The following is a 71,202-nucleotide window of genomic DNA, read 5'->3' on the forward strand; positions in this document are numbered from 1 at the left end:
CTTGAGAAGACGCCCCCCAAGACTCCACAGTTGAATGGACTTGCTGAGAGGATGAACAAGACTATTGAAGAGAAGGTCCGAAGTATGCTATCCAATGCCGGATTGCCGAACTCATTCTGGGGAGAAGCTGTCAGAACTGCTGTTGATTTAATAAACCTCTCACCATCACGATCACTTGAAGGAGAAATTCCAGAAGAAGTCTGGACAGGTCAGAAAGCGACCTATAATCAACTGAAGGTGTTTGGATGCCGAGCTTTTGTGCATATCCCTAAAGATGAAAGGGCAAAACTTGATGCAAAGATAAAAGAATGCATCTATCTTGGTTCGCCGAGATGTGAGTTCGGGTTCCGACTTTAGGATTCAATCAATAAGAAGATAGTGAGAAGCCGAGATGTGATCTTTCATGAAGATGAGAACATTCATGACATCTCGAAGCCCAAAGTCCGGGTTACTATCAGACGTGAAGAATCCAATCCTCCTGTCCGAGCTGAAGCAGGGGGGGAAATCAAGAGAATGAAGAAATTGATGACCAGCAACAAGCTGACACTAAGGTCCGACTTGATGATGAAATTCAGGATGAGAATGATGAACCAGGTTCTCAAGCTGAAGAACAGCAGAGATATCCAATTCAAGAAAGAATACCCTCTACAAGATATCCATCTGATGAATACACCGTTGTCGCTGAAGACGGTGAGCCTCAGAGTTAGGATGAGGTTGTGACGAGCTTAGAGAAAGAAGAATGGAAAAAGGCAATGCAAGACGAGATGAAGTCTTTGCACGAGAATCAGACTTATGAGCTGACCGAGTTGCCAAAAAGGAGACGAGCTCTGAAAAACAAATGGGTCTACAAGATTAAGAACGAAGAGAACGGGCAGAAGCCGAGATACAAAGCCCGGATTGTAGTGAAAGGCTGCAATCAGAAGAAAGGAGTAGACTTTGAGGAGATCTTTTCTCCTGTGGTGGAAATGACCTCGGTTCGAATCGTGTTAGTCATGACAGCTTCGATGGACCTCGAGGTAGAACAAATGGACGTGAAGACGACATTTCTTCCTGGTGATTTAGAAGAAGAGATATATATGGAGCAACCTGAGGGGTTCCGAGCTCCAGACCAAGAGGACTTGGTATGTTGATTGAAAAAGAGCCTCTATGGCTTGAAGCAAGCACCTCGGCAGTGGTACAAGAAGTTTGAATCATTCATGACTGATTACAAGTTTGAGAAGATAGAAGTTGACCGCTGCGTATTTGTGAAGAGGTATGAGGCTGGAGATTTTTTGATTTTGTTGTTATATGTTGACGACATGCTTATTATAGGGAAAGACAAATCGAGGATAGTCGCCCTAAAAAGGCGTTGAGCTCGTCCTTCGCAATGAAGGACCTCGGCCCTGCAAAGCTGATTCTTGGAATCAAGATTATCCGAGATAGACAAAAGAAGCTACTGTGGCTAAGTCAAGAGATTATATTGACAAGATTCTGAAGAGATTCAGCATGGACAAAGCCAAAACAGTGAGCACCCCCTAGCCGGACACATAAAGGTGAACCAGAAGCAATGTCCGAGATCTGATGAAGACAAAGACGAGATGCTGAAGATCCCATACCAATCTGCCATTGGAAGCTTGATGTACGCAATGGTTTGCACTAGACCCGATTTGGCATATGCTGTTGGAATAATAACCCGGTATCTATCAAACCCCGACAAAGAGCACTGGGAAGCAGTGAAGTGGATCTTCAAGTACCTCCGAGGTACGACCAACTTATTCCTCCGATTTGGAGAAGGCAAAGTCGAGTTGCAAGGCTACTCAGATTCTAATTTAGGGGGAGATTTCGACTCGAGAAAGTCGAGACGGGATACATGATGAGATTTTCCGGAGGAGCTGTCTCTTGGCAATCAAGACTTCAGAAATGTGTTGCACTATCGACAACTAAGGCTGATTATATTGCAGCTACTGAGGCAAGCAAAGAGATGCTATGAATGAAGAAGTTCCTCATGAAACTCGGCCATGATCAAGACAAATACGAGCTAGGTTGTGACAATCAAAGCGCAATCCATCTTGCAAAGAATTCGACCTATCACTCCCGCACTAAGCACATTGATGTGAGGTATCACTGGATCCGGGATGTGGTGGAAGGTGGAGAGCTCGAACTCGTCAAAGTGCACATTGACCAAAATTGGTCCGACATGATGACGAAGCCGGTTCCAACAAGAAAATTTGAAGACTGCTGTGAAAGAGCCGGGTTGATGCTGAAGCCGACGCATTGAAGTCGGAGGGGGAGATTTGTTGGGCTTCCTCCTTCAATGCTGAGTCCAAGCCCATTGAGGGGTTTCCTAAAAACCCTAAACCCTAGATCTCACCTCCTCTATGTATATATTCATTAGTTGTGGGTGGAGGCTAGGTTAGAGAGAAAATTTTGAGAAAAAATTATTTGAGAGATTTGAGAGCAAAGCTTTAAGCTTTGTATTTGAGAAATCTCTAGAGAGATTTTGAGTGAAACATCTCTAGGGTAGTTTGATTATCACCAGTGTTGGAAAGGTTGTGTTAACCACCATATTGGTGTATTTTGATTCTTTGAATCCATTATTTTCATAGTGGACGTTTGATCTGGACTAGGTCCCGTGGATTTTTACTTCTTCATTGGAGAATGTTTTCCCACGTTAAAATAGTTTGTGTTCTCCCTTTCTCTCTCTCTCTCTCTCTCTCTCTCTCTCCTGTTTGTGTTTTTGTTTTCCGCTGCGTTGCTCGACCTGGTGAAGTTCAGGCCGAGGTAATTGCCAAGATCCGAGACCCAGGATCCTGTTGACTGACTTCCGCAAAAAAGCTGTTAAGCCGAGCTTAAGAGAATCGAGTTCCCAACAGTAAGTTACATGATAAATTCATAGTTTATCACGTTTTAAAGGACTAAAATCACTTTTATATTTAGTCAAAAACATGAAAACTTAAAGTTATTTGGTTAAAAAGCATTAACTTTGAATTATTGACTCATATGAATGAGTTTTTCTTATTTGGGGCAATTGAGTTGAATTGGAACATTTGAGCAATAGTTAAGCTATAGAATAACTTAAAGCGATAAATGAGAAGCAATAATTTGGTGAAAATCTCCTTGAATCTGTCTTTCGGCCAATTTTTTGTATCAAAGATAATGAATTTGGATCTTGTGTTATTCATAGAAGTTGTAGATATTTATTTTATTTTTCCAACGAAACTAAGATCACATCAATCAAATGAGTATAGCTCAAGTTATGCAAAAAAATACGCTATAAAAAGAGCATGTTTCAAAGTGTTGTTAGCGCATTTTAACGCGCTAAAACGAAGAACATGCCAATTTTTCTGCCATAGCACATTTTAACATGTTAGTACGTGAAAAATTGCTCGTTTTAACGTGCTTTAGCCCATTTTAACGCTTGTTTGTGACCCAGTTAAGACCCATTATGTGGTTTTCACCTAAAATAAATATTCCTTTACTTATTTAAGCTATTCTTCATAGGAACTATTGAGTTCTTGACATCACTAGATACTAGAGACATAGGGTCTGTTTGATTCTTGTTCTTAAAAACAGTTTTTAAAACAAAAAAAATTAAAAAATCTGTTTGGGAATAATTGTTTTGCAAAACGCTTCACAAAACAATGACTCTTTTTTTGTTTTTAAAACCAGAAAACCAAAACAACTTGAGGATGTTCTCCACCGCTGTTTGCGATTTTTTTTAGGTGGTGGCAAAATCGTAATTATCAGCATTCATTAATGGCAGTTTCGTAAATATTAGATGGCATTTTTGTAATTCTAAAATTTCATTAATGGCATTTTTGTAATTCTAAAATTTCATTAATGACATTTTTGTAAATAATTACAACTTCTTTATAACTTTAATTTAACTACACTCAAACAAGTTTTTTTATTCTCAAAATCAGTTTTTAAAATTCATATTTAAAACAGTTTTTGAAAACAAAAAAACTAAAACACTTTCAAACACACCCATAGTTTCCATCGTAAAGGTGTATTCTTCATGCTTTTGAGAGCCAGAGATGAGTCAGAGGCAAGATTACGCTGAAAACCTTAAAAATTCACCATGCCATCACACCAATGGAGTTTGGGGAAGCTTTCTTGATTTCATGTTTCTACTATGTTAGGCTAGTATTCTTGTAATTAGGGCTAGATGGAACTTAATCAAATCTTTATGTTATGAATAATCTTTAATGTTAAATTTTCTTTTTATATCGTATTAGTTTATCTTTTCTCTATGCTTTCTATATGAGTTTGATATTATAGATTGATCTAGAATGAGTGTATGATAATAGGAATATTGGTAAATGAACTTTGCATAGTAAATTCATCGTTAATTTTTATGATTCTAGGGATAGACATAGGGATTATGCAATCTTGATGATTCTTGCGTTTAATGCTTATTTTATTTGAAGAACAATGAGGAACTATATAAGATTCTTTAAAAAGAGTGAATAATTAGGATGTCAAAGGATATTGAGTCCTAATTAACTTAGGAGAATCGATTGACGATATGAAAAGGACATTAAATAAAGGGTTTTAATTTATAACATAAATGGGAGATTGAGGAAAATCGAAGTAACTCGATTTTTGCTTTATTGTTTTGTTATTTAGTTTAAATTTTTATTCAATTCTCTTAATCAATTGTCCAACTTAAACGTAAATAGTGAATTAGTGGTTGAAATTTAATCCTCATGGAAACGATACTTTTACTCATTACACTTTATCAATTGTACGACTAATGCACTTGTTGAGTCCACAACATTGCACTATCAATCTTGGTCGTTAATCAGATTTATATCTAACAGTTATAATTTATTATATATTTGAGCCGTTAGATTGAAACAAATCAATGATCAAGATTTGATATAAAACTTGTTATTTTTATACTGTACAAGAATAAGATGGTCTTGTTTCGTTATAACACAACAAAAGCCAAACACATAATTTGGACGCATCTGTGAAAAGAAATTAAATCATTATGGTAGGCTAAGACTAACTCTTGATCGAAAACAAGATATTTAAAACTGTCAAAATCAAAATACAAGATAATGTGCACATTGCTGAGCTTAATTATGTTTTTGCAGTTAGTTAAGGACACAAACATTTATGCACCTCATCTCCGGTCTAATTGGGACCAGAACCATGCATCTGTAAGGAAAATGCCACTTGAACTAAGTCAATATGCTTCAATCTATAAATTTAAATTATATATAACAACGGGTTATATGAGAGTAAAATATTGCTACTTCTGTTTTAAAATATTATCCATTTAAGATTTTTTATAATAATTAAAAAATTATTAAATTAATAAATATATTTGGGTTTAGAGAAATATAATTATGATTAACTATATTATCTTCTTACTTTTTTAGTATTTTGTCATTTAAAAAATAAGAATAAAGTTTAAAATAAAATTTTTGTTTTTAAATTTTTTGTAAATAAAATATTTCCTTCAAAATAATTAATATTTTAAAAGAAACTGAGTAAACCGTGGAAATGAATTCATAAAAGAAGTTAAATATTATTAGGTGGGTTGAATTGGATTGGGTTTGAAGCAAAAATAATATGATCAAATCCATTCGGTTTGATCATTTAATTATCCTGGACATTTTTTTTTTAAATCTGATACAACCCAATTTTATTCGGTTTGAATTGTATCGATTTTCGATTTTCGAAAAATTTAAAATTTCAGCCATACAAATCACTAATTATATCAAAATAAATTAAAGTTATTCAAAATTACAAACCACTAAAAAATTTAAGTCTTCAAACTAAAACAAGTCTTAAAACTCATTAAGAGTTAAAATAGATTAATAGAAAATAAAAACTAAAACAAGATAGTTTGCTATCAATATCATCAAAAATTTCAAGCCTACAAAACAACAAGATTCTAAGTTACTATATTTCAAAAATAATAAATACATAATATATTAGATCAGTTTTCACCAACTAAATCAAAAATCGATCAAATTCAATTAAAATATACAAGTGCTTTTTTTTTTTTTTTGAATTAATTTGATTATTAATTTTTCGGTCTGATCACCACGGTTATAATCGTACTGAAAGAGTTGTATGCTAGTTAATTAATATTCATAATAAAATGATCACGACTCACGAGTATTCCCATATGCACATATATAGTTCATACAGTATAGTATGCAAGGCACAACCTATTTTTTCGTAAATAAAAAATCAATCATAAAATGTTAACAAAACTAATTTACTTAATTCCTTTTCAATACAAACAAACGTCCTTTAATCCTTGTCTTACCAAACTTATATTTGATTTTGTTTAAAAAAGAAAAGAAAAAGGAAAGCCCAATACTGAAAACTCCCAATCCCAACGCACGTGCCAAAAAAGCGAAGAACACGTGTGAGCCATTCACGTTCAAAAGCCATGTCGTCAAGGCCTCCATGTACTGGCCCACACCACCGGTTGGTCCTTCCACGACAAGAATATTCCGGCGTCGGAGCACTGTGCCATAGACCAACCCTCCTTGTACCTCCGCAACAGCGCCCTAACATCGTCACAAACCTCATCGCTGAACGGCACAGTATTGAACCCGCTTCCATGCAGACGCTGCGACCAACGCGCCGCCGTCTCCCGCCGCTCAACGGACAAAGAAGGAGAGCAAGCCACCAAGTCAACGATGGCTCTCCCCGCCGCACGTTCAAGCATCAAACGCTCGCTGCTCGTCCTCGCAAAGCTCTCATCCAATGCCTCAAAGTAAACCCTAAACCATCTCAAGCATTCTTCGAACCCTTTCACAAACTCAAACCCATCGAAACCAACATCAAGATCAGCTTCCTCTTCAACAACGGTCAAAACCCTAGGCTGCAACCTCCTAAAAGAAGATATCAACACGTCACGGTTGTTATCAACGGCCGTAACAGAATGCAAAGCGTTCACACAGTTAATAGCCAAAGCCTCGTCGTCGTTGATATCTAAATCTTCAAAGTTGAAGTTAGAAAGATCACCAGAATGGTGAATGAGATTGAATTTGAAAGGAACACCCATAAGCCTAGCGAATTTCTCCATTCTTGTACCTATTTCCTTCATGACCTTCTGAACCGCCGCGATTGGGTGACCGGCTCTGCCGGTCATCACGGTGGTTAACTTTAAGTGCGGTGTTTCGTCGCTGCGAGTGGCCAATGCTTCGAGTAAGGTTGGCCATTGGGTGCAATACGTGTTGCTTATATCAACTATGTGTAAATTTGGGTTACCTTCTAAGGCTTCTAAGATGGCACCATTGGAAGCGACATGGCCGAAGGTTGTCCAGGGACTAACCTCTTGGAACTTCAACAACATCTTCCTTGTTGATTCGAAGGAGCATGTTTTGTCGGATGCCGAAGCTAAGGTTCGGTAGTTTCGGTCTCCTTCATCGGTCATGCGGCTGAACAAGGCTCGGAGGAAGTGAGAGGCGAGCTTTTGATCTGTGTCACCGTACGGTGAGCTTAGCTCGTTGAGCATCCACATCAGTTGTTGGATTCGTGTGCTGTTCTTGTCGGCAATGGCGCGTGCGGTTTCGAGGAGGATATTGGATGCCCACTTGTTGCCGGAATATTCCAAGTTGAAGTCAAGGATGGGTGAGAAGGAGTAATCAGTGGTGGTGGTAGGGGTGGTGCTTGTGGTTGTGGTTGTGTTAAAGGCGGTGGTGAATGCGTTGTGTGGCTGATCATAAGGGTAGTAGTGTTTGGAAGAAGAGGATGATAAGTCTTCTTCATCCATGTAAAAGTTAAAGCATTCTTCGTCTTCTTTCTGGTAATTATAATGATGATAGTTTTGTCTGGAGGATCTAGAGCTGCTAGATGTTCTGCTGGTGGTGGAGTTGAGAGATGGATCAGGTTGATTTTGATTTTGAAAACTGACTAGTTTAAACAAGGTATCCATTTTATCTCACATCAATAAACTGTACTAGTTAGTGTGAGTCTTGTTACTTGCTTCTCAGCACAAGCAAATATATGGCACTAGTGACGTGTTTTTAACAGTGGGAATTGGGGTACTATTCAACAATGATTAGATGTTGTTGTTCAATTTGGATAGATTCTACTTACCTTACAAGAATAGGTTAATTTTTATAAAAAAAAAAAAAAATAGATGGTGAATGGTGAAGGGTTGTAGGTGTAGCCGACGCCTTAGATAGAAACAAAATTCAACCAACTTGATTAATTTAGTAGATTACTCCACTACCTTAATTATGTTTAATCAATTTTTAAATATGTAAAATGACATTCATATATATATTAAATAAATGACATGCAACTCATTTGGGGGGAAGTGCATTTTATATATGCTACCGTAGCAGTTCTAGAATAATTTCATTTCCATTCCTTTTTGTGTAATCGATGTTTGCGGGGAATGAAAGTGGGGTTGGGTTCCTTTTCTAGGTTATTCTTTTTTATTGGGAGGGGGGCTTCTTTATTAAAATGGCTATGGAGAGGAGTGATTGTCTGAGATAAGTTTCTCAGTCAATATATAACTTGAAAAATATTGTAGGGTCGTGGCCTAGCTAGCTCATGCTTAGAATATTATTCTCTCTGACGAAAGATGAAAAATAAGAAAGCATATTTGGATCCATTTTTTTTTTTTAAACTAAAAGCTACATTTAGCTTTTTAATTAAAGCTAAAAAAAGTTTTTTTAAACAAGTTAAAAGTTTTTTTTTTTTTTTGTTGATTATATAAAATTTTTAGTTTAAAAGTATATATTTCGAAAAAAGTCTTTCTCTATCTATCTTTATGGCTCTTTATTTAAAAAAGAGTAAATACCATTTTTGGTCCTCAGCAAATTTCACGATTCCCGCTTTAGTCCCTAGCAAATAAAAAGACCCATTGTGGTCCCTAAGAAATTCAAAATGGACCCATTTAGTTGAAATCGTGGTCCTTCACAAATTCAAAAAAGACCCATATTAGTCCCTAAAAGGACTAAAATGGGTCCATTTTGAATTTCTTAGAGACCACGATGGGCCTATTTATTTGCTAGGGACTAAAGCGGGAATCGTGAAATTTGCTGAGGACCAAAAAAAGTATTTACTCTTTAAAAAAATAGCACACAATTCAAGAAAAATTGATAATAGCTTAAAAAAAGCTTCTCCAATGAGTATTTGGTTTTTTCTTTATTATAATTTTTTTTGTATTATAAAAATTTTTCTTAAAATTTATTTGGCCTAACTTCTACTCATAAGGAATTAGGGGTGTTCGCGGTCTGGATTGGATCGATTTTGGAAGCAAAACTCATCCGATCCAATCCGTTCGGTTTGATCATGTAATCATCCATTCGGTTTAGATTTTTTTTCAAATCCGATCCGATCCAATCCAATTTTTTTCGGTTTGGATTGGATCGGTTTTCGGTTTTTTGAGTATCCTAAAATTAGTTTCATGATTATTGTGCAAATAACATCTTTTGTATATATTGATTTTGTAAAAAAAAATAAATTTGAAATACAAAAATATCAGTAAACAATTCTATAGTTGATGAGACGTGACTAAGTTTTTTCTTGGGTTTAGTTGACGAGTTAATGCGTCTTGAGTTTAGAAATTTTTGGGCTATGATTGGAGAAATAACAAGTAGGTAGAGGATAATTAATATATTGGATCGGTTTGGATTGGATCGGTTTTCATCAACCCATCCGAAATCTGATCCAATCCAATTAAAATTTGCGATTTTTTTTCGGTTTTCACTTTTTCGGTTTTCGGTTTATTCGGTTATCGGTTTTTCGGTTCGATTTTCGCGGTTTGAATCGGTTTGGATCGGTTGATGAACACCCCTATAAGGAATAGAGAAATTAGAAATAAAAGGATTCAAACATGTAGGAGTAGCTTTTCATTCTTTTAGAAATAAGTAATTAATAAATAAATAAAAAACTCAATAGATAGAAAATGAATTTTACATGTTCTTGATGAGTGGGAGCAGGCGTGCCCAACTGCCAATTGGTGTTAGAGGGGGGAGAGAGAGAAAGAGAAAGAGAGTACTAAAAGCTGCCGGCGTGAGTCATCATCATCAAACCCACTACCATCTTATAGCAGTCACAACCCACTCACGTTTCCTGCATCCTAGTCGCTCTCCAAACACTGTCAAAATTCCAACCAACTTTTTTTCCTTTTCCATTGTTATACACATGTAAATAATAGACTCTTATTATAAACGTACTTATACTTAAAAAAGTAATTTAAGAGTTTACTTTTACAAAAACCCACGCATCATTATGTGATAAAACAATGTACGTTGTATTCTAATACCAAAATGTACACGTTCTCCAAGTGCTAGGACATGCCTTAATTATTGCTTTTTCTCCATTCATATTTGATGCCGATGGTTTATAAGAACCCATTTTCAACCCCTCAAACCTCGGCTAGCAACAAAAACTATAGGCTATTGCTTTGAATTTTGTATCCCAAGGCAACCCAACCATTGATCTCTTCTCACCTTTGTTATTACCCCAAAATGTTTATATCCCACTTGACCTGCAGCTGTTTTATGTAAATTCTCCTAAAACCAATGTCATCCATTTCCCATATATATGGTTCCTGCCAAATTATGTGCTTAGTAAGTGTCTTTTCAACCCAAAATGTTAAGGTATTAGATAATAATTTTTTTAATGATTTATATTATTTTCTAACACATTCTCTCATGCAAGAGTTTTTTGGGCTTGAAGCGTGAATACGACACAAGTCCATTGTTGGTCTGCCCCTTGTACTGCACAAGCCCATTTTTTTGGTTTGTCTTGTATTTTTCTTAATTTCACTTGAAAGTGGAGGCAATGAGAATCGAACTTGTGACTTCGTGGTCCCTGAAACAATACCATGATAAGTGTCACTTCAACCCAAAACCACTTTAAAATATTAGGTGATGACTTTTTTAATAATTTATATTATTATTTAACATTTCCTATTGGTCGAACTCACTCTACATCCACCTCAATTAATATTAGAATAAATATTTTCCTTTGTCTCATATTATCCTTCGTTACAATTACAAATTGACGTCCCAATTCTTTTAATTAGTTTTTCTTGATCATGCCAATTATTGATTAATGAGATTAGGAGATTTTGATTGGAAAAGTTAGGTGCGTCTTTGTTTCCCTTCATCAATCATTAGGCAAAATTCATGTTTGAACTCTTTGTCCCCATGTTTTTGAAGTGGGCCTTGAAGTTGAATCCAATTTTTTTTTTTTTTTTTTTTTTATTAATCACAGACAGGATGAGACAGGTTATTAGCCATACTGAAATTCATGGCCTTTCATCTTGCTTTTCTTGTTCTGCTTTTTCCATCTTCTTTTTTCTTTTGCTTCCCATGTTTCGTGGTGGGTGAGGCTGAAAGGGATCTATGGTTTGCTTTGATATTCAACTTTAAGAGTACAGAAGAGTTCCAAATTTGCACCCATCAGTAGAACTATATTTTAGATATAGCTGATGGATTTAACTAAAAATATTAAAGTTCAGTCTGTTTTCTTCGGTTTCAATCAATAAATAAATAAAAGTAAACAAGACATTGACGTTCTCAGCTTTGGTCACTTTTTTCTTTTTCTTTTTCCTTCTTGAGGTGAGCCCCATATCCCATTTTATTCAAAGTTGAAAGCTATTTATTTTATAAGAAAGGATATATAGTTGAAGTGTCAGTGCCTCAATTGCCTTCATTTGGACCGTAGCCCTATATGCAAGCACTTTTACCGCATCCATAATAATAAACCTCAATGTGATGTGCCATTTTAAAAAATCTTTATGACTCTTAACATTCAACCTAATCTCCTAAACAATTGATTCTCCAATATGGTTTGTTTTCTTTCACTACTTCCCCGTGTCCTTTTGTCTATTCTCTCTACATTGTGCACAAAATCATCATTTTAGAAGTTCTTGATGTTCTAAACTCTTAACTGTCTAACCCCAAATCTGATGCCAAATTTGGCCATGATAAAGTCCATGCACAAAACCATTATATTCTATTTTTTCATTTGTAATTATAACACTATAAAAAAGAAAAAGAAAGCTACTAGGCTAGCTGAGATGAAATGCTCTTGTGAAAGACAACATTGGCAGAATCTAGTATTCACGCCAGACAAGAGTAGGAATAAAAAAAAAAAAAAAAAAATCTCTGAAGACATATATTGATTGTATTGGTAACGCCCCAGAAAGTGAGGAGCAGACTGTGTTTAAAATATGGGAGTGGATTCTCTCGTGTGGAAAAATGATCATGTTATTTGATCACAATCACTCATTTAAAAATTATACATTTTTTTCTCTCTTATCTCATCATCAATGAATGGTTGTGATCAAATAACATGACCACTTTTCCACATGAGAGGATCCCCTCCCTTAAAATATAGACATCCTTGTAAACTTTAATCTCAGCTAAGGAACCAATCAAGATGAAAATTTTCTAATACTATTTGTGAAGCCATTCCATTAATTAAATTCAGAAGCAAATTATGAAATTCTGACAAGCCAGCAACAGAACATGATTGCAATCTGTGATTTCCAGTGGAGAGGGTCAGAGCGAAGGAGAACACCCTTGGGACAAAATGATTCTTTGTGAGGCCAATACATTCTCAATAATTATATACACTTATTTGTACAGATCCTGACAGAAAAAAAAAAATTGTGGAAATTTTTTCATTCGTGTGTCATTTTCTTCAATTCAAAGATATTTGTTACAAGCAACCTCGAATAGTTTTCTTCACAAATGTTATTAGATTGGGGTACTTACGATTTAGAAAAATCTTTAAATTTGTTTCGGCCAGCCTACACAAAGACTTGCAAATGAATGGTTAAGTTTTATACATTGAACAGACCACTGCTGGAGAACGAAGAAGGAGAAATGCTGTTCAACAGACTTAACTATGTCCCGAAAATGAGGTAAAAGAATTACATGCTCACCTTTTTTTCTGTTTGCTTTTTCAATTTTTCTATCTGTAAATTATTTCCATTTTCTCTGCACTATTACATGATCATTTGTTTATGTGGTGAGTGGTGACTATGCTTGATTTGAGTTTCACTAGAGTTTAAAGCTATTGAATTTAATTAATTAAGTGGCCAACTAGATATGCAATATCTATATTATGATGTGTATTAACATGGCAAAAGCTTTTTGTTGGAACATGATAAGAAACAGGAAGTGAAAATATTGGTTTCATATTCAAAAAGTGTCAGGATACAATACGAAGCATCGACTCCGACACGACGTTTTCGATACGTTTCCAATATGTTTTCGATACGACTATAAATTCATCGATACTATACAATATGTTTCCGATACGTATCTGATACGTTGAAAACAAATTCAAAATATGGGTGCTTCATAGCGTAGAGATGATGCATCCGGTTGAAATGCACGGAGAGGAAGGACACTACATACGTAATAGAGGCAAACTTTTGAATGCATCCAGTACACAAGCAAAGCTTTGGTGCTACCTATGCATGGTGCATCGGTTCCATAAAAGCAAAAAAGTTGGGATAAAGATGAAATAAAAATAAAAATTTAAATTTAAATGAGAAGAAAATTTACTTTTTATAGAAAAAAGATGTACCCAAATGGATACATCCAGCGTTTGGTAGAGAAAAAAAATTTTTATCTGAAAATCTCGATTTTCAAAAATATAATTTTTACATTCAGTTTAGGATAATATTCAATAATTTAAAATTTTAAAAAATTCCTTGTACCAAACGCTTCTTCCCAAGTACCCAGATTGCGGTAAACTGCACAATTCAAACAGTTTGACTCAAAATCTGGCTTATTTATATCTTCCCTTATATCACTAATTACAATGTAGGCTGATGTTTTTAATTTATCTGCTTTCCAATTTATTTATTTTTCTTTTAAATCCATTTACTGAGGTTCTTTGATTAAAAAAAATCAGCCGTAAAAATTCAATTTACTTTAAACAAAAGTTAGCCTAAAACCCTCTTGAGCCTTATGAATTAATGTTTGTTTTTAATTGATTATTATTATTTTAATAAATTAGCATCTAGGTAAAAGGTTAATTTAATATCTCAATAATAAGAAATGAAATTAATCTAATTCCAAATAAATAATTTTAATATCATTTTTCATTATTCAGAAATTAAATTGATATTAATTATCGTTTAAGGACCAAAATGACGTTAACATAATCTTTCAAAGACCAAAATGACAATTTATATTTACAAAAAAAAAAAAAATGACAATTTATCTTATTGGTTTAGTGGATGACGTCACTTTACTTTTTCAACAATAGAAAGATTACCTTATAATAATCAAGAGAGTTTTCCCAGTTAGATAACAAAATAAAAAATAAAAAATAATCTTCTGCTATAAAAAATTATCAAAAATAAAATAAAATCAAACCAGTTAGACTGTGAATGGGCCTAATAAGCCGTAGCCCTAGGAAAGCCCAATTATCTTCTGCTACCAGTGCTTCCTGAAGCAACTGCGAAAGTGAATGAAACAGCTAAATGAACAATGGCAGAAGGAGAACCCAGCCATGGCTGCTGCAGCAGCAGCAGTGGTGAAGAAGACGGTGATGCGGCATGGAGGGCAGCCATCGATTCTGTCGCCGGAACCACCGCCTACATCTCTTCCTTCATGAATGGCCTTTCCGCTACCAAACATAGTGACCCAAATGAGCACCGTGATGGTGATGATGATGGTGATCGACACCACAAACCCAAGACCCAACAGATTAAGCACTACCAACTCAAGGTCTCCTTCTAAATTCATCATTTTTTCTGCTTATAAGTTCGTGTTCGTGTGTGTGTTTGCTGAAGTTGATAATTAAGATTAAAAAAAAAAAATTAAATTATGTTAGGAATTGGCCCTTTACTCTAATTAGCTACGCCCACATAATAAAATACAGATTTTGTTACAAAGTTCCCATTTTTTTGTCAGTGGAATTAAATTTAGGTTTGTGGGTGGTTCACATTCTGAACATCTAGCATGCTTTGTTGCAGTTGCAGCACCTTTTATTTTTTTATTTTCTGTTCCAAATCATTGTTCATCATTACAAGTGTTGCTTGGACTTTTGCTATGGAATACTGATCAGTTTGTATTATGTGCTGTACCCCTTGTCCCTATCCCTTTTTCCTGGTCTGTCGATTTGATGATTTATACCGTGGATGTTCTATGACAGGCACAAAAGCTTCTGAATGACATAATGGAAAATACAATAGAGATAGTGAAAGAACCTTTCCTCGTCCTGGATGAGGATACCAACATCAATGAATGCGGCATTCGCTTGTTTAAACATGCTCAACCGGGAATAGTGTTTGATCATGTGGGTAAGTGTACCTTGTGTAGTACATTCTTGGCTTAAGATCAGTTGCAATTGTTTGCTATGTCTATAAATGGTTGATTTTAGATTTTGGATTGTTTTGCTAGTTCCTATTTTGCTTTAGTCAGTTGGCTTTATTGTAGTGTTGCTGGCAGTAGGTCACACCAATCACCAGTGTTCTTGACATGCATATAAAAACTTCTCTGAAATATGCAAAGGCTGCACTGGGTAAAAGCAGCTACTGGTGCTGGTAGCAAAAGTACTACTTTTTCAGAATAGTGCACACGCACCCAGTGCCCATTGTTAAGAAGTGGAATCCAGATCAGCATCCCATGCATCTCTTTTTCCAATCTGCAATCTTTTGTTTTTTTATTGACATCAAAATTCAGAAGATTATAGTTATTTTACATTGCTTTGTGATACTGCATGTCAATAATCTATTTACTACTCACTAGCCACAGAGCAGCATGCCTGGGGTCTCTGCCATAACTTATGGCTCTTTGGTCCGGCAGAGCTGGTTGACCAAATGAACCACAATACTGGTCCAGGTTACCAAATGGACTGTATAATTAGGTAAGTAGAAGAAACAGGTTTGTAGAAAAACCATTTAAGTTGAGTAAAGTTGTAACCAACTGGTTTACTGGTTTTGATATGTTCTCACAAATTATTGGTTTGAGGATATAAACACAACCTTGATGGTTGGATTCAATGCAACATCTTGCCATGCAGCTTTTATATTTTACATTTACACAATCTGGTTCCATTCAATGAGTTACTTGATCGAAATTCAAAATATTTTCTTTTCTTCCTTTCAATTTAAATATAAATAAAATACTATGTAAGGGGTTAAAAAAATTATACACTTTATGATTTATCTTGAGATATTACCAAATTGGATTTGTATGTGTGGCTTAACCATTTAGGCTTATATGTACATGGCTGCAGATGAACCCCAACAACCAAGGAAACGACCTAGAATACTTCCTGGAGGAGATATTAATGAGAAATCAAAGAAGGTCTAATAGTTATTTACTCTAAGATATCTTTGTGCATGTTGTTTCTTTATCGTATATATATATATTGTCAGTTATTATCTTAACGACTATATGCGACCTCAACAGTTTAAAAGACGGATTCAATCTGTTGCTGTTGATGGGAAAGATTTAATGGCTGCAGCAAATGATGCATGCAAGAAGTCATTGGCTAGACTTGAAGCTAAAGTTGCAGCAGCAAAAGCTTCAGCTAAGAGAGAGGAAGAGAGAGTTGAAAATTTGAAAAAGATTAGGGGAGAGAGGTGGCTACCTTCCATGGCCAAGGAGATGCACGTTAAATATCAACACTAACATTGTCTTCCGAATATCATCTCGATGCTAGTTTTATGTGTACCCGGTGATTAGTTCTTCTGATTTGTTAGTGGAGCTTGTTGTACACCAAAAAAATGAAGTTATAGAAGTATAAATTAGTTGTGAAGAACGTTGTTTTTTTTTAATCTTTTAAATCTTTTAAAATCTTGTTGGCCAAGGAGAGATTAGCCACCTTGCCTTTGGAATTCAGCTCTAGAGTTAGCACTTCATTGAAATTAATCGCATATCGAGGTAGGGTGATACTAATCCCTCACCAAAGTTTAGAGTGTAAAGTTACTTTTTTTGAAAAGTCTTTCCAAGAATTTAACGTGCAACCTAATACTTGAGGGCTGAGGCACTTTCCTCTGTCAATCGTGCCACCCTTTGGGATTTTGTGAAGAATTTTTATTTACTATTTGTTTTCAACACTTTTTAGAAATTGAAATTTCTGAACACATAAATCAGTTGCTATCTATAAAGACCAAGGCACCTTTTTTTTTTTTAATTATTAACGAGGACCAAGGCACAATGTTGTTTTCACTATTTCCATGTACGAATATTTGAAAACACAAAATAAAATAAGATAATATGTTCATATTTATTAATAAAAACAATATTTTCACAAACTAGGCCTGTTTGATTGTGTTCTGATTTTTTTGTTCTTAAACTTGTTTTGTAAAATAGTTATGGAAACAGTTGTTTTCTATACTTTTTTCTTTTTGAAAGTTAAAAACAAAAACAAAAAACAAAAACAAGAGACATGTTCTCTAAATTTGATTTTAAAAATAAAAAAACAATTATAATTTTTAAAATATTTTTTACAAAACAGGTCTTGCTAAATGAGTTTTTTAATTTTTTTGTTCTGAAAGCTAAAAAACTATTTTGCAGAAATCAAACTGACTCTAAATGTATCCTTAATTTCTTCTCGTAGAAAAAGGGTTCCCTCACAAGTTTGTTTTAGAGCTCCGAGGGGACATCCAACGGTGGGCTTGGGGTTTTTTTGGGGTCCATTGATGATTTTTTTCAAAAGCTAAGTGAGTATCTGTACTAGTTGGAAATCAAATCAAACATTAATTGCTTATTTAGGTGAGTGTCATTATAACAAGTCATTCAAAAAGTGATTCAGGAAAAAAGAGTTTTGTTTAAGTGTGATTTAGGATTTATGTAAAGGAAAATATAATTTATAAAAAGTAAAAAGCATTAATATCTTGAAAATATTAAAAGTATTTAATATTTTCTTTCTAAATAATTAGGATGATTTGATGAATAATAATAGACGTTATTTTCATTCTTTAATAAAGTTAACAAAACACAAACTTCAATAATAAGAAAAATATATATAATTTTACTATCAACTCTATTTATTATCATTTATTTTAGACATTTTCCAACGCGTGTCTGGTTAAGAAAAAAATCGAAAGTATTGAATGCAAAATAAAATAGTTATTATCATATCACAATCACAAAAGACGTTTTAATACTTTTTTTTCTCAAGTAAGGCAAGCTTATGTTTTCAATTATTAAATTTTATAATATATATTACTTTTTTTGGTAGAATAACATCATTATCTAATTGCACATGAAATTTGATATTATTAATATTTATGAAAAATAATTAAATAAAATTTATATAAGGAAAAAAAATACAAACGATAATGAATTGAATTAATAATGAAGTCAACTTTCCTCTTTTACTAAAAAAATATTAAATTATCTCATTATAAAAAATTAAATTTCAGTTTCTTTTTTTTCTTCTCATTGAAGTAGTTAAAATATCCAACAAAAGGAAGATCATGAGCCAATATAATAATAACGTAAAATTCATTATTAAAGATTTACAAAGATTTTTATTCTTATTGACATAATGATCAGCATTAGGTGTTTGACAGTTCACATTTTAAAAAAAAGAGTGATTGAAATGAATTATAATTATACAATGAGAAACTGAGAGTTTATAAACTCTTATGATTTGGTAATTCCATCTCTCATTCACCAAATCAAGTACATTATGGGTAACTGGCCCAGTACCAACCTTGCCCAGACCAACTTCCAAAATACAACGTTGAATAAGATAAAAAGCTTAGGAAGCATCGTGGAAGCAACGGTCTATTTTATCTGCTGCGAGTTCCCAAAGCAACCATCCTGAATTCCCCTTATTATTATTATTGTGTTTCCTTTTCTCAGCGTTGCAATATTGCTCAAAAGTATGGCACATTTGTTAGCAATTGTGGTGGAAGGTGTTGCTGGCTTTGTCAAAACGCTTTGGGCTTTGCAAGAGCGACGATGGTCTCACATTTTCGACATTGTGACCTCTGCTGCGGTGTCCATAACCACGACATTTGTGCTCTGCTTTTTTTCCATTCGTAATAATAGGCAAAGACTAGGTGATATGTTCTTTGCCTCTTTCTGATGTAATATTGAAACTATTCTCGGATATTCAATAACTACATGTTTCGCTTCTTTATCATATTCTGCAATTTGATATCTTCGCTGCTGCTACATAATATCACGCTAAAGAAGAATTAGCCCTTGTTTTACCCATCACATTAGTAAGCTAACACTGTATTATGATTGCCTAAATTAGGTCCCTAGACCCTAGCTTTTAATTAAGCCTGTTTTGGGTTAATACAGATTTAGACGCTTTTTTTTTTTTTTAACTGTGTTCTTTAGTCCACGGCAACAATGGATTAGAGGCAGAAGATGGTGAAATTCATATTCGTAACTGTCATCATCAAATAACATAAGGTTCAAAAGTATGGGATGAATTATTATGGAAGCGTTTTTGTTGATCCATCTGCCATTTGCTAGGGTGATATACTGGTGCGTACACATATATATATATATATATATATATATATATATATATATATATATATATATTTTTTTTCTGGATATAGAGAAGAAAGCATAAAACTACCAACCGGTTCAAACTACCAACCCCAGCATTTTTCCAAACTAATTAGTCAAATACCGGCTTAGTTTGTTACGCTTCATGTACTGTTTGGTTCGAGAGAAAAATTTTTTTTACTAGGGAAATGTAATTGATAGGAAAATGGTTGAAAAATGAGTTTGATAGGAAAATGTAAAAAAAGTTGTTTGGTTGACCCAAATATTACCAGAAAAATTTATTTAAATATGCAAAATCTATGTTCGGGAGAAACTTTGCACCTGTTTTTTCACTTCCCCAGTCATCTCACAATATCACATCTCAAGTGGTATTCTGTAACAGTGAATTTCATCCAAAAATCAACACAAAAGTCATTTTCCCATCTATCCTATTTGTCTGGTATTTCTTGAAAAAACCTAAACCAAACTGGTATTTTTCAATATCCACCTACACTTTCCCATCGTTCCTAAAATAAACCTTTGACCAAACACTGCCTCAGTGTTCACTAAAGACAGGAGAGTTTTGTTGTCTTTTGTGGTCTTACTCGCCCGCTCCCATTAATCGAGTAATCGGTGGAGGAAAAAAAAAACAGGGTTTAGAAAACAGCAGGCATGAAGTATGAACCCTGATATTTTGCGTAATTGTTTTCTTCAAATCATGTCTACTTTTTAACAGTTTACTCTCAGTGAAACATCCTCTCTCTCATCATTTTTGCCCTCCTTTTCTTTTGCCTCACAATTGATTCCGCATTTACTGGCTACACTCCTCTCTTTAACAAAAGGCGAAACGAAGTTCGCTCTGTGCTCATCCTCTCTGTTCAAACTTGAACACGACTAGCCAAGAACCTAGAAAGTAAAAAGGTTCACCAATTCTGTAAGTTCCCTAAACTCAAGATCTCCTTGAAAGGTAGCTTCTCATACATTACATGCATTTTGAATCAATAGCCTGTCAACTTTCCCAAGTATAACTCCTTGTTCTCTTGTTAGTTCAAAGATGTGGCTTTCTACACACAATTTCTCGATTGTCGAAGTCAGCCAACGTTTATTAATTATGAAGAATCATTTGCTGGGTTACTTTTGGCATCTCAAAACGGTTTTATATACCATTCGCTATTGACACACAAATGTCAAGGACAGGGATTCCTAGCATCATTTCTAATTACTGTTACGCATTACATAGGATAGCAAACAAATTTTCACAAGCACTATACAATTCCATAACAACCAATAATTGACATAAAGATACAAATCAGACACACTAAATCCTTTCTTCCTATGTGCTATATACCAATCAGCACCAACTCCTAGTCCTTCCTCATGGCTCCACCGATTTATTTAGTCTTGAAGCAGATCTGCAGGAAACGATGATTTCCTTGCTGCTGGAGAGAGATTTTTTTTGTGCCAAAAACTATATTACACACAATATAAATAGGGAAAAAGTATTCTCATGCTATATTGATAAATTTTCACTTCTATACACCCTTCGATAATTGTGTCATCTTTTTTTTTTTCTTTTCTTTTTTCAGTTGGTGGAGCCCACAAATTTGTCTCTATGACATGGGATAACTTATTTCCTTTAACATGAAATTAATAAAACCCATATAAATACTACAAGAAAGGCCCCTTCAAGGCAAACAAAAAAAAGGCCCTTAAAAAGCAAAGTCAGGCCTGCAGGTATCCATTCTCCTCCAAGTAGGATATCACTATTTCTGCCATGTCATTAGGAGACTTACAGTCACCTCCTTTCTGTTGTAATACGATCTGCAAGATAAAGAGGGCTCAATTAAATGGAAAACAGAAGAACAACTACAAAGAATCCGGACACGAAAGTTCAATAGTAATTTCAAAGGAAAAGCTACAGACTGGGTTACTATGAAATCTGGTTTATATTGTAAGCCCATATCCCTCCATTTAAGATCAGAGATAGCAAAGAAAAGGAAAAAATTAAATAAAAATGAAATGGAATAATATACCCAGTCCAGAAACAACAGTTTTTCCCTGAGTTGGATCCCACACAAAGAGAACTAAAATCTTTCAACTATAGGTCAGTATTGTTGAGATATATAGTCCCACATTGGTTGTATGAGCAACTAACGTGGAGTTTATAAGGCCTTGAGCACTCCCACCCTTTGAGCTAGCTTTTGGGTTGGTGTATCCCAAGGTTCTTTATATGGTATCAGAGCTTGAGTGACTATAAGATCATGAGTTCGATCCTCACGACCCCCACTTTCAAGTGGAATTAAAATAAAAAGCACAAAAAGGTAAACCAAAAATTGGGCCTGTGCAATTCCACGCTTCTAGCCCAAAGGGCTCTTGCGTGAGTGGGCGTGTTGAGATATATAGTCTCACATTGGTTGTATGAGCAACTAATCTGGAGTTTATAAGGTCTTGAGCACTCTCACCCTTTGAGCTAGCTTTTGGGATGGTGTATCCCAAGGTTCTTTACAAGTATGGTATCTATTTACTATTCAGTAATAATATTTGCACACCAACATTTTCACACCATTTTTACACTGGTTAATGATGAATTGGTTATAGGTTAACAAGGTGCGTAGATTAGTTAATGGACTAATAACCTCTTACCAGCTTATCAGTAACAGATTCTTTTTTAATCAAAGTATATAACTTGTTAGCCAATAATTGAGATAAATGTTCCAATAATTGAGACATTGTTAACCGGGGTAAAAATAGTGTGCAAGAATAATTTTCATTTGCTATTCTATTCCACTATAACATTACTAACATTCACAGCGCCACAAATACTTACCTCACAACTATACGGAGGTTCATATGGATCATTTATACCAGTGAAATCTGCAGAATACCAAATAAATAATACAATCCCATTAGCAGAACTGATATTCCATGATGTCGAACGCACATAAAGTAGGCTAAACACAAAATTACGATTTAAGAGAGAAACTCTTTTGTTCTTGAGTATGATTATCAAAATAATAAAATGTTCAACAATCATGAATAGGAGTCTAAACACCCTTTTACTTAATATTAAAATGCAATTAAAACAAAAAAACATAAAATTACAAAACTGTCACTGAGAAAAATAAAAGGCCTAAAAACCCAAAAACAATGCACACACGATTCTAAGCCAGCTCTTGGTGCATCACTCCACAATGTTGATAAGAAAGAAGAAAAATAAGCACGATACATATGGCTAACTGGCTGGTAATATAGTTAAATAACAAATGCACCAGTACCTGATTATTGCACAATATGGGTACATCATACCAAAATTAAACTGCAAGCAGTAATGTGAAAATTTATACCAGGATACCTTTGATTTTTCCAGCTCGAGCAAGCTTATAGAGTCCCTTTGGATCCCTAGCTTCACACACATGTAGCGGCACATCTATGAAAACCTACAACATGTGAGCGTTATAATAGCCATCAAGAACCTCTTGTTCAATAATCATAAACGACCCTAATAGCAGATGCCAAACCACCTGCATTATTTTTGGATCACCACAATAAGAATATACCTCAACAAAATCTCCTTTTGGCAGTAGTGCTCTGCAAGCATCTCTATCCTTTCGGTAGGGTGATATTAAACTAGCAATGCATATAACACCCGCATCGGCAAAGAGTTTTGCCACCTCACCTGAAAGTTTTTAAATCATGATGTAGACTACTAATAAAATAATACAATATAACTGGAAGATACAGGGGATAGCTTTTACGAAGCCACACAAAAGAAATATAAATATGCGCATATTATAGAAAGTAGAAACTCACCAACCCTTCTAATGTTTTCTGAACGATCTTCTGCTCTAAAACTAAGATCACGGTTTAGACCATGCCGAATATTGTCACCATCAAGGATGTAAGACAGTTTTCCTCTGGAGTGCAAGCTTCGACTCAAAGCACATGCAAGAGTGCTTTTACCTAAAGTCAGTAATGACTACTGAGAGAGAGAGAGGGAGAGAGGGAGGGAGGGAGTAATGGCATGAAGAAGAATGAAAAGTAATAGTATATCCTGACATCTGAAGAAACTAAAAAATAAGCTTTCATCTCCTTCATTGTAGAATTATATTTGATAGCAAACATAAATTGCTTCAGCCAATGTCACGCTACAATTTACACATTTTCAAGATATTATTACAAACATTTGTTAACTTGTTCAGATTTTAATCTTCATATTATCACCTAGAGAATGAATTAAAAACAGCTGCTCATTGGCAATCTAGCTGCTGATAGTTGTACATAATGTTGAATCAGAGCTAAGCAACAGTAAGCATAGTTTGACAAGGATATAACTTATATTATACTTTAAATTATGTAATTTACAGCATTGACAAGCAAAGAAAATTCATTTTGACTGACTGGGTAGCTGATCAAGGGCCAAAACAAGTTTAGCTTTGATTTCACATAAACAAGTATGAACTAAAGCTGAGCTTGAACCACAAATACATCCTCCATATAGGGGATAAAATTAATTCATCTGATGGAAAAAAATATTAGAAGTATGTGTTATAGGATTGTAAACGCCTATTATGGATCTATCTTAGTTTTGAATCTTGACCATTTAGTATTTTATACAATCTCACATGCATATGTCAAGTTCAGTTAAAAACAAAAGTCTAAGTCCGCAGCAATGTTACTATATACTATATAATAGTAAAATTTTGAAGAGTAATTTGTTTCTCTTTCATGACTTTCGTGTATCATTTATCAGGCAAAAAATTATGAAATGTGGTTACAAATAGATCAAAGAAAAGAAACAGAGAATTGATACTTTCGAACCATGACCTTTCTGTCACACAAGAGAGGCTTTTCCGCTATTCCATACTCGCCCTCTTTGTAAGACAACAGACAACATTAAATCAAAAGTCATATAATGCCAGAACTACAAACCAAATCACCATTAGAATCCAGGAGGCATTTAAGAGAGAAAAAGGAAGTGAGGACTCAATTCTTGCACACGATTGTGCTCTTAATTTTGCTTGATTTAAATGAACTAAAGCAGAGACAGTAACTATCTAAAATTCCTCAAACCTGAACCACTGAGGCCAGTTAGCCATATAACACAGCCTTTTTGTTGAAGTAGCTGCTGCCTATCGTGTTTCTGAATTGGGCAGTCATGCCACAAAATGTTTGTCGACTTCCCAATATTTGACATCTGGTGGAGATTTTTACCTAGTTAGATAATAAATTCGTTAAGATTGGAACCCTAACAACTATAATCATATATTCAATCACTTCTTAGCTAGACATTAAATTGGGTTGTTGTGGGTGGGGGGGGGGGGGGAGTCAACTTCCCATACCTATGGGTCAATCCTTAAACCATATTTCAACGAAGTCGATGAGATATCCAGTTTGACTCAAACAGGAATTTCACAAAGAAAGCGTACGCTTTATATAAACTCCAGAAGACTCAGACCATTCAAGCCTTAAACCTTAAAAAGATGAAGCCGAAAAGCAGAAATAAAAAAACCAGCAAAACAGAAACAACTCTACAATACTTACCGCTCTTTTTATTATTTATGATTATGATTCGCAGATCAAAAGTCACCTAGGTGGCCTTTATCAGCTCGCAAGAACCACTCACGAATCTGTTCTCTCTGTTTTTTTTTTTTTTTTTAAATGGCAATAGAGGCAATTCGGCGAACAGATGCATCGATGTTAAGTTGACTGTTTGGCCAACTGGCATGGATAAGGTTGCTATTAGCTACACGGCACTGAATTATGACCCACTTAGCTGAGCTGTACATGTTAAATGGTTCAACTGGAATCTCTTCGCCATCTTTCTTTCCTAATAATTATATCGTTGAACGCGTAACCAATTTATATGGAAAAAGATGGCATTTTATAATTTTTTTTTAATAAAATAAATTGTAAAAGGTCAAAGATTCTGAATGATTCAATTCCTTCTCGCTCGGTCTTCTACGGTATAACGAAGCTCGTTGAAATTACCTAGTGACTCTAAACACTTACAAAAGCGGAACAGGAATATAAACAAAGTACAAACAAAGAATTTTAGAAAGGGAATTTCAGATTCCAGATCTCGATAAGCTTTTTAAGCTTGCGAGAAAAAGAATCTGAAAATAAAAATAGTACCAGAGAATGCAGCGCGGTCATCAATCCAAGACGAGTTGGAGTCCTCCTTTGCCTTAATTGGCTTCAACCAGTTCCCCGAGCATTTGCGGCTACAGTTATCGACGATCAAAGAAGCGCCGGTTTCCTCCTTCGTTTTAATCGGCTTCAACAAGTTCGATCTCGTGCGGTCACCGTGAAGAACTAAGCTTCCGCAACTACGGTACGATCCAACGACATTGATTCCGCAGAGCTTGGTAAACCCTAGCTTCTCCGCCGCCGGCGTCGGAGACATCGCCGACGGTCCACATTCGGCGTTTTGGAACATTTTTGAGCTACACGGCGGTCTCAGCGCTTTCACGGTGCTCATCTCCGCCGGAGGAAGAAGAATTAGGCGGCAAATTTGAGTAGGTGATGTTCGAAGCTCGGGCTGCGCAATCTCTCCGCGTAACCGTTTTCTGTTACGGCTAACATTCCATGGAAATATTTATATTTAAGCTTTCTGCGAATTGTGTGAATATTCAATGCTATAAAAACAGTCGGGGATTAAAAAAAAATAAAAAATTGTTGGAATTTGCCACCTTGTGATAGTGGTTAACTACGGAGAAATAAAGCTCAAAACAATATTTTGAGAGTTAAATTATGCTGCATTATTATTTTTCAATAGCTGTTATTTTCTTTATCTACAGAGCAAATCTGCAGATAGAATATGGGAAATATTTAAGGTTAATGACTTAAATGAAACTCTCCTTTGCCAGAAAGAGAGACGTGAACGTAAATCCTTCTTGAGCAATGTTGAGCAGAGGTATACATGAAAATTGAAATGGCCATGAGAGACTAAGACGGTGGGATCTTTATTTTTTCTCTCTCCTTTTCTAGAGACTTTTTCCCCCAAAATAGAAATTTATATTAATCATTTTTTGGGTTCATAATCATAAAATTTGAAAGACAACAACCTGTGCAAACCTATGATGCACGAACACGGACACGGGCACGACACGACACTTCGATACGTTAATTTTAAAAAATATTAAATTTTGACATGTTGGGACACGTTTTAATATTAAATAGTATTTTTAAGATGCAAAAGTATAACCGAACCACCACCCCATTCCACCTTTAACCGCCGGTCACCCACAACTCCATACCCATCTCCACCGCACCATCCCTCATATTCAACCTCTCCTCTTCTTTCACCGTCCCACCCTTCACCACCCATCATCACCGGACATCATCTTCCCCAAACCCAACTCACAAACCCACCGATTCAGCCAACTCACAAACCCATCTATTGAAAAAGAGAGAAAGAGAGATCAGAGATGGAGATAGAGATGGTGAAAAGAAACGTTGTTGTTCTTCTTGTTGCGTTGGTTGTGTTTTTTGCTACGATGGTGAGTGTGAAGGGTGATAATTCTGACACGAAGACGCTGGTGAAGGACAGATGTACGATTCTTTCACTACCATTTCTTTCTTTCTTTCTTTCATTACCACATGATTCAAATTAGCAAAATAGAAATTTATATAATTAAATTTCCTAAATAAAAACTGAATAAATTTATCAAAAAAAAATAAAAATATATATATATATATTATGTATAGTAACATATAAAAATTATATTTAAATCAGTACTGAATTTAATTAAAATAAATAAATTATAATCAAATGATTTAACATTCAGTTTTTATTTTTATTTTTGATAAATTTATTCAGTTTTTATTTAGGAAATTTAATTATATAAATTTCTATTTTGCTAATTTGAATCATGTGGTAATGAAAGAAAGAAAGAAAGAAATGGTAGTGAAAGAATCGTACATCTGTCCTTCACCAGCGTCTTCGTGTCAGAATTATCACCCTTCACACTCACCATCGTAGCAAAAAACACAACCAACGCAACAAGAAGAACAACAACGTTTCTTTTCACCATCTCCATCTCCATCTCTGATCTCTCTTTTTCAATAGATGGGTTTGTGAGTTGGCTGAATCGGTGGGTTTGTGAGTTGGGTTTGGGGAAGATGATGTCCGGTGATGATGGGTGGGACGGTGAAAGAAGAGGAGAGGTTGAATATGAGGGATGGTGCGGTGGAGATGGGTATGGAGTTGTGGGTGACCGGCGTTTAAAGGTGGAATGGGGTGGTGGTTCGGTTGATGAAGATGGGAGGAGGGTGATTTGGAAGAGAATGGGGCTGTGGTGTTGGGGCGGTGGTGAAGTTAATTTTTACAAACAAAAATTGTCTAAACGTGTCCCAAAACGTGTCTACATACATTGACCGCGTGTCCGATTCAGTCAAATTCGCGTGTCCCACTAGTCAACGTGTCTCAAAAAGTCAACTGCATGTCGAACGCGTGTCGGACATGTGTTCGACACGTCATTTTTCCCAAAAAAACGTGTGTCCAGGTATTGTAGGTGCAAACTACAAGATACTCAGTCAAGTAAAAGATTTTGTGTTAGATGAAGTATTCAAAATTGAGTGAATTAAATCAAAATCGAAAAATTAAATTTAAAAAATAAAACAAAAAATTAATTGAAAATTAAAAAAAAATAATAAAATAAATATTTAAATTGGATCAATGTTTAACTTCTAATTTATGATTAATACAATTTTTATTGAATCAAGATTATATATGGGTTTTATGTTTGTTATGTTACATGATGTAACATAATTTTTCTACACACACAATTTTATGTGAGTCTCATTCCTTGATTTTTCCCTCTCCTTTCTTCTCCATCCTCTCTCTTCTCAATTGTATGTGTAGAAAAGTTATATTACATTATGTAATATAACTTCTGATTTACCCATCATATATATCTATAATATTTTTCTTAAGATATTTTAATATTATTTATAGACGTTGGATTTTCTCATGTTGCATGATAATTAAATTCTCATGTTGTGACTCAATTAGTGGTGAGTCCCACATTTATTAAAAAATAAAAGAAAAGTTTTGCACGCAAATCGAAGGATCACAACATGAAAATTCAATTCTTATGCAATATGAGAAAATATTTTTCCTTATTTATACTTTAAGAACTTTATTTTTTTGGAAACAACTTTAAGAACTTTTTTTTATACATTATTCTCTGATATGTATATTGTAAGAACAATAAGTGCCTGTTTGGATCCTCGTTTTTTAAGCTAGAAGCTACTTATAAGTATAAGTTAAGCCAAACAGGTTTTGGGAAAAGCTCTTATAATGAAAAACTCTTTTTTTTATAATAAAAAAAAGCTGAAAACTAAAAGCTTCTAAGAGGAGCTTTTTTTAAGCTCTTATCTGTTTTTCTTGAATTTTGTGTTTTTTTTAATGAAGAGTAATAAAGATAGAGAGAGATAATCTTCTTGAAATACGTGCTTTTAAATAAATTTTAAGCTAAAATTTTTATGTAATTTCCAAACAGCTTTTAGCTTTTTTTTTTAAGATTTTTTTTTTTAGCTTTAACTTATAATTAAGTAGCTTATAGCTTAAAAATAAGAGGATCCAAACAGGCTCTAAGACGACAATTAATTTTAGATTATATTTCAATTTTAAATTTGTATTCTACTGAAATTATATTTTTATACTTTAATAAATTTATTGATTAGTCCACTAACTATTGGGGTACACGATTGAGCATGCTATAGTTGATGGGTGTCTGGGCTGATGTGTTGTCTGTGTGGTTGGCGAGATGGTTGAATTGATACTGATACTTTGGAGTAGTTTGAGGAGAGTGGTGCTAATTATAAGGAACTCCATGCTTAAGTCAATAAGAATTCAATTTGTTAAAATATTGATGGGAAGATGAACATACCTTAACTTAATGCTTATGTATTTATAGTAAATAAGTGCCTTATTTATGTCACCTTAATATAGAGTGTTAATTTTCTTTTGATGGGGAATGGTAGCTTTCGTTGGTGACATTGTGGTCGAGATGCATAGTTAAGCTATGCCCTTGTAGATATTGTGGCATGCAGGTGGTTCCATATGTTAGGATGTTGCGAGATCCTCAAATTACATGGAATAGACATATAATTTCTTTACTAAGTAATGTTATGTTTTGCTTATTGCACCTCTCTTCGATTGAGCCTATTATCTCGTATGAGAAAGGTCTAGATCATTTATATATTAAACAAAGGATAAAGTGTGTGTCATTTTAAAGAATGTAAAGTTATATCATTTTAAGAGAGAAAAAGAGATAGATAAAGGAAGAGAGAGTTGACAAAAAAATAAAAGTGTGAGTCCCACTTCTTTGTGAGAGTGAAATGATATAAGTTGTGTTATTTAAAAGGATAAATACTGTTTAAGTCTAACAAAAAAACCGATGCAATCTAAAGACTATTTAAATTAAAATATATCATAGTTATATTTTGAATCAAGTCGATTGAATAATATTATAAGAAAAACGATTAAACTAGATCAATTACTTTTTTTGCCCTTAAAACGAATCCAATTTTAATCTGCAAACACCCTAAATTAATCTGTATCCTGCTGTGCACACACAGTACATACTACAGTAGAAAACAACTGTGAATAGTAAGTGGAAATTTCTTTTGTATAGCATAGTTTAAATAGATTAAACTACTAAATAATTAACATATATTATCATTTTTATAAATAAGTGATATAATTAAAAAAATTACTATTTGATATAAACTAATAATGTATTAGATTTTTTTTGGGTACTTAACGTATTGTTCATTTATTAATTTTTTTAATTATACAGAAAGAAAGTACTCAAATTAACTTGCCCGTAAACTATAGTACTTTGACTAAATTTATTTCTTATTAAATTACAGAAACTACATGTGTGACAAAATCCATAAAAGAATCTCTCGACTGAGTGAGTGGTGGGCTCGAAAGTAATGCGTCCAGCACTAAAGTAATAACTAATAAGCGTGGATCTCACTTTTCACGACGTTCATGCGGTCCAGACTTGCCACGCCCAATTATTTTGCGACTCAGTTGTCTAATTTATCTATGCAGATGTGTACATAAAATGCTTTACATGTTAGAAAACACTACTCTCGTATTGTTGAACTTGAAGAGCAGTTCTCTTTTTTATATATCTATCGATTTTTTGTGTAATTCATATTTTTTTATAAGTAAGTATGCCTCACAATTATATCCATAATTTGAGAGAACTACTCTCTTATAGCATGAGATTAATGTTTTTCATGTTATAAGCGATAAAATTAACTCTTATACATACTTAAAAGTATATAGGGTGCATATTTGTTTTTTCTCTTTTCTTTTCACATGACCTTCACATATTTTTTGTTGTTGCATGAGACAATTTATTTCAGAAAACATAAGAAACACATTTCTCATATATAAAACAAATCATGTTAACCAATACCTTAGCTAAACAGATTTAAAATCTTATTAGTTGTCTTGATATTATTCATGGTAACTTATACTCTTATTTGTTGGGTTGTATATAATTTCCACTGTTTTTTCATCATATCTAAATGTATTGTAAACTTTATCATCATTTATAATTAGTTTTATACTATTTTTTAGTCTTGTACTATTTAAACGAAGAAATTAATATTTCTTATGTAATATGAGATAATTTTATTCCCTACACATATATAAAAATATGTAGGGCTCATGTGAGGAGAAAAAAAGGAAAAATATATATATAAGACTTGTATACTTTTACGTGTATGTAAGAGATAAAATTTATCTCCTATATCATGAGAAACATTATCCCCTTAAATAAAAAATAATATATCCCCTTAAATAAAAAATAATATATCCGACTTTTCTTTAATACATAGGAATAAAAGACATGAAGAAACTATTGACAAAAATATGTTAGTGGGTTGTTCGAGATGTACCATAATGAGAAACATCAAACTCATAAATAAATAAAAGAAATAGTTTTTGCATGTGACAATAATCTGTGTTTAAGAGAAACTATTACCAGTTTTTATATCTACAACAAAATCATAGTCTTAACGGGAGGTAAATATAGGATAGGAATAACGACCACATTTTACGGCAAACAATATTAATTTAATATGTCTTATGGGTCCAAAATGATATTACTATTAAGAACCTTCGGATACATCACCCCAAAAGCTAACTCAAAGGGTGAGAGTGCTCAAGGCCTTATAAACTCCACATTAGTTGCACATACAACCAATGTGGGACTATATATCTCAACACGCCCCCTCACACGAGAGCCCATTGGGCTTGAAGAGTGGACAATGCAACAGGCCCAGCCTACCTGTGCTAAGAAACGCCACAAGAGAAAGTGGGGGACGGCGAGGCTCTGATACCATGTTAAGAACCTTGGGATACATCACCCCAAAAGCTAGCTCAAAGGGTGGGAGTGCCCAAGGCCTTATAAACTCCACATTAGTTGCACATACAACCAATGTGGGACTATATATCTCAAGCACTTTAATAATGTAGAAAACCATACTCAAAGAATAGTGATATCGTGCATGATATGTTATATTTTGTGACCGATAAAATGTGAAAACATAGATAAAAATATATAATAAAATAAATATTTTTTTCTCTTTCTTTCTCCTCACTTCCTCCCACACCATTTCTCTCTGTCGATCACCAAAACAGAAAATTCAGGGAACGAAAAACACATACCATCGACGATCATCATTAGAAAAACCTCACTTCCTCCAAAACCTCATTATCCACAACTCAATTTTTTCCAAAAGTCAAAACATATTATGAACGAAAAAAATTCTGGGAATTTCACATCCAACCATACTAGTAACAAAAGAGTCATATGAAACAAATCCATTACTTTTGTTGTTGGATTGTGTGAGAATTTTTTTAAAAGATTATTGAATAAAAAATAAAAAATAAACACATCGAAGCAAGTATATGAACCTCTTTCAGTACCTACAATTGGCAATACATTTGACATTAAAAATGATTCTGCTCTTTTTGTTTAGTAGATCTATAACGGTGACAGAAGTTGAGTATGCAATTGCCATAGTAACCGATAATATCGATTGAGATAAATTAAAGATGAACAAGATCAGAAGTCCGTAAGTCATGTGCTTTTCATTACTATGACAAAGCAAATTCAGCAATCCAAAAATATATTAGATTTTAAACATTAATGGTTGTTGGAATACGGATTACTATGTACTAAAATTTAAATTTATTAGATTAAGAACGCATGAAAAAGAATAGGCAAGGGTCATCAATAGAGAGAAAGGGTATGGAAGGAAGTGAGGAGACAGAAAGAGGAAAAAAAATTTATTTTATTTCGTAAATATTAATTGTTGGATGAGATTGAAATCTAACGGTGTTGAAAGGAATAGGCAAATGTAAGCAGAATAAAGGTAAACAGAATAACTTATTCCTAATAAATTTGCATGAAAAAAATGAATGTAGAATATGTCAAGAATTCCATTGAGATTTAATAACATATTTTTTTTATATATAAAACATTTCAGTACAACAAAATGAAATAAAGTACCAAAGTCTTCAATAATATGCCATATCATCGTCCAAATGTTCTTATAATAACATTTGATCACAAAATATTAATAAGTCTTGATATCTCTGCCTAAGATACCCATCCTTAAAGTCAACAAAAGTTAAACCTAACTTTGTAGAAGATCATAAAATTTTTGTAAATTGTTCTGCCAAAAGGTTCACGAAATAAACATTATTCAAGCACAATTGTGATAAAATCACAATAAAAAAGCACTAGTTCACAATTATACAATATATATAAATCGAAATTCCCAATATATATTTAAATAAATTTTACACTGCCTTAAAAGTTGTCCATGAACAAAATATTCAAATAATATTATCACAAACAAACACATTTAAAAATTATTTAAATGGCCCAACATAATATTGGCATAGTTAGAATTCGTGTATGTGATCATGTGTTTATTTACATGTCATATGTTTATTCACCATCCTCTGATGGTTGTGAAGTACGTAATTGGTTTACTCTTTTTTTAAAATTCAATATGAATTTTAATATTATGAAGATAATTTAAATAGTCATAATAATATATATAAAAGTTGCAATTCAAATTGATTTATTTGTAAGTTATAACAATATAAAAAAATATTTTGTCCCTTTAAACCGCTGCATGCTTGCTTATGATGACATTCATATAGTATGACAGGATCCTACCTATTTAATGTTTACCAAGAAAGAGATAAGCATAAAATTTACATAATAATTTGATATGACTTAAGCCGGGTAGCAGAAGGAAGAAAATATGGGGAAAACATATTGCATAAAAGGGATCATAAAACTGATCATGTAAGGAGATATAGGTCTTAATTTGATGGTGAGAATAAAAAAGAAAATGAGAAAAAAATTGATAATAATGATGAAAGTTATATATATCTTCTTCTTTTTTGAAGGTAACATTAGCAAGGAGGTTAATATAATTGCATCGTGTAATATCAATTTTGTGGCGCGAAGGTATCGGTGACCTCGTACAACAATGCAACTTCAAGCATTGTTCACTCTACCTGTGGATTTTGTGAACCTAAAATCATCCTAGTTTCATAATCAGATTCAGGTTTATGAATAGCTCAGCCTTTATTGGTGAGAAGTTGAGTTAATGTTTGGATACTCTCTTTTTTTAAGCTAGAAGCTCCTTATAAGCATAAGCTAGGCCAAACAGGTTTTGGAAAAAACTTTTATAACGAAAAACCATTTTTTTAATAATGAAGAAAAAAGCTGAAAACTAAAAGCTCCTAGGAGGAGCTTTTTTTTAAGCTCTTATCTGTTTTTTTTAAATTGAGTGTGTTTTTTTTTTTAAATGAAGAGTGATAAAGATAGAGAGAGATAATTTTCTTAAAATATGTGCTTTTAAGTAATTTTTAAGCTAAAGTTTTTATGTAATTTCCAAACAGCTTTTAGCTTCTTTTTTTAAGCTCTTTTTTTTAGCTTTAGCTACTTAAGTAGCTTCTAGCTTAAAAATAAGAGGATCCAAACAGCCTCTAAGCCTTTGTTAGTGGATCTTAAGTTGCCTAATACGTTAATCAAGGTTTTTGAAAAAGTGAAACATTTGTAACAGAAGTTACTTGAGTTGTCTAGTCTGATAGATTATAAGACCTTGAAACGGTTTAAATTATGAACAACTCAAAAGATCAATCCATCACCTAATTAATTTTTCTTTTATAAAAAAAGAAATAGTTTATTTCGAGGACGATACATAATTAGGAATGATCCCCTCTCACTATATACCATATATATTTATAGAAGCCTTCATCAAGTTTACATTTTTTCTGCAATCTTTTCTCTGTGGATGGAGCTTCGTGAATTTGGCACCCGAAATGCATTCTTCAGTCCAGTCATCAACCTATGTCGAAAAGTCTTTGTCATCTTTGGATGGTTCTCCACTTGACGGTTCTCCAATATTCTGTTATCAAACTGAATGCTTGAAGACGAAGCAGACCACCTTTCATCCCTCTTTATTCTACCATTCTCAACATAATGGAAACTCGCAGAGCGCTCTGACCCCAACACATTCCTCTCTTCCTCCTCCTCATCCTCAGCTTTCCGTTCTAGCAAGACCCTGTTCATGCACCTAAGCTCTTTTTCCAGGCTTTGAATGCGAGCATTCGTGGAATCCATGGCTTTCTTAAGCTGTGCCGTTTCGCGCAGCGCAGCGTCGTGACGGAGGAGGTCCCTCAGTGTCAGTGGATTATCTAATTCCGAGGAACGACGTTGTCGTTCTCTGTTGCTCTCGAATTGGAGTTCATGTTGATGTTGATGATGATGCTGAGGCCCACTCGCACAGGCAATGGAGTGGCGAGTGTTGAGATGCTCTATCAACACTGCTCGCACTACGAATCTCAATGGCATCCTTGGGTTTTGAACACACTCTGCTAGGGTCTCACTCGAGAGCTTCGTGCAGTCTATGGAATTGCATATTCGAGTTTTCTGTTCCTCACTTAGTTTGCCAAACTTGTTTTCCTTCACAAATACCATATATATAATGACGAAATCTAAAAACAGTAATGATTTTTACAACATATATAAACAATAATGTTGTCTCAAGGTTTTGACCCAAATAATTAAAAACAGAGTAGAGCTACTTAATTAATCACTAAATCAACTCATGTCATAAGATACTAATATTAAGCCTTAGATTTTATAATTATTAGATTCAAACCCCAAACAAACTCGTCATTTGAAACAAATGATATTATAAGTAGGGAAAAATATTTCTGCACTTGATACAATTATGTTAGTATTCTCAAAACGATGTCGTTTTGGTATTAAAATTTTAAAAAATATTATAAATATAAAGACTATTATAACTCTGAAATAAATTAAAATTACAAAAATATCATAATTTCTGCATGCCCAAAATGATGCATATTATAACTGCAGATAACTTATCTGCCGCAGACAAAACGAACCCTTATAATTATCATTATAAATTTTATCTATAATTTTAACGAAAAAATACTTGTTAATTATTTTAGTTAAAATTAATATTTTTTATTTTAAAATTAAATTAAAAAAAAAACTCCTACTTTCTTTTTCTCTGACTTGAAATGAGTTAAGACACTAATTTGAGGCGTACCTTAAGATACAAATCAACCATTTCATAGAGTACGTCGTGGTTCCCGAACCGTCTGTTTATGGATTCAGTTACGGCTTCAAAATCTTGGGGTTGCATTTCCACCACGACGTCGTCTATACGAGTAGCACAAAGGTTACTGTGACCGCAAACCAACACTTCAATGCATCTGCTAACAAGAGACGCCGTCGTTTCTGCGTCTGGAAGCAGAGGCAGGCACGAACGGAGAACCATGGTCGCGTACTCTTGGTTAATGCCAATAACTCCGCGGAAGTACGTTTCCGCCACGTGGCTCAGGCCCTCTCCTCCTTCTTGGTTTCCGGCCGCCGTCATTCCCAGCAGCTCCGCCGCCGTTCTGATGGAAGCGACGTTTGTCGGCGTCATTTGGACTTTGCTGTTGTAACAGAATTCAGCTACGGCCGCGAAGGTCCCGGCCGTTATGTTTAACGGCGGAGAGAGAGTGAGGTTGGATGTTTCCGTCAGATGCCGTTTTAGGTATGAGCTTTGTGACACCACACGATCCTGAAATTCGAGAACATAATAAGTGCTCAATGATCTATAATTTCATTAACAGCCAAAAAAACAGTGTAGCTCTTATTTCGATGGAATTAATTAATTAATTAAAGCAATGTCCCTACACGAAATAGATGTATTATTAATTTATTATTATTATTATTATTATTCTGTTTGGTTTGATCAAATCCTTTTTTTCTATTACTTTATTTGATTTTAACAATGTTAATGGTTATGGGTTTTGAGATTCAGCACCAGTTAGGAACAATCATGTTTTAACTTTTAGCCGCCAGTAATCCCAAATAAGCAAATTAGAATATCAGCCAAACATTTTACTAACTAACATCACTCATAACTTTCCTTCTAAGATTATTGGTATTGTTTTGGTCCAAAACAAACACCCTAACACCTAACTACAAAGCTATTATGCATAGGAAATCTTTGGAGGAAAAAAAAAAAAAAAAAAACGAGCGAGGACAAATAAAGGACAAAACGAACCCAGTACTAGTAGTTAAAAAGCAGATTAAACAGAAAATCACAATGGTGAATTATAAACAGACCTTGTGCAGACGAAAACATGTTCCTTGAACACGTATCAAGATGTCTGTTTCACGCCCGGTTTTCAGAGACCTAATTGAATAATAAATATTTATTTTTTTCAATATGATGAGAAAGATATGATTAAAAAAAGCTTTATACATGGAACGCTATATTATATAATAAAAACGGAGGGGAATGAAAAATAAGATAAGAGAGTAACTGAAAAAATGGAGAGAAGGAATAATTACCAAGCCTCAACTCTGGAGTGGAGGGATGAAGGGGAAGAAGAAAATGATGGTGAAGGGGAAGGGGATGAGGTAGAGGAAAACTCGCATTCTTCCTCATAGATGGTCTCAACCACCCCTAATTGGTTCCAACCCCTCATGTGGTGAATTGAATCTCACACTTCACAGTGCACACAGTTTTCAAAGCTTTTTTCAATGTTGCCCGTTATTAGCAGAGGTTAGAAATTCCCTGTGCGAGCTCATAAATATTGTTAGAGAAGGAAATTAATGTCACATGTGACTACTTGTCCACTCATAAATGCTGATCGTAAATGCTGACTGTAATTCCCCATTTTTTTAAAATTAAAAATACTTTGGTCCAAATTCTATATTGCAAGATAATCTTCAAAAAAAAAAAAAAAAAGCACATTAATCAGAGAAAATTCCATATAAGGAAAATTTGCGTTTTCTTTTTTTGAAAACGCAATAACCACGATAACCTATTTGTAAATAAATATACAAGTCATAACTAATTTTCCGGTCATCTCATGAGTCATACACTAATAAGATTCAATAACGTAAGGTAATTATTCCCCTCCCTTATAAAGCCCTTTATTAATGCAGTGCACTGCAAGCGTTTTTTCACAATGACATTGTCAAACATGACACTTATTGGACTTTTTTGGTGGGTATGACCACGGCCCAATCCAAGTCCACGTGAAAAAAGAAGAATTGAAAAACCTACCTTCGCCAATGTGCCATAGCTGCTGAGGTGCGTTTGGTAAAAGATTTTTTTAAAAAAAAATTCGAAAAATTGAGAGTGATTATCTTATTTATTTATATTTGGTCTGAGATTTTTAAAAAAATTTCGGGAAGCTGATTTTCCCGAAATTTTATTTTGTATATAATTTTTTTTGAAAATACCATCCATGAATTTTCATGGCAAGGAAAAATTTAACATAACCAAACATAAAATCAAGAAATTTAACCCAACATTTTCGAAAATATTTTAGCCTACCAAACAACTTTTTGGTAACATTTAAAGGAAACTCATTTTCCCACCATATTCCTAGAAATCGTGATTCTCGGGTGAAAAAATTTTCTTATGTTCAAAACGCCACCTCAGAAAGAAATGAAGTTCAATGTGAGGGTCTCAAGCAGTCATTATCTATTCACTAAATTATAGGATGTTACAGTTGCATGTTTCGAATACTCTGCAATTGTGATAGGAACCTTCCGAGAGCCTAACCCAATATACCTCGTACAAGAATCTTATGTTTCCAATGTGAGAATTTAAATCTCATGCCAGAATTTTATGTTTTCAAACATACATTGTAATTGAATTGTAACACGTTGTTGCCTTGTGGTACATTGATGAGGTAGGATTGTAGGAAGATCTTAATGTGGTGTCCTTGGAAATCAGAGTGTTATGAGACAGTTGCACGGCAAGCTCGTTTGTCCGTGTTGTACTTCAGAAATTCCTAGTCGTGAGCAATGTTGTTAAAACATAAAGTCTACGCCGAAATGGTAGAAGTGAGCAAAAACGTAAAAACATGAAACGTAAGAGTTTACTACATAACAAAAAACAAAATCCAACATATAACCAAAAGTCATCACAAATTTAAGTCCAAACACTAAGGAAATAAAAATTAAGTTCAAACTTAGTCATAGTAATACATACTAAAATCAAAACACCAAGGCAATAAAATTATAAAAGAGATCAATATCTCTAATTTAAGTCATTGGAGTCCAAGTCATGGAGGCATTTCAAAGTCAAATAGGATGTGGCAAAGCGAGTCATGGCGGGTCTAATCAAATCTTTGCCACTGGTGAAGCTGTGCAATATTGAAATGAGAGATGTTCTTAAATAGATATAAGTTGTAATTTTTTCCCCTTATAAATTGTGTCTTTATGAAGGGGTATTTTCTTCTCTAAATCTTCCAGCATCAAATCAATGAAGTGAGCAGCACAAGGTGCACAATACATTTTCTTTCTTTTCTCCATCAACTAAGCCCTACCAGCTTTATAATTTGCAGCGTTATCCGTCACAATTTGGACAATGTTTTCTTCACCAATCTCCTCTACCACTTCATCAATCATCTTAAAAATCTTGTCAGCTGATTTTCAATGGACTTAAGGAACACAATTCCCATAGAGCTATGCACACAAAAGTTGATTATTGTTCTTCTTCTTTTATCAGTCCATCCATCAGTCATTATTGTGCATCTAGTTTTCTTCCATAGAGCCTTATGTGTTTCAACAACAGCCCTTATCATATCATATTTTTGCTTCAAGTATTTCACTTGTAACATCCTCGTCTCGAGCCGGTTCAATTAACATACATATGATACTAAACAGAAATAGCGGAAGACTTAACTTACGAAAATACGAGCTAGCTTTTTCTTTTTCTTTAATCCTTTTTCACATGATATATCACATTGCATACAACTTCTAGTTTACTTTTCATTTGACGGAGACGAAAATTGGACAGAGTACCGTCTGTAAATCGAACAAACGGGGATTTGCAAATCCCACTCTCAAGGTATCCTGATAGACAGTTTATACAATATATACTTCCAGAAATACCAGATATCCTTATAGGACCATATATCCATCCATGGGCGCATGCATAACTTGGCTCCGTGCCACTATGTCTAACAGCATGCAAATCCAACATGTAAACATATAACTGATTACTACATCATAATATAGACATGCCTGAATACACAGATGTACATACATCAAAGCGGAAAACATGTACTAAACATATACAGGCCATATACAGAATAACGAATCAGACATCATTATCCTCAAAATGAATGTAATACTGAAACACATAAACAATCCTCAAAATAATGGTAGCATACTACTATCCAAAATCCAGTCTTGAAGCACTCTATCCACGGGTCGTATCCCTGCCCCGTGAAGGCTCACTGGTTATCTTTGCACCTGAAATGATGTCTCCAAATAGGGTAAGATAACAAATCCCTGTAAGCTCCAAGTTTATAGAGAATTCTCCATACCCTTGGGCCCACAGTTGCATGAAAGTCAGATACAGAGTATACAAAGCATCATATAACAGATATCAGAACTGAACAAAACATATATACATATCATATCAGAGGCGCACACAGTTGTTCCCAAGGGAGGATCCCAAGCAGAATCAACGCACGTGTTCCCAAGGGAGGACCCCAAGCGGAACCAGAACATATCAGAGGTGTACATAATCAGTCCCGAGGGAAGACCCCAAGCAGACATTAGTGCATGAACAAATCAATGGCCAAAGATCAATACAGAAATCACATCAGAACAAATCATATTATGTTATCAAATAGCTCTATATGAATGCATATATACAAAACATCAAATACAATCATACAATCCAACCATAGTTCACTAACAATGGTGGAGCACTCAAGCAGGAAAAGACTCCTTAAACATAGAGCTTACCTCGTGAAGCTTCACACTTTGCTTACTTGAAATTTGTTGGAAACCACCTCCTAAACACATTGGTGGCACCCTTGAGCCTTGAAACGCATTAGATTTTGAGAAAGTCCCCCCCAAAATCTGCGGCCCTTTTGTGTAGATTTGTGTTCATGGAGTTGTATTGAGCTCCAATGGTTTAGTATGTTTTGGAGGAGTCTTAGGCCAAGCTATTGAGTAAGTTTCCTCACATTTTGATGGTTTGATTTGTTTATTTGGTTTCATGAACCCTAAAGGGGCTTTTGATGATTTGTGTTGTTAGAGAGCTCAAATGAAAAATGTGTATTAGATGATTATGTCTTAGAATGATGTGTTGGACCTATAAATGCAATAAAAATTATTGGTGCAAAATATGTTCATAACATAGGAAAATTTGGATGATGCCATGACTTTGTGAATTGGAATTGTGTTAGCATTGTGTGAGTGAGTTGTTGTATGGTTGTATGATGTTATAATGAGATTGTATGAGGTGTGGAATAGTTGAATTGGATTGAAAATTCTTTGGGGTGTGTCTATGGTGAATTCGGCCTTGTGAAGAAAATAAGGGAATTGATGTTGCAAAAATTGTTTGGATGATGTGTTGTGTATTATATGGTAATTAGAAGGGTTGTGTGATGGTTGGAAGCTTTGAAAAGCAATGGAAAAATAATGGAGTATATTGGATTGTGTATTGTCCCTAGAAGGAAATAATTGGGCAAAATGATGTTAGGATGGTATAAAATGAAAAGTGGCACCTAATATGGCTTTTTTGTAACCTTGGGGTGCCTAAGAAAAATGAAAAGAAAATTTAGAAAAATAATTTGTAAAATAACACTACAATGGTCGAACCTACCTAGGTGTGGGGGAGGAATTTGATGTTTTTGGATTTTGATGGATTTGTCGTGTGTTGATTATCTATACATGGTCATTGTAGGTTGACGTAGGTGGATTTGAACCCCGAACCATGAGCTCGGTGGGCTGCCCTTGGTCCCGGACCAAAGGGATTGTGGTGAGTATTTTAAATCATGCCTTTATGCTTGAGAATTGGCATGTAATTGTTGAATGGGAGATGATTGGGAATGTCCTTTGTGTAGGCATTTATGTAGTGTAACGAGCTCGGAAAATATATTGCATTGGAGCTACGTGGAGAGGATTATACAGGTAAGCTCTTGGTACTGGGGCTTGATCCCCTTGTGTGTTCTACCATGCCCGTTGAGGGTAAAGGTAGGAACTGTGTGTAAGTAATCTAGGATAACATGTTCATGCATATAGTATGTGTTTTGGTACATAGGATGTACCGTGTCTCTGGCCAGTAGACAGTTTGCCTTCGGGCGTTACGGACTTCCACTGGATAGGTCTCCGTGAGGGAGTTCTAGTTGACCTAGGGTCGTGGTGTGTGATCCGGATAGGAGCACACTAGGAAGTCTCGGGTGGTTATGCATGGAGGGTGCCTTGGTTTGATGTTATGGGAACACGCCTTGGTTGAGACCTGTAGGCTTATATGTCGAGGCCAATAGGCTGGACGTTGCGTGGTTTTGGCATTGACCATTCCAACTTCGTCGTATTTTGTATCCCTATGCTCCCCTATTTCTCTAAATCCCTTGCTTTATCCCATTTTCGGATGTTTGTTATGTTATTTATATGCATCGAAGTGAGCCATTGGGTGGAGTATTCTCCAGAACCTCTGGGTTACTGTGATATATTCGTATATCTCACCCCGTCTTGGGGGCCTTATTTCAGGAGGTTGCAGTGATGCTAGAGCGGTGGGCAAGAAGTCCGTAGGATGATTTGGACTTAGGATTTACATGTGATTTGCATTTTGGTGGCCGTTGGGCCTAGGCTAGACTTAGATCATGAACAATGCATATGATTAGGAGAGTTATTATCATTTTGTTCATGATGTATATTTTGTCTAAGTTTGGTCTTGAGTACCATGTTTATTTTGGTTATGTATTATGTCATTTGAAGGTTATGATTTGTAAAGTGTAATATGTCATTTGGAAGATTGTAATTTGTATATGAATTGATGTAATCGTGAAGTATGTAATATGATGAAAGGGCAATAGGCCTATTCTAGGATGTGAATGATGCTTTATAATTCAAAGAATGCATGCAAATGGATTATGGTGATTGAAATATGTTAAGTTTGAAAATATAAGTAATTGATGGAAATTGGGTAAATTGATATAAACTGTGATGGGTTGTAAGAGCCCCAAGGCATTTCTGGTCCTTGTGTGTACCACCCAATGATTATTAGGTACAATTAAAGGTCATAGAACACTTTTACAAATTTAGGGATTATTGGAAAAACAAAGGAAACTCTGGCGAATTTTCTAGAAATTGGCAAAATTTAGGTGAACTTTGGGAGAACATATCTCCATCTACACAGGTCCGATAGGGACGTGCCATACGCCATTTTGAAGCTTGATATGTCCTCTATCTTGTGTCAAATTTTGAGGAAATTCTGGGTTGGAAGTCGGCCTGTAGAAGGCAGAGAACACGGACTGCCCTGTTGGTCCCTGCACATGGGGCTGTTCTGGACCTAAATTGGGAAATTTATTCCCGCTTCTTTTCTTGGTCAAATTAGGTGTATGATATATCAAATTGAATCATGAGGTGTCTAGTTTTTTGTATAAAAATTTGAGAGCAATTGGTTGGGTGGATGTTCCATAATAACTGATTGAGTGAAGGATGTTTGGAGCTATTTTGGGGTTGGCTGGCAGATTTGCTTGTCCAACTTCAAACGACGATATCTGGAGAAAACGAGAACTGTATGACTCATGTGATAGCTTCCTAGAAAGGTAATTGAGTCTAGAATAACATAATAAAATATGGGAGACTTGTCGTATGAGGTTTGTCCACAGAAAATTAAAGACCGAACCATGTTCGGATAGGTAGAAAACGTAAAAGTGAAATTTTGGCTAAGTGGGTTTATGGGAACCCCTTAGTGGCTTGAAAGATGTAATATATGTTATAAAAGTAGTTTAAATAATTATTCCGTAAAGAGTTTACGATTACGGTCACAACTTTATTTATTACGCTTTTTATTGTTTTAAATGCTCACGTAATAAACAGAAAAAGTTTATTCGCATTTTTATAAATGAATTACTGTGATTGTAACTGCGCTTAATATCATAATTAATGTTAACAATACCGGTGTACAACGGGTTGTTACACCATACAAAGGAGCTACCTTATTTTCTCTTTTTATTTCACCAAAGCGAAGGTTCATACACCTTAGAATATTATTCCACGCATAAAAGTATGCTCGCTTTTCAAAACAGAAACTCCTAATACATACCTCCTATGAAAATGGCCATAATCACATATAAAGCCTAAAGAAAGAACTTACTCATTTTTCTTTTTATCTAACCGAACCAAAGGTTTAAACATCTAATTATATAGTCCTTAGGCCATATAAGTGTTCATTAGCACAAACAAGCACTCTAAAAACATACTTCCTTTGTAAATGGCTAAGAGGCACATTAAGGAAATCATGCCAATTTCATGATTCCAATGCTTTAGTCCATCAAATTCAAGTTTATCATTCAACCATAATCATCATTAGGTAAAACCTTTTTTACATATTAATTCATCCATTTATGCCTCAAAACATAATACACCATTAAACGTCATTCAATTAATTCACAACTTACATATACATATAAATCTTCACAAAGGGTCCAATTATTTTTTGAACATTGAACCCTAATTTTTCACACCATGGCTGAACCTAATAGGAGGGATTCAAGGGAATTTTTCAAACTTTAAACACATGTTTATGCTTATTTCACATCCTAACTTCATTAACAACATTAATCCATCATAAATTTCAATTTTCAACTCAATAATATTCCATAACATATGCTCATAATATTCAAAACTTAAATCATAACATTTAAACTATTGGAATAATGATCTTTTACCTCAAATCACCTATACAAGGCTTGGAGAACAAAATCCAAGTTTGGTTCCACCAAAAAATCCACTTCTCTCTTTAGGATGAATAGTGACCAAAATTTGAGAAGGAGAGAGCTCCTCACACAAGCCTTTTCAGCCCCAACAAATGGGTGGAATGGATTCACAATGACTTCAACTTAAACTTTCATGTATGGCACTTTGTGTTTTGGTGGCTAGATGAGTGAAAAAGAGAGGAGAGAGAAAGAAAACCCTTCCCCCTTACAACCATGGAAGAAAAAGACGAGTTGCGCGCAGGAACAGAAGAAGAAGTGAATGAGGATCACTGTTTCTAAAGTTAAATATGTTAAGTTACTTTAACTGGGTAACAACTTATCTATTTACACGCCTCCACTCAATACCAAACTTTACCTAATGAACTAGAATATTTTTTCAATCATATTTCTAACTTTACTTTTGCATTTTGGATAATTTTTCCTACGCACATTTTTATCCCAAAAATCTCACTGACTGTACTTTTTACCTCAAAAGTAACCCTAATTTATTTAATTAGGTCTTTTACTTAATTTAATCCATTTATGCATGATCAAATATTTAATCATACGCCTTTTTTTAATTAAACGGGTTAGGGATATTATATCACTCTACACTCATGATAAGATGGTGACTTGAAACCCGGTCCTTGCTTAGCAATTGATTCGCACATCTTTTTGAAATCATCGTTATTCACAAAATTGAAAGAAATTCCATTGTTATACATAGTAGTATAAATGTCAAGACATGCCTTCTCCCTCAAGTTCTTCTTGATTCCTTGAATATGCTATTGAGAGTTATAGGAGTAGATGTTCTATTTTTCTTGAAAATATCGGAGCAACCACTAACAACTTCCTCTTATACTTCTTGCACACTACACTCTGAATTTTCCTTGTTGTGCTCCAATAAGAAGATTCAACATGTCAATTTTTACTTCATCTGGCACCGCTATACATGGTTCAACATCTTTAAATTTTCTTGCCAAATGGTGCTTCACACGAAAAACTCCGGCAGACATTATTTGGGGACAATACATGCACTTAAGCTTTTTTGTTTCTGGAACTTCAATTGAATGCTTCTATGTAGGATCTAACCTATTTTCAGGAGCATTTCTAGGCAATCTCCCCCCCAAGAGTAGTGTTACTTACACCAAAAGAAGCCGGATTGCTACTACTACCAGCAGCACTTGATGAAGCCATATGATTTCAAACTATTTAATCAAAGTTCATAGAAGTGATCTCAGTTTTAAGCTTTCAATTTTCAGCCAAAAAATAATAGATAATAAAGTAAACAAACAGAATCCAGAAATAATATTATGTGCATAATTTTTAAACATACTTATTAAATAACCAAGAAGTACATAATTTTGCATAAGTAAATTCTTCATGTGCATCCAAAAGGACTAAAACAAAGGACATAAAAAGTGAAATATTCAGAGAAATACATAATCTTAATTTTTATATTTTTTCTATAAAAGAAAAATTTGGGTTGGTTGAAACAACCAGAAAAAAAAGAAGAAACTAAGAAGAAAGGGTGACCATACAAAGAAGCGACCAGAAAGGAGAAGCAACCAGAAAAAATAAATAATAGAAGAAATGATAAAAAAATAAGGGGAGAATTCAGAAAAAAATAATTCTAGGAAAAAAGAGAGGTCAGAATCCTTACTTGATGATGATTCAAGAGAGGAGAAAGCCAGATAAGAGAAGCTTCCAACAAACCAAGAGAGAGGAGAGAAACACCGATGTCCTAAGCTGCTTGTTGGTTCATTAACATATTCATGATTTTCCAAGGTTTCACAATTAAGGCACATTGGCCTCAAAGTGGCATTTTCACAACCAAGGAATTCTTCAACCATTTAACTCCTACACTCTCTTATACATACATATAAGGAGCCTAAGCCTCATCAAACTAATTTTTAGCATATCAAACACCCCAAATCACATGATGGTCGAAATTCCCTTAGGGTTTCGAAGATCATTTTCAACTTTTATTCACAACCAAACTTGCTTTGACGACCTCACCACCATAATCAATTAAAAATCGTACTCATTTCCGTCAAATTTAAATTTAAAAATCAAAAGCTTTCCCAGAAAAAAATACTCATGAAAACAAATCATGAAGATCGAGAATCTAGCCATATGAAATAGGGCATCTTACCTTGAATGACTCCTAGGCACTCAAAGGATTAATCTCCAAGCAAAGAATCACTCAAAAATTCATTTTTCCATGAAGATGTTTAGTACCGCGAGCTGCTACGGAGGGAATTTCTCACTCAATATTACTTCCCAAGGTGAAAAGAGCTATGCGTTTTCTTCCTAAGGACCTAAGTAATGGGACTTTTTGGATTGGATGAGTTTAAGATGGTGAACAGAAGAAGAAAGGAAGACCACATTAAGCCCTCTTCGTGGAGCTGTCCACGATCTGCAACGAGAAAGGAAGAAGGAAGATGGAGTTATGCTTTCTCTCTCCTAATGTCATTTAAGTGGGGGAAATAGAATACGTGTATTTTACCTACTTAATTTACACTACTTACACTTATTCTTACACACTTAATATCTATTACATTTTTAGCCCTAAAATGACTTGTTTGGCATAAATTAAATTTTTTTCATTTTTGAATTCTATCGGTTGCTACACAACAGTGTAGAATACCCGGCATAAGTCATTGTTCATGACTTAGTCATGATTATAGTCAAAACACTCGAAATCACGCTTTGAATCTAATTATGAATTTTAAATCCTTAAATTAAATCTCTAACTAAGATTTACCAGTTGAGATCATTATAATAATGACTCAAACATTAAATTGTGGATTTAATTATGGATTAGGGAATTTATGATAAATAATGAAGAGTAATTAGATGGAAAGTCTAATTAAAATGAATTAAAGTCACCACGAGTAAAAATGACAGTATTGAGGTAAAAATGCGGGTAGACAAAGTTAACCAAAAAGTGAAAGTAAATTTGTAAATATTACCACAAAAATATTCTGGACTAATATGTCAAGTTGGGATATGAGTTAAGTGAGCGGGATATATAAGTTTATACCCACTTGAATTATTTAAACTCCCTTAAGTGTTAAAAAAGAGAACACTCATTCGCTCATTTGCTCTCTCTCTCTCTCTCTCTCTCTGTCAAACCCGATAGCCATAGGAGAAAAGCTCCAATATGCATCTTCTTTGTTTCTCAACAAAATCTAGAGCTAGCAGCCATAGTGTTTGCCTTGAAAATATGGCGACACTTTCTATATGGTGTTAGTTTCTTAGTGTATAGCGACCACAAAAGTCTGAAGTATCTGTTTGACCAGAAAGATTTGAACATGAGGCAAAGGAGATGGATAGAGTTCCTAAAAGACTATGAATTTGAACTAAAATACCATTCGGGTAAGGCTAATGTTGTAGCTGATGCCCTAAACAGGAAATCTACTGTGATTGCAAATTTGATGATTGAAGAATATCAGCTGATTGAAAACTTCAGAAATCTGAATAAGGTGGTTAGTAAAGTCGATGGTAGCTTGGAAGTTGAGAAAATATCCATTCAGAATGCATTGTTGGAGAGAATCTTAAAGGCTCAACAATTTGATAAGGACATTATGGCCATGACAGGTCAGAAAGATGTGTCTGTTAATAATCAGGGCTTCAAACAATATCAGGAAAGGATAATTTTGTCCAAGGGTTAGTTAATGGATGATGTGTTGACCGAAGCACACAAAGGTCAATACTCTATTCATCTAGGAGCTACTAAGATATATCGTGACTTAAAAGAAAATTTCTAATGGTTTGGTATGAAAAATGACATTGCAAAGTTTGTTGAGAAGTGTCTAATCTGTCAGAAAGTTAAGATTGAGCACCGGAGACCTGGTGGTTTGCTTCAACCTCTGGATATTCTGATATGGAAATGAGATTGCATCTCTATGAATTTTGTTGTTGGGTTGCCAAGGACTCAAGCTGGATATCATTCTATATGGGTTATTGTTGATAAGCTTACGAAGTCTGTCCATTTTCTACCAATGAAGGTGACTTTTACTACAGAGCAGTTGGCTCGACTTTATCTGAAGGAGATTGTGAGACTTCACGGGGTGCCTGAGAGCATTGTGAGTGACCGGGACCCGAAATTCACATCTCGTTTTTGGGGAACACTACAGTAGGCTTTCGGCACTCAGTTGAGACTGAGCACGACTTATCATCAGACAAAGAGGACTATTCAGACCCTGTAGGACATGCTGAGAGCCTGTGCCCTGGAGCAGGGTAAGGCATAAGAGATGTCTATACCTTGATGAGAGTTATGCATGCCGATAGTGCTTTATGTATATGCCTATAATACTTATTTAATTGTATCTCTTTTGTTTAGTTGATGAAATTATGTAAGTAGCATTATGGACATTATTTTGAGACCTGATGGTTATGAGATAGCCTAGGCCAGGAATGACTACGCAATATGTTTTACCTATGTTGAGTTATGATTATGATATAATTAACTGTTAATCAAGTGTAAATGAATAAGGTGGGAAATGTCCCAGTAATCCAAAATACAGATGAAATGTCGTCCGTTTTATTTTGGCCATGAAAGTGATAAACTTTGCAATACATAAGGAAAAATAAGAAATTAATTACATTTTTATACTAGGCCTAGTCTGGGAATTAGAAAAGAGCTTCGACATTTAATTATTTAAGTATACTGTGCTTATTATCATATGAATGTTAATTGACTGGCTGCAGATGGGGCATTACAATTGCTTCAAGTCAAGCATGCTTAACTATGGAGTTCTTCCGTTCTGGGCTACTGAAAAGTAGATGCATCTTGTTAGTATAGGTAGTACCAATTAATTCTTATAAGTCATCATCAACTGTACCATCACATAACAACATAGTCTCTAGAATCTCTTTCTTTCGGGTGTTGATTCGATTCTTTCATGTACCCCTAGCTGCAAGATTTGACAAGAGTCGCTCATTGTTCGTGCCTTTTTTGCACAGGCGACCACTCCCAGCCTTTGCCAGCGCTTGAGATGTTACACTTACCTAATTGCTTCACGATACAAGACTTTACCACCCACTTAAATTCCTAACAATCTTTCCCTCAAGTGTAAATCATACAACTTAATTTCAATTCCCCTTCAAGTAAAAGCTTCTTCAAGTATTCATAGGATTTCCAATCAAGAGTGGGTAAGTCTTGGTTCCACAACATGAGTTTGTTACTGCCTACAAACCTGAACACTAACAACCATTTCCAAATACTTGCCTGGCGTTGGCCAATCAAACATTGGATTTGATACAACTAATATGCAACGGCAGAGGGAGCACAAAAGTAGGGGACACTACCATTCACAAGCTAATCAATAATACACCACAATAAGTAAATTCGACACCACATCTCAACTCAAAATTGGGTACTTATACTTATATGATTTTCTCTTAATATATTTCTAACTAATGTAGAACTTCTTTACTCATATTTGAATTCCCAATACAAACAACAATGAGATAGAAAAAGTCTCGAAGGTGAAAGGCAAGCCTTGATCTCTTATTTTTCGTAGCACCTTAAGAATTTCTGTTATATATTTCATTTAAAGTTTCATTGGTTTCTTCCCCCTGATGGGAATACTTAATTTATCTTTGCCAGCTTTGACCTATATCATTTAACAAATAAATCAAATTTAAATTTTATAACAATTTACTAAAACAAATAGACCCAGACTATCGAAAACATTTATTTGACCTATCAAACTCGCCACTTAGTTTGTTAATTATATTAATATAGTACATTAATTTTATACATAATATAATATCTTTATTAAATGTTATATTAATTTAGAATTTTAAATTTTTTCAACATATTTAAATATCTTATGTAACGCAGATACCTAAAAAAGCTATCGAGATAAGTAAAATATTTATATTTCAGGAAATGATTTAGCCAAACCCTTATTAAACTTGAGATTGATGTTTTGCTCAATAAACTTATAACTATTTAAATAAGCATATCCAGAAATCCTAACCCAATCACAAGAACCGAATAAGGCATTCAATATTTCGCAATTTTTTTATCAAATAAAAAAATAAATAAAATTAGGTTGCAGTCGTTGACCCCGCTCAATTCGTTCATCCCCACTCTTTCCCGAAATAACAGACACCAACATGAGAAACAGACCGTTATTCATTCTAGAGCACTTACAAAATTTCGGATCCTCACACGTTTCCCTTCTCTGCTTCCCATTAATTTTCTTTTGAGTCTAACTAACTACTAAGAAATAGCATTTTTGCCTTTTACGAGGTTCCCACTTCACTCTGTCCACCTTTCTTCTAACCTTAATTTCTCAGAATGCTACTACTTGCTGTTGCTGTTACAGTTTTATTCCTCCATGAAAACTACGATTAGCATGTCTTTTTTTAATATGAACCCGGGGTTCACAAGAGAATTATCCAAGTCGAATTGATAGCAGAGAAGGCACAAAGAAGGAAAAGAGAAAAAAGGGTGATGGAGAGTTATTTAAATGAGAATTTTGGTGGGGTGAAGTCCAAGAACTCTCCAGAAGAGGCTCTTGGAAAATGGAGGAAATTATGTGGGGTTGTAAAGAACCCCAAAAGACGTTTTCGTTTCACTGCCAACCTCTCCAAGAGGTACGAAGCAGCTGCTATGCGTCGTACCAATCAGGTAATCTCTATATGCTTTTCGCTTCTATTAACCCACATTGATGTGTGTTTGTTTTCCAAGATATTTGGAAACTCAAAAGAATACATTTTGAAATACAAAAAAATGAACTTTCTTCCTACATGCATGGTGGGCTCTCTCACAAGGAATGTGCTTCAATCAAGGCCAGTTCTCATTAACATGACTTTGTGCTCACGTCTCATTTTTCCTTATGTTTTATATTATTTTTGCTCATAGTTCTATACCCTGAGTTATGGGAGAGGGAAACTTTTAAGAGATCCAAGTTGTTTAAGAAGGATGACGTTGAGTTTCTCGGCCCTTTTCCTTAGGATTAGCCAGTTCTATTTCTCGACGGGAACAAGGGAAAGGATATAACTCAACGGTATTAAAAACTTAAGGTATTAGTTTGGAACATTTCACCATTTTTTTTTTCTCTCCATATGTTAAATATACGTGAGGTATCTTTCTATATGCACTATATGTTATGGAAATGTTATATTACAGTATCTGTGTTATTTTATTTTTTTCATATTGTTTCTTGGGCTATACTACTGTATCTGTGCTTAGTACGTGTTTTTAATCAGTATTCTTCTCCTTTCTCCGTTGTTTTTTAATTTCCATTTTCTGAAAGCAATAGACTCTCATCAGTATTCAAATTGATATAACCATTACTTCCTAAAATCGAATATTAAAGGGAGTAAGTCTATGAAGCACCGACACTTCAAAAACCTTGACATATCGTGCCCGACACTTCAACACGCGTTGTAGAAACTCAAAAAATGGTTCAAAGGTTGCGTTGCATTGCGTTTTTAGTTCCAACTATTAGATTTGTTGGATTACGATTACCAATTTATTGAGTTTAATATAAATATTTGGGATATCTTATGTTTCTTTGTAAAATTGATGGGTATTATAAGTTTAACTTATTTTTTTGTTAAATTATTGAATATTAAATATAACAGTACATAACTTAAAAATACTATTTAATATCAAAATGTGTCCTAACGTATCGAAATTTAACATTTTTTAGAATTAAAGTGTCGGAATGTCGTGTCGTGTCACGTGTCCCGTGTCGATATCGGTGCTACATAGGAGTAAGTAAAGATATCATGACAGTAGTTTTCTTCTTCTTCAAAATTTGAATACATGAACATCGCATTACCTCCATTTCTTTATTGACTTCATGATTTGTTCATGAATTTCAATGCTTAGTTCCAGATTTCTGGTTATATCTCATTATTTGTAATTCTGATCCAAAATCTGAAGAAACAAAAGCATGTACTTGACACAAAGACACAAAGTTTTTTGCCACAATATATATCTAGAGGTTATCTAATATATAGGCTGATGAGAAACTTTTATGTGCTATATTCCTTTTACAAGTACAATGAATAGAACAATCTAACTCATCAGAAACAGCAGTACAAGCAGAAAACCATGCACTAACAATAGACAATGCTTTTACAACTCAAATATATAGCATCCCTACCATCAGAGTTCAGACATGTCCTAAGATTTGAAGGTACTCGCCTAAATGAAGAATGTTCAGATATGTAGCTGACATAGCAAATTTTACTTAAGTATACTAATTTATAAATGTGTATTTCCTGAAACCAAAAATGCTAATACTCGTTTTTGTGCCCTTTCTATGATGTATTATATGAGGTTATATTGAAAAACTCTATCCCTAGGCACTTTGTAGGAAACTTATAAAATGCATAATACCAGACAACAGTTAATAAACTTACACAGCTCAAGATAATCGTTTGGAATAAAGGTGATTTTGATGTTGATATTTCTGTGGTTGTCTTTAATTTTTTTTTTTTTTGTTGGTAAATGGCTGCTTATAATTTTGCTTTCGCCCTGTTTCATATGCTAAATAGTATAATGGACTATTTTTCTTTTGACAATATAATACTTGTTAACAATATGATTCCTTTATTCCTCAAATTAATACCTCTCATAGCATGTGAGGTTGTGAACTTTGCATTTATGAATTCTAAGGCTTATTCTTTCCATAATGCAGGAGAAGCTGAGGGTTGCTGTTTTGGTTTCCAAAGCTGCATTTCAATTTATTCAAGGCAAGTTTCTCAAGAACTATAATCTAAAAAGTATACATTTAAGAATCAATTTGTTTACTTGTGACTATACCCGCAGGTGTACAACCAAGCGATTACGTTGTACCTGAGGAAGTTAAAGCCGCAGGTTTCCAAGTATGTGCTGATGAATTAGGGTCTATTGTTGAATCCCACGATGTAAAGAAGCTCAAGTTTCACGGTGGAGTCAGTGGTATAGCAGAAAAGCTTTCAACATCAACCACTAAGGGGCTTAGTGGTGATTCTAATTCGCGGCTTGTGAGACAAGAGATTTATGGAGTCAATAAATTCACTGAAAGTGAAGTTCGGAGTTTCTGGGTTTTTGTTTTTGAAGCCCTTCAAGACATGACTCTCATGATCCTTGGAGTGTGTGCTTTTGTGTCTCTGATAGTTGGCGTAGCAACAGAAGGATGGCCCAAAGGTGCTCATGATGGTCTTGGAATTGTTGCAAGTATCTTCCTGGTTGTCTTTGTGACAGCAACAAGTGATTATCGCCAATCATTACAATTCAAGGATTTAGATAAGGAGAAGAAAAAGATTTCCATTCAGGTTACAAGAAATGGTTATAGGCAGAAAATGTCAATATATAATTTACTTGCTGGTGATATTGTGCATCTTGCCATTGGTGACCAAGTCCCTGCAGATGGTTTATTTGTTTCAGGATTTTCTGTGTTGATTGATGAGTCAAGTTTAACTGGTGAGAGTGAGCCAGTGATGGTGACTTCCCAAAATCCATTTCTTCTTTCTGGAACCAAGGTTCAAGATGGATCATGTACTATGTTGGTTACCACTGTTGGGATGAGGACTCAATGGGGTAAGTTGATGGCAACTCTAAGTGAAGGTGGAGATGATGAAACACCATTGCAAGTCAAACTGAATGGAGTGGCAACTATTATTGGGAAGATAGGACTATTCTTTGCTGTGGTTACTTTTGCAGTTTTGGTTAAAGGACTCATGAGCCGCAAACTCCAACAAGGAAGATTCTTTAGGTGGTCTGCGGATGATGCAATGGAGCTGTTGGAATTTTTTGCTATTGCAGTTACAATTGTTGTTGTTGCAGTTCCTGAGGGACTACCATTGGCTGTGACATTGAGCCTTGCATTTGCAATGAAGAAGATGATGAATGACAAAGCACTTGTTAGGAATTTGGCAGCTTGTGAGACAATGGGATCAGCTACAACTATATGTAGTGACAAGACTGGGACACTAACAACAAACCGCATGACTGTAGTGAAAACATGCATTTGTATGAATAGTAAGGAAGTCAACAGCAATGATTCTAGTTTGTGTTCTGAACTCCCAGATTCTGCTGTGAAACTTTTGCTGCAGTCAATATTTAACAACACTGGAGGAGAGGTTGTGGTTAACAAAAAGGGTAAACGTGAGATCTTGGGGACACCAACAGAGTCAGCAATATTGCAATTTGGGTTATCACTGGGTGGGGATTTTCAGGCAGAGAAAGAAGCATGTAAACTTGTTAAAGTTGAGCCATTCAACTCAGAGAAGAAAAGAATGGGTGTAGTTTTGGAGCTACCCGAAGGAGGTTTACGAGCACATTGTAAAGGTGCTTCTGAAATAATTCTGGCTGCTTGTGACAAGGTGATAAACTCAAATGGTGATGTTGTTTCCCTTGATGAAGAATCAAGTAATTATCTTACGAGTACAATCAACCAGTTTGCTAGTGAGGCACTTAGAACTCTTTGCCTTGCTTATATTGAATTGGAAAACGGGTTCTCTGCTGAAGACCCCATTCCTGTTTCTGGTTACACTTGTATAGGAGTTGTTGGTATCAAAGATCCTGTTCGTCCTGGTGTTAAGGAATCGGTTGCAGTGTGTCGTTCTGCTGGAATAATGGTAAGAATGGTCACAGGAGACAATATTAATACTGCAAAGGCTATAGCCAGGGAATGTGGTATTTTAACAGATGATGGCATAGCCATTGAAGGTCCAGACTTTAGAGAGAAGACTCAGGAGGAATTGTTTGAACTGATTCCCAAAATTCAGGTGCTTCGTAGTTTCTATATGCATGTCATCTTTGATTGATTCAATACTTATACGAGGGAAATGGTTGATGTTTTGAGGCTTTCAATAACAACACAATGTTTAACTTTCTTTTACTAGGTTATGGCTCGATCCTCACCTTTAGACAAACATACATTGGTAAAACACCTGCGTACCACGTTCGGGGAAGTTGTAGCCGTAACTGGTGATGGAACAAATGATGCTCCAGCCCTTCATGAAGCTGACATTGGACTTGCAATGGGAATTGCAGGAACTGAGGTGAGTGCAATGCAATGCTTCATACTACCATGTTAAAGAAGGCAATGAAAAGCATGGTCATAGAGGGAATGTATCCTCTTATTTGAGATATGTTCATGACAACTCACGTGAAGAGATATGTTGTGGAGAGTTATTTAAGATTTTTGTATTTATCTCTCTTTAAATGACAGTCATGCAAAAGCCTTACATAAAAGGATTCATTCCCAGTCCAATATTTGAAACCAAAAGAAGGGAAAGGGAAATGGTCACAACAATGAGCTTCACTTTGATCATTTGACCTGAATCTTCTATGTCAACTAGAATGCCAGAATCCGGTTAATTTCGAAATTTTTGTACAGGTTGCTAAAGAAAGTGCAGATGTCATTATTCTAGACGATAATTTCTCCACAATAGTGACAGTGGCCAAATGGGGACGTTCAGTTTACATAAATATTCAGAAATTTGTACAGTTTCAGCTAACTGTAAATGTGGTGGCATTACTAGTGAACTTCTCATCAGCCTGCTTGACAGGTTAGAAAATTAGCCTAATTTGATTATGAACTTACCTACCTGCTCCATTCTTTCATTTTTATTCCAACAAAGATTGTTGGAAAAATGTGTTAATAAAATTAAAAAGCATTTTTCTTCTTTATCTTATGATTTTACATATATTAATTTGTTCTTCAGGCAGTGCACCCCTCACGGCTGTTCAACTTTTGTGGGTGAATATGATAATGGACACGCTGGGAGCACTTGCACTTGCAACTGAACCTCCAACTGATGATCTAATGAAGCGTTCACCAGTTGGAAGGAAGGGGGATTTTATCAACAATGTCATGTGGAGGAATATCTTAGGACAATCATTGTATCAGTTTGTGGTTATATGGTTTCTTCAGACAATGGGAAAATGGATATTTTTTCTAAGGGGGCCAAACGCTGATTTAGTCTTGAACACACTTATTTTCAACTCATTTGTCTTCTGTCAGGTAAAACCTCTCTTGACAATGGTTTGCTGAACTATGTTTGATTGTGGAAACAAGGATGTTTTAACAGTCCAAGGTTCACATAACCAATTTGCTCAGGCAGATGTATGACTCTAAAAAATGAATTGGCGAAAGAGAGAAGATTAAATTCTACTATATTACAGTTTTACTTGCAGGGTGGTAAATTTGCCTTACTAGATGTGTGTTGATTTTGCTGTTCAGGTTTTTAATGAGATAAACTCTCGTGAGATGGAGGAACTAGATGTTTTTAAGGGCATATGGGACAATCATGTGTTCGTGGTTGTCATTGGTTGCACTGTTTTCTTTCAAATCATAATAGTTGAGTACTTGGGCACCTTTGCAAACACAACACCTCTCTCTCTGGTACAGTGGATATTTTGCTTATCGGTTGGATATATGGGCATGCCAATTGCCACTCACTTAAAACAGATCCCTGTCTGAAACATGTCAAGTTTAAGATTTGTTATTGTTACAGTGCTTCAAGGTTCCCTATTCTTGTACATTCACTAACAGATCTGGTATTGCTCGAGGTTTTCTTGGGTTAGAACTAGAAGTTGAGCAGGAAAGTAGAAATCTTGAGTCTCGTAGCCATTCTATAGTTAGTCAAATATAAGTGACTATCAAATCACCACTCAACCATTTTATTTATTACATTGTTTACTTTTCAAGGCCAGCAAAAAAGGTAGAATGAAAAAAAAAAGAGAGTAAACCTGGACTTTTTGCGGTGGATAATGTTGAATGTTGACTCTTCTCATATCATTAGATTGAAAATGATTGTACAAGTATGCTTCCAGATAGTGTAGCTGACATGTAACAACGTCCATTCCCTGTGACAAAATTGTTATCTTCTAAGATTTCAAAAGACATTTTTTATTGGCTGAAAAACTTGTATCAATAATTAGCCTTGCAAGTATTGCAATTTGTATGAACATATATATTCAATTGGTTCTTGTGCAATGGTGATTCTGAATCAGCTCTTCCATTCTCGTAATAAGCAAGATGATCCATTCTTAATCTCTGATGGTCTTAATCCTGTAGTCTAAACAATATTTGCTTCTCAGAGAGAGCAAGGGAGAGAGTGAATTGCAATATAGAACAAGCTGTTCCTCATTTAAACAATGTTCCACTTCCAGCAACCTTGTACTTCTAAATTTTTATTATAATAATCTTTTTCTTTTCTTTTTTTTCATGAATTCCAGTGAGAACTTGACAAGGTAAGACATTCAAAAAAATTTATTCAAATCAAATGTTTCACTTTATTTTATTTTATTTTTTAAAAAATTGACTAAGTGAGGAGCAAGACGCATCCAAAGGCCATCCGCATGAAGCCAATGTAGGCAATTACCACAGTGGACATCAATTTTCATGTAATACGAAGCCTCCCTCGATTACTCTATCACCCCAAATGCCAATAAATTACCCAATTTGACGTTACCTCTCCTCCCCAAGACCAACACATACATAAAGGAATTGCTGCAAAACTGCTATTTATTATTAATAATTGATTCAAAAAAAAATACATATAATATGAAAACGTGTGGGAGTCTGACCTAATAAAACCTACACTAACTATGTGATATGGATTCGATTTAAAGAAACAAAAAAATAGACGTGTCTTGCACTAATTTACTTCCCCTTTAAAAATTCATTCCAGCTTCATATGAATTTTTAGTGTTGATGGTAAAGATGGTACGGATTCTGTCAACGGCTTGTTCTCTCCCATATCATGTCTGTTAAGTGTTTGATATTCAATTTCAAGGAAAGTTGTCAGATGGGATTCTCGTGGTAATGGTAGAAATCCTGTTGAAGGTTATATACCTAATGACTGAATGCTGGCAATTAACTTGAATTGGGAAATTCCTTTACTTTCATTGTTATCCTGAGAGACTATTATTTCTTTCGTATTCACAACACTAGGGGGATAAGCTTTCCTCATCTGAACTTCTATCTTGTCTTGCATGGTACCTGTTGAGCACAGGTAATGATGCACTTGCAGCTATCCTGAAGGATCTGGCTGAACTAATCACAGTTCTATCCTGCATCACTTCTTTGCATACTTGATCCAAAATATTTAGAAAGTCTCTTACAACCATAAAAACTCTGAAAGGGTGCGCTTCTTCCTTTGCTGTATCCCCATGAAAGTACTCTGTAACTTCTTTTACCAGGAATAAGGCCTTCCGTTCATCAGCCTTGATCCAGTCAATTTTCTTTTCGGCATCTTTCAGAAATATCTTTGTCGAGTTAAAGAAATTCCCTTGCATATCTGGCTTTTCATATTGCAAAACCAACCTCACTTTATCAAGCCCCATTTCAAGCTTTGAGACATAGCTGCTTAAGACATCCAAGTCCATTCCCGCTGCCTTTTTAACATTACCAAGGTCTCTGCTCAATCCAGCCACAACCTGCAGTCCTTTCTTTGTGAACTCATCATCATTGAATTGGGAATTCGTTTGGTTTTGAACATTCTCATTTGCAGATTCACAACCTGTATCTTCAGATCTAATGATCTCTTGGACCACAAAGTGGAGTAATGTGGTCTTTCCATCTGTTGCCTTTATATCCACAAGTTTTAGGAGTGTGTCCAGTTTGAAAGATTTAGCATCCCCACGATTGGTGCCAACATTCATTCTGTTTCCTGTCCTGAGAACAGCTTCAAGAAGTTTGAGGAATAACCGGCTGTTCTTTAATTCCTCACTTGCTGCCTGACAAATATTAACAGCTGATTGGTTAGTTTATCGGGAGGCAGAACAAAATGTAATTGAAAGCAAGATATCAAAGATAACAAGGGATTGATATATGCTAGCCGCACCTCCAGGGTTTGAAAGGACTTTCTAAGGTATTTAACTTCTGTTTCAAAATTAGCTCTGTACAGCATGGCTTCAACTCTTTTAAAAGCTAAAGGTACATCAAGCACTGCTTTGAGAAATCTCTCTGCAGACCCAAGTTTTGAAAGGTCACCATCATATTTTTTAAGTTTTATCTCTTCTTCCTTTGTTGGAGCCATCTTTACTAGAGTTTCCAATAGCTCAGCACCCAAACCTTCAGGATTCCCTGTGTCATCCAAAAAGCAACACCACCAATGATGTTTGTAAAGTGAAAATGCTGGTTGTAGATAAGTAACTAGTTCAAGGTAAAAACAAACAACATATGTGTCTGGGAAACAACCTAAGATATCAGTTGATGTAATACCTATCTTCAGATAATGCACATATTTTACAAATTTATTGCTTATTCAGTGAATTAGTATAAACTGGAAACCAGAAAGTTAAATAGGATGACAAAGTTCACTAAGGATGAGACTTTCAGATATTATTGCCTCTTCTGGTTTACTGAGTTACACTTACCAGTGTCATTTGAGGTGGAGGCACAAAAGTAATGTGACTCCTCTATTAGAAGAGAATAAGTAGATGGTAAGCATCCATACCATTGACAATTATGACATCAATATTTTATATTCAGAACTGTTTCTTGGAACAATGGCTAACTAATTAGACCCATGCGGACTTGTAGGGAAGCTATAAGGGAGAGTTGCTGGTTTATCCCCAGTTGATTTCACGGATCAAGGGATTAGAAATTAGTGCATCTATTATTATGCAAGTTAGATGGCCAATTGCAGAAACAGAATGGATAAAGGAACTCTGACGTGGAAGCAAGACAAAGATTAAAAAGGAAAATCATATACTTAAGGAATAAAAGGCAGAATATGTTAGGATTAGAGGACTGCGGCAAACACAGTAAAATGATCTGTCTTTACCATGTGACAGGCTGACAGCCATGGTTCATAAAACAGGGGTGCACTGCATTTAGGGAGCTGGACATTCACTGCCCAAAAGGGCAAAGCTAGGTAGTTGACGAGGATTGTTACAGTAATAGGCTGGTCCTCTGTGATGGCAACGATAGTATCAAGTTTAATGACAATAATTCATCAGAAAAAGAAAGGGGAAAAAAAATGACTTTGATAATGAACCTTAGATCCTTAGTTCTTATTCAGTTGAAGTGGAGAAACAACCGACATGATCTTACCATGGTGTATGTTCTATATTTCTAAAGGATGCTAATGACCAGCTGTGTTTTATGAGCTGGGTTTGAATCTAATATGACATTTTGAAATTAGCACCTATGCTACCTAGTTCTTCATCTCCACTAAAATAACCTGATGATAGACATGGCATGGTGCTATCTAAGCAAGTTGCAAAATACGACTTAAAAGTTTTCTCCTCTGTGGTGCAATTAAAGCCTAATTACTATCCAAAAATAGGAAAGAATGAGTAATGAACTTACCATCTAAAAGAGCTTCGGACACCTCATCTCTTGTCACATTCAGTGCCCTGAGTAGTATAGCTATGTTTTGGGATTTCTTGGGGTCCAACACTCTATTCTCCTTTTCAACAGTGGGAAGAACTGATTTTCTAGTAACAGCCTCTTTAGGGGCAGAATTTGTGGAATTGCAACCAAACAGGGTCTCCATCATGTCCTCATTTAACCTACATACCATAAAAGAATATAAATGAGTTCAAATTCCTAACTCCTAAATAAGACAGACCCAGAATCATACGTAGTAACTGATATTATTTTACTTACTGAAAGGAGCTTGATTTTAACTGGTCCCACACAGTGGCGCGGTCTGAGGTAGCACGCACTTTATCCCAATGCAGAGCCTTCAACTTGGGTTTAGCTCCATCCATGTCATCAACTTCCTCTGAAGCTTTCGTCACACTCACACTGTTACCAGAACCCACTTCTTGATTAGGAGACCAAGACCGTCGCTGCTTTCTTGGAGAAGAGGAAGACGATACACTTATTGCCGGAGACCAACCCTTTCGTGGCGGTGGCGGTGGAGGCGGAGGAGGAGGAGGTTTAAGTGAAGTATTATATATGTTTGTATGAAGATGCGTCAAATTCGGTGCTGGGGGAGGCGATGAGAATTTCGGCCTTCTGGAACGATCGGGTTTCACTTCTATCTCCATATGCAGATGTTGAATTGAAGGTAGTGGCGGTGGCGGTGGCGGCGCCGGCGGCTGAGAATGCTTTACGGATGGCATGATGACGTGCCTGATATCCGGCGACGAAGCAGAAAACCGAGATTTAGGCGAGGTTCTCTTGGAGAAAGGAACCACCGGAGCAGCGACGGCCGGTGCGGCGGGGCTACCGTTGGCAAGGCGAGAAACCGGCGTGTAGTAGCTATCCTCGTGGCTGAGAGACGAGGACCCATGCGGCGAATGAAACGCCGTCTCGCGGCTTTCCTCGTCCGACGATGACGAAGACGAGGAGGCCGCCGGCGGCGATTGGGTCTCGTCGGCTGGGGGCTTGCTCAGCCGCGGCAATGGTTGCAACTCGGGACTTGGCCTGTAACGATGATCCGAATTCAGCTTAACGGAATTGAGCTTGTGATAAGGTGACCTGTCTGCACCATTGGCTTCGCTCACCGACGTTCTGCTGGGCTCCACAGTCCCAATGTAGAGGAAGCTCGAGGGAGGTGGGGCCCTCGGAGAATCTTCTAGAACCCTCCGAGAGTTTCCACCACTCACTAGCTTCTGTGTCTCCGCGTGGTGCTTCGCTCTGTGTTTGTACAAGAAGAAGCCGAATGCGGAGAACATCCCCACCGTCACGATCGTCACGGAGATCGCAATCGCAACTTTCTTCGTCGGCTTCGTGGGTTGCGTTGCCGTCGGGTAATTCGCGGTTGTGTTGTTGGAGGTTGACGGCGGCGACAGGTTCAGGTCCGGCGGTGGCGGCGCTGCTGGATACTCGTTGAAGAAAGGAATGTCGGGAGACGAAGGGGTTTCCTCCGGCTGCGGCGGCGGAGGAGTGGCTGGCGGCGGAGCAGAACTCGCCGGAAACAAGGGTTGGTGTAGGATCCTTCTAGTGTGGGAGTCATTGGGATTGGGGAATTGAACTGTGGGGAGTGGAGTGAGTGCAGTGAATGATGATAGAATCAAAAAGAAGCTCAAATGATGAAATTTCATTGTGAATTTTTCTGGGTTTTCGCTGCTTATTATTCCCTTTTTCTTTCACCCCAATTTACATCTCTGGTTTATGTTCCCGCAAATTCCTTACCTCCAAGGAAAATTACAAAAAAAAAAAAAAAAAAGAACAGAAAAGAGATAAGAAACTTCTTTGGGCTGTAAGATCTGGACGCTGCAATAGCTTTCGTCAGCAAAAGCCGTAGGCTTATTATTCCCTTCTTTTTTTCTCTTAACTTCGCAAGAAGTGACAATTAAATTGTGTTATTATCAATTGACTACCAATAAATTTTACTGTTAAATCAATTATATTGATCAAACGGTTATATTTATTTCTATCTTTGTATGGTCATGATTCTCCAAATTTAATATTTTATATTTATTTTCACATTTGTATGGTTATGATTTTCCATATTTAATATTTTCACTTAAAATATGGGGAATCATGACCATACAAAGATGAAAATAAATATAACCGTTGGATCAACATAATCGATCTAACGATGAGATTGATTGGTAGTCATTTGATAGTAACAAAACTTGGTTCTCACAATATCCTTCCTCTTTAATTTATTAGTCGTTTTTTTATTTAACGCATTAATTTTCATGTCTTTAAGTTGTATTTACGATGCAGTAAAGATTAAAAATTGATAAAGACAATAATACATGCATAGGCCAATATGTATATGAACGATGATGACCATGTGGTAATTAAAATTAAAAGCTGATACGCTCATGTATCCTTTATCGTCTCTTTATTCTCTTTCGTTGGTATATCTTGGGCAAAGCACAAATCCTTCGATAGAAGCCGTAAGGTAGTGTTTGGTTGGGGAGAAAAAAAATTTTACTAGGAAAATATAATTGATAGGAAAATGGTTGAAAAATAAGTTTGGTAGAAAAATGTAAAAAAAGTTGTTTGGTTGACCGAAATATTACTAGGAAAATTTATTTAAATATACAAAATCTATGTTTGGGAGAAACTTTGCACCTGTATTTTCACTTCTCCAGTTATCTCAAAATACCACATCTGAAGTGGTATTCTGTAACAGTGAATTTCATCCAAAAATCAACACAAAAGTCATTTTCCCATCTATCCTATTTACCTAGTTTTTTTTGAAAAAACTTGAACCAAATGTGATATTTTTCAATATCCACTTACACTTTCCCATGAATCCCAAAATAAACCTTCAACCAAACACTACCTAAAAGAATAAATTAAAATCTTATTAATATAAATTTGCGAATATTGTTAGAGTAATAACATAATGTTAAATTGTAACAACATTTTTATCAATAGACATCTGATTAAGTCTTCCTTTATCACAAGAATAACAAAATATTATTTTTTGCCAAGACGTAAATTATAAAATACGTTTACAACATGAAACATAATTCTACAAGTTTCAAACGACCGAACATAATTGTTTGTTTTTATTTAGCTAATGTTTAAACTTTTCAGTAAAATAATTAATTAATTATTAAAGAACAAAAAACAAAATAAGACGGCGTCCGAATTTAAAACCGAGCCCAAGGACATGCTCTAATAGTAGTACGTAAAATTTTATAATTTTGTGCCCAAGCACTGTGCCGTGAGGTTTACGTTTTGTTTGTTTCTCAGGTTAGTCAAGTGGACGGTGTGTTAATGGATGGGGATTCCTAATCACGACTAAAACACATTAGCTACAAAACCTTAATACCCTTGAATAACCTTGAATGCATAATTTCTTTTGGATTTCAGTTATATAGGAGTGGCTCTCAAGTTGTTTATTCTTAGCATTTGAATTCGAAATTTCTAATATGTTCTTGGCGGTCCATACGAAGTTATTGTAATGGGACGGTCGTTTAAGTTCCGTTAAAGGTTCAACCCACTAACAGCAGAGGGGGAACTAGAGGGGGCTAGGGTGTGTTCTCGCCCCCTAAAATTCTATGAAAAAAAATTATATATATTGTTGTAAATGATAGTTTAGAATAGTAGTTTAGAAGTCTCACATCATGTATATCTCTTTGTATTTTCTTTCTTTTAAGTTATATAATAGGCTCTCTGCTGTGTAGTTGAAACACACAGATTACTTATAAATCTGTTTGTTCTTGATATTCAACATGGTATCTAGAGCCTAACAGGATCCGCATCTTTTCGGTAGACCCATTGTCTACCGAGTAACAATCTTCTCGGAAATTGTTACCGTCGTCAGTTTCCTGCCACCGTCTGCCACAACCGTCCTCCACCGGAAAAGTTTTTCGGCGACCGTTCTGATCAAAAAGTACATCAACGGACTCAGAAGAAGCCGATCTACCCAACACTGCAAGACCCACCGTCATCAAAGGTTGCCAGCGTCGTGGACCACCGTTTGACCGCCACCACCGATCACTTTTTCGGCGAGCCACCCACAGTTGTGATCGTCACAAGGAGGCGGTTCTTTTCGTCCAAGCTTCGCTCCCAAATTCCCACTAAAGCACCCTCACGTGCGTGAAACATACGCGCGGCTTCCACTATCAGGATCGCCTTCTTCTTCCGTGTTCAGATCGATCCTTACCTTGTGGTTTTGAGTCCGTTGCGACCCTTCGGAAGCATTTATCCTCTTTCCATTATTATTCACGACATCTTTGTTTCAACAAATTGTTCTTGATCCATTGCTAATTCTAGCTCATTTATCTTTCCTCAAGATATTTCTCAGCTCACTATCCCTGGTTCCACTGCTACTATTGTGCATACAGGTAATAGCGTTGCTGGTTTCACTCAAAGTTTATCATTTGGTCATTGGGTTCTTGATTCTGGTGCCTCTGATCATATTTCTGGTAATAAATCTTTGTTTTCCTCTCTTTCTACCTCTGGTTATTTGCCTGCTGTCACTATGGCTAATGGTTCCCAGGTTTAGTCTCATGGAATTGGAACAGTACATCTCTTTTCCTCCATTACTATTGATAATGTGGTCTATGTCCCTGGTTCACCCTTTAATCTCCTTTCCATTAGCCGATTAATACGTTCTATTGATTGTCTCATTTCTTTTACCCAAAATTCTATTATTTTACAGGATCAAAATTCGGGGAGGACAATTGGCGGCGGATTTGAGTCCAATGGCCTTTACTTGCTCTCCAGCTCCTCTCATGCTCATTTTGTATTAGATTCTCCACTCACTATTCACGCTCAGTTGAGTCATCCTAGTCTTACAAAGCTCTAAAAGATGGTGCCACGTTTGTCCAAGCTGTCCACTTTGCAATGTGAATCATGTCAATTCGGGAAACATACTCGCAGTTCTTTTCCTGATAGAGTCAATCGCCGTGCCTCCTCACTTTTTAGTTTGGTTCACTCTGATGCTTGGGGACCCAGTCGTACTGAATCAACTCAAGGTTATAGATATTTTGTTACCTTTATTGACGATTATTCTCGAAACACTTGGTTATTTGTACTGAAAAACCGCTCTGAGTTGTTCTTCATATTTTAGAAGTTTTATCATGAAATTCTTACTCAATTTGGTATCAGAGCCTCGCCGTCCCCCACTTTCTCTTGTGGAATTTCTTAGCACAGGTAGGCTAGGCCTCTCTGATGGACATGTGGATCGTCTCAAAGCATGTTTGGTGGCTAAGGGATACACTCAGGTGTTTGGTGAAGATTATGGGGATACATTTTCCCCTGTTGCAAAAATGGCGTCTGTTCGCCTCTTTATTACTATGGCTGCTATCCGTCACTGGCCCCTTTATCAATTGGATGTCAAAAATGCTTTCCTTAATAGTGATCTTGCTGAAGAAGTTTAAATGGAGCAACCTCCTGGATTTGTTGCTCAGGGGGGGCCCAGTCTAGTTTGACGACTCCGCAAATCTTTGTATGGTCTCAAACAGTCTCCACGAGCTTGGTTTGAGAGGTTTAGCACCATTGTCCAGCAGTTTGGTATGACTCGGAGTGCGGCTGATCACTCAGTCTTTTATCGCCACTCAGACTCTGGATCCATTTATTTGGTGGTATATGTTGATGACATTGTCATTACAGGTGATGACCATCAAGGCATTACTCAGTTAAAACAACATCTCAGTCATCATTTCCAGACAAAGGATCTCGGAAGACTACGATATTTCTTGGGAATTGAAGTGGCTCAATCCAAGGATGGTATTGTGATATCCCAGAGGAAATACACTATGGACATTCTAGAGGAGACAACTTTGTTAAATGCTAAGCCCGTCGATACCGCCATGGATCCAAATGTCAAGCTTATGCCAAATCAGGGGGAGCTATTTTCAGATCCAGAAAGGTATAGAAGATTGGTTGGGAAGTTGAACTATCTTACAGTTACTCGACCAGACATCTCATTTGAAGTCAGTGTAGTAGGTCAGTTCTTGAATTCTCCTTGTGAAGATCATTGGAATGCAATGATCTGCATCCTCAAGTACATCAAGAATGCTCCAGGTAAAGGTCTCGTCTATAAAAACAAAGGTCATACTAGAGTTGAAGGATACTCAGATGCTGATTGGGCAGGTTCCCCCAGTGATAGAAGATCCACATATGGGTATTGTGTATTCCTTGGAGGTAACTTGGATTCTTGGAAAAGCAAGAAACAAAGTGTAGTTGCAAAAAAAAATTGCCATATAGATTATGTGTTTCAAAAAAAAAAAATAAGAGTGTGCAAGAAGAAAACAAAATATAGTGAAAACAGAGAAAGAGAGTGCCAGAGCACTTAAAAGTTAGAAAGAGAGATTGATTGTGAGATTAAAAAATTGTAGTGTGTTCTTCTAAATTATTATTAATCTCTTTCAATTTCCAACAGTTTTAGCCATAAAAAGAATTAAAGTATATATATAACTTTGTGGGTATCTAATTTTTTGCTACTGGATAACAGTATCTAATTTCCAACAGTTTTAGCCATTATTTACCCTCTTATTGATAGAGTGATTAAATTTGTCCTCACTCTTCTATTTTCTATAGTAACTACTGAAATATCTTTCTCAGCTAATAAAATAATCAAGAACAGGCTTCGAAATAAAATAGACCAATTTCTTGATGATTCTTTGATTAGATACATTAAAAAAGGAATTGTTTTGAGTTTTAACACGGATTCAATTATATATGAGTTTAATAATAAGAAAACACGTAAAATAAGAGTCAAATGAAGTGATCTTAATCTTTGTAATAGATTTATTTTAATTTTTTTTATATTAAATATGTATTATATTTCAAATATTTTTGTTTGTAATACAGTATTTTTTATTTTCGCCCCCCTCATTAAAATTCCTGCGTCTGCCATTGACTAACAGCCTATAGGTAAATTTATTGATCTCGCATTCTACCCTAAACAATTTATCATTGATTCTCCCCTACACAATTTATCATTGTATATGCGCCATAGTGAGAGACCACTTTACTCAAATTTGAGGATTTGCCTAACAATTTTTGTCTCATCTCTCTCGTTATTAGGAAATATTCTCTCACTTGTATAAATCTTTCTTCCTTTATTGAAGAAACACTTTATATCACACACTTTTATGAATTACTGTTTTACTAAATTTTAGAGTCACCGCAGCCCTTATATGTTTCCCCCTATTTGTAGCCATCTTTACGACTACACTTACGATAATTCTTTAAGGGCTCGTTTGGTAGACATGATAGGATAAGGATAAGATATGATATGGGACTGATAAGGGTAGGATATGATATGGGGTTGATAAGCCTATATCATGTCCTGTGTTTGATGAGCACATAATTAGCAATCTGATAAGATTATGTAGAAAGAGAAAAAAAAATATAATGCAACAAATATAAATATATTGGGTAGCGTGGGAATATATTGGGTAGCGTGAGGATATATTGGGTATCCAATATTGTTATCCTATCCTATTGAATCCTAACCCACCTCCCCCCATAGGATAAGAAATCATGTATTGAATAGGATAAAATGAGACAATAGGATAAGTTAATCATATCATATTGACCCACCAAACAAGAGATAAAAGTAGGATATGATAAGTTATCATATCCTATCTTCTTTATCAAGTGCTCCAAAGAGGCCCTAAAAGTTTTTATCTATATCACTACATCTTTGAGCACTCATACATCAAGATATTACACTTCTTGAGTAATACATACCTAGCTCTCATTCCACTACAGATTTCTTATGACGTGGATAAGAAATTATTAATAATAAAATACATAATTTCAAACACCTTTCATTGATCCCTTAAAAAAAATATTTAGAATGCAAATGAACCATTGAGTTCAGGTAAGGGTAGCAATTTGGATAAACACGACGTGACATGAATTCGACAAGAACATAAATATACTCTACACGGACACGATATGAATTTGAAATCAAGTTAAAACATTTGACACGAAGATGAACTACTTATTTGCGAGTTGACATGACATGACATGACACGACACAAATAATCTGTCAACCCCAAATTATGTTACTTATTATGCTATCAACATGACACTATAAGATACGAATAACTCGTTTATGACACGACATGACACGGATAACCTGTAAGAAAATTATTGCGGCTCAATTTCGAGTTCACAGGTTGACACACGACACGTCACAAATTTTTTCGGGTCAGTTTTTACCAACCCGAACATGACACGAATTTGAAGATGGGTCGACCTAAACACAATTTTTTCGTGTCATATCAACGAATCGTGTTAAAAATTGCCACCCTAAACTTAAGGGTATAAAAAGTTTAAAAACTAAGGAAAAAAATGTATCTCCTTTTAAAAGATACAAACTTAGGTCCTTTTAAGAGAGAGATAGATACAAAGAGGTGTAGGTCCCACTGAAAAAAATAAAGATAAAAAAAATAAAAGTGTGAGTCTCACCTCTTTGTGTTTATCTCTCTCTTATAAAGACCTAAGTTTGTGTACTTTAAAATGATACACATTTTTTCTAAAAAGGGAAAAAAGTTTGTTCTTTTAGTAATTATAACTATGTATTACGTAGTAAATAGTTATAATATTAAAATTGTAAATTTCTCTCTCTTCAAAAGCTGTTTCCTGAGGTGAAAAATGAAAAAAAATATAACTTTAATATTATAACATATATTATCCGTAGTACATAATTACAACTGCTGAAAGGACACAATCTTGTGTCCTTTAAAAGAATACACATTAAACACAAAACAATATTAATAAGAAAATCTGAACTCTCTTTTCGACACTATCTTTTGGGGACAATGTTTGGAGTTTGGACACTACATCTTGTTCTATTTATGTTGTGCACTTGTCTTAAAATACAAATTGAATAAATGGTTGCTATATAAAAATGGTAAAATATGAGCGCATTGAAACTTCTATTAATATGATCATTTTGGTGCCTACAAACAAAACTTCCATATTCTTCGTATCAAAAAATAAAAAAATCCCATGTTCTAGTAGCATATTGATAAGTCTTAGGGGCTATTTGAGAACTTAATTTATTGTGGGAATTAAAAGCATTAGCAATGAAAATGAATTAGCAGTTTTTTACGAATAAAAATTAAATGAAGAATCACAGAAAGTTTTAAACTCATAGAAAGTTACGTTATAGTTTTTACATTTACTGGAAAATATTTCTTTAATTTAGTCATTATTTAAATTATAGTCGTTCTTTTATTATTGTATTATTTATCATTATCAAATACAAGTAATTTCCTTACACTGTAATGAATGCACATGAGATAATCTTTTGTATTTTCTTCAATCTTTATTCCTCTTGTGTTGATCTCCGTGTTTTTTTTTGAAAAAAGAAATTATCTTCTAATATTAAAATAAAAAGTTAGTATACTTATTATTATTTTTAGAAAAAATGCCAATTATAAAATCTCAAATGGCAAAACAAACACTCACAATAAGTAACTTAAGTAATAAATAAACCTAAACTTAATGGTTCAGCAGAAAGCTTTGCAATGACATGAAATTTATGTTAAAAAATTATCCTGATAAATTTTTTGACTACTTCAACTCATTCTCCAACTCACCCAACGAGAGTGAGAAAAACTTAAATAAGAACAAACAATAACATAGTTCATAAGAATATATTTTTTTGTATGTTAATTAGATATATTTGTTAAAAGAATACAGGACAAACCAATCAAATTGTTCCCTTCATAACAATATAAATTTAATGCTCGAGACATAAAAAGTTGAATATATAATTTATTTGTTTTTTCAAAAAAATTAACACAATTTTATTTTAATTTTAAAAAAATTTATCAAGGAGTTTAATGAATGGAAGGACTTTAATCATCTGGTGTTGTAACTTATAAAAAGGGTTTAGCAGGGTTTTTTTTTTTTTTTTAAGTAGAGGGTTTAGCAGGGGTTAATAATAAAGGATAATAATGTATTTGCATAGTGTATGGTGTCTCATGAAAAAATAAAGTAAAAAAGCATAATGTACTTAAGAGGGAATAAAACTCCAGTGCTCCCATTGCACCGAAGGCAATCAATTATCCTAAAAAAGTGGCTGATACATGCAATTTTATTTATATCCATATATTTAATGAAAGAGGTTCGAGAACAAATACCTTATAAATTAAACATTTGATGC

General features: G+C 35.0%; 6 protein-coding genes across 12 annotated transcripts; 2 read left to right on the forward strand and 4 right to left on the reverse strand.

The window, feature by feature from the left end:
• Nucleotides 1-6,400: 6,400 nt before the first annotated feature.
• Nucleotides 6,401-7,888, reverse strand: LOC133308871 (protein SHORT-ROOT-like). The gene has a single exon (XM_061509607.1). It carries the CDS (start codon nt 7,886-7,888, stop codon nt 6,401-6,403), a length of 1,488 nt encoding a protein of 495 aa, XP_061365591.1.
• A 6,492-nt stretch (nt 7,889-14,380) lies between these two features.
• On the forward strand, nt 14,381-16,866 carry LOC133308865 (uncharacterized). Its single transcript, XM_061509598.1, has 4 exons — nt 14,381-14,669; nt 15,097-15,244; nt 16,183-16,253; nt 16,359-16,866. Exons 1-4 carry the CDS (start codon nt 14,430-14,432, stop codon nt 16,578-16,580), a joined length of 681 nt encoding a protein of 226 aa, XP_061365582.1. The 5' UTR covers nt 14,381-14,429; the 3' UTR covers nt 16,581-16,866.
• A 3,739-nt stretch (nt 16,867-20,605) lies between these two features.
• Nucleotides 20,606-25,979, reverse strand: LOC133308858 (adenylyl-sulfate kinase, chloroplastic-like). Of its 3 annotated transcripts, none has more exons than XM_061509579.1 (7): nt 25,539-25,979; nt 24,477-24,617; nt 23,217-23,366; nt 22,964-23,082; nt 22,759-22,843; nt 22,234-22,280; nt 20,606-21,227 (listed from the first exon to the last, which is right to left on the reverse strand). In XM_061509579.1, the coding sequence occupies exons 1-7, from the start codon at nt 25,882-25,884 to the stop codon at nt 21,129-21,131; spliced, it is 987 nt and encodes a 328-aa protein (XP_061365563.1). In that variant the 5' UTR covers nt 25,885-25,979; the 3' UTR covers nt 20,606-21,128. The 3 variants fall into 3 exon arrangements, with proteins under 3 accessions (XP_061365563.1, XP_061365564.1, XP_061365565.1); XM_061509580.1 differs by lacking the exon at nt 25,539-25,979 and adding an exon at nt 24,948-25,086; XM_061509581.1 differs by lacking the exon at nt 25,539-25,979 and adding an exon at nt 24,948-25,084 and having other exon boundaries at nt 24,477-24,600.
• An 8,744-nt stretch (nt 25,980-34,723) lies between these two features.
• Nucleotides 34,724-37,476, reverse strand: LOC133308854 (BTB/POZ domain-containing protein At3g49900). The gene is made up of 4 exons (XM_061509575.1): nt 37,340-37,476; nt 37,112-37,181; nt 36,042-36,560; nt 34,724-35,425 (listed from the first exon to the last, which is right to left on the reverse strand). The coding sequence occupies exons 1-4, from the start codon at nt 37,474-37,476 to the stop codon at nt 34,724-34,726; spliced, it is 1,428 nt and encodes a 475-aa protein (XP_061365559.1).
• Nucleotides 37,477-51,202: 13,726 nt separating this feature from the next.
• Nucleotides 51,203-57,176, forward strand: LOC133308861 (calcium-transporting ATPase 2, plasma membrane-type-like). 5 transcript variants are annotated; one of them, XM_061509590.1, is made up of 8 exons: nt 51,203-51,379; nt 53,403-53,475; nt 53,543-55,193; nt 55,416-55,476; nt 55,594-55,752; nt 56,091-56,262; nt 56,419-56,717; nt 56,937-57,176. In XM_061509590.1, the coding sequence occupies exons 1-8, from the start codon at nt 51,203-51,205 to the stop codon at nt 57,174-57,176; spliced, it is 2,832 nt and encodes a 943-aa protein (XP_061365574.1). The 5 variants fall into 5 exon arrangements, with proteins under 5 accessions (XP_061365574.1, XP_061365570.1, XP_061365572.1 ...); XM_061509586.1 differs by having other exon boundaries at nt 53,543-55,476; XM_061509588.1 differs by having other exon boundaries at nt 53,403-53,461; nt 53,547-55,476.
• A 1,083-nt stretch (nt 57,177-58,259) lies between these two features.
• LOC133308860 (formin-like protein 6) lies at nt 58,260-62,784 on the reverse strand. The gene is made up of 4 exons (XM_061509585.1): nt 61,317-62,784; nt 61,017-61,219; nt 59,545-59,786; nt 58,260-59,437 (listed from the first exon to the last, which is right to left on the reverse strand). Exons 1-4 carry the CDS (start codon nt 62,699-62,701, stop codon nt 58,649-58,651), a joined length of 2,619 nt encoding a protein of 872 aa, XP_061365569.1. The 5' UTR covers nt 62,702-62,784; the 3' UTR covers nt 58,260-58,648.
• Between the last annotated feature and the right edge of the window lie 8,418 nt (nt 62,785-71,202).

Source organism: Gastrolobium bilobum, unplaced genomic scaffold, assembly GCF_033153095.1.
Source record: "Gastrolobium bilobum isolate Gb01-03AN ecotype WA unplaced genomic scaffold, APGP_CSIRO_Gbil_v1 utg5503, whole genome shotgun sequence".
In the NCBI taxonomy this organism is placed as follows: domain Eukaryota; kingdom Viridiplantae; phylum Streptophyta; class Magnoliopsida; order Fabales; family Fabaceae; genus Gastrolobium; species Gastrolobium bilobum.

What these genes read in the sequence shown, in the direction of transcription:
- LOC133308871 (XM_061509607.1), bottom strand. Translation starts at nt 7,888, where the DNA reads ATGGATACCTTGTTTAAACTAGTCAGTTTTCAAAATCAAAATCAACCT.
- LOC133308865 (XM_061509598.1), top strand. Translation starts at nt 14,430, where the DNA reads ATGGCAGAAGGAGAACCCAGCCATGGCTGCTGCAGCAGCAGCAGTGGT. An exon ending in AATAGTGTTTGATCATGTGG is followed by an intron (nt 15,245 to 16,182) that starts GTAAGTGTACCT and finishes ACATGGCTGCAG; the next exon opens with ATGAACCCCAACAACCAAGG. An exon ending in TTAATGAGAAATCAAAGAAG is followed by an intron (nt 16,254 to 16,358) that starts GTCTAATAGTTA and finishes CGACCTCAACAG; the next exon opens with TTTAAAAGACGGATTCAATC.
- LOC133308858 (XM_061509579.1), bottom strand. Translation starts at nt 25,884, where the DNA reads ATGAGCACCGTGAAAGCGCTGAGACCGCCGTGTAGCTCAAAAATGTTC. An exon ending in AGAAAACATTAGAAGGGTTG is followed by an intron (nt 23,083 to 23,216) that starts GTGAGTTTCTAC and finishes AAAAACTTTCAG; the next exon opens with GTGAGGTGGCAAAACTCTTT. An exon ending in TCGAGCTGGAAAAATCAAAG is followed by an intron (nt 22,281 to 22,758) that starts GTATCCTGGTAT and finishes GGTATTCTGCAG; the next exon opens with ATTTCACTGGTATAAATGAT.
- LOC133308854 (XM_061509575.1), bottom strand. Translation starts at nt 37,476, where the DNA reads ATGAGGGGTTGGAACCAATTAGGGGTGGTTGAGACCATCTATGAGGAA. An exon ending in CACTCCAGAGTTGAGGCTTG is followed by an intron (nt 37,182 to 37,339) that starts GTAATTATTCCT and finishes TTATTCAATTAG; the next exon opens with GTCTCTGAAAACCGGGCGTG. An exon ending in TGGTTGATTTGTATCTTAAG is followed by an intron (nt 35,426 to 36,041) that starts GTACGCCTCAAA and finishes GTATTTGTGAAG; the next exon opens with GAAAACAAGTTTGGCAAACT.
- LOC133308861 (XM_061509586.1), top strand. Translation starts at nt 51,203, where the DNA reads ATGGAGAGTTATTTAAATGAGAATTTTGGTGGGGTGAAGTCCAAGAAC. An exon ending in CTATGCGTCGTACCAATCAG is followed by an intron (nt 51,380 to 53,402) that starts GTAATCTCTATA and finishes TCCATAATGCAG; the next exon opens with GAGAAGCTGAGGGTTGCTGT. An exon ending in AGGCAAGTTTCTCAAGAACT is followed by an intron (nt 53,476 to 53,542) that starts ATAATCTAAAAA and finishes CAGGTGTACAAC; the next exon opens with CAAGCGATTACGTTGTACCT.
- LOC133308860 (XM_061509585.1), bottom strand. Translation starts at nt 62,701, where the DNA reads ATGAAATTTCATCATTTGAGCTTCTTTTTGATTCTATCATCATTCACT. An exon ending in GTCCGAAGCTCTTTTAGATG is followed by an intron (nt 59,787 to 61,016) that starts GTAAGTTCATTA and finishes TGGATGACACAG; the next exon opens with GGAATCCTGAAGGTTTGGGT. An exon ending in AGTCCTTTCAAACCCTGGAG is followed by an intron (nt 59,438 to 59,544) that starts GTGCGGCTAGCA and finishes AATATTTGTCAG; the next exon opens with GCAGCAAGTGAGGAATTAAA.